This window comes from Drosophila rhopaloa, unplaced genomic scaffold (genome assembly GCF_018152115.1).
Source record: "Drosophila rhopaloa isolate 14029-0021.01 unplaced genomic scaffold, ASM1815211v1 contig_4, whole genome shotgun sequence".
Taxonomy (NCBI): Eukaryota; Metazoa; Arthropoda; class Insecta; order Diptera; family Drosophilidae; genus Drosophila; species Drosophila rhopaloa.
The window spans coordinates 1,893,719-1,965,807 of record NW_025335134.1 but is presented as its reverse complement, the minus strand read 5'-3'; positions in this window follow the sequence as shown (position 1 = coordinate 1,965,807).

Below are 72,089 nucleotides of genomic sequence, written 5' to 3'. Positions count from 1 at the left end.
CCACTGTAACGATACCAACATAGTATTACAGTGTACTTAAACAAATACAAAAGTGCCGGCCGCTAAACTTTTGCGGCCAGCCGAAATATGAATGCGCCTCAGAGTCCAACTTATTGGAAGTCCTAGTGTCAGCATATTCCCATGGCCTGAGTGCAGACACATACAAGGCATGCATGTAAAACTTTCCTCGCGCTCTCAGTGCTACCAGCACAAATACAATTGCGAGCATATACTTCGATATATATGACGGCCTCTGCCAATGTTTGCAGGCAGCGCAGCCGCAAATAACTAGCTGTAATTCATTATTAATTTGACGATTCCTGAATAAAGATCTGCCCATGGCAATTATAATAAAGTGACTATTCTTCTAAATAAATATAATGGCCTTCCTCTAACATGGCGACCCTGACAGCGATATTGGACCCAAAAAAAACAAAACAAAGTTGGAAGTGAAATAAACGCGAGGAAAGCCAGACACAAAAGAAAACATAATGGCCGATCCAGCCGCCCAAAGGGCATATATAAAAGATATCCCGAATGCCATCCCATTAACGGGCAAAAGATACATCTTCAAAGATTCATAACAGCTCTGAAGTTGGTTAACTTAAGGGGTTATCCGGGTCTTGGAGCACGAAAAAGAGCCTATTTTCGTTTATTTTTTTTAAAAGATCTTACGAAAATTTCACAAATTTCGTTTATTGTACATTAATGTTTATGGTTTGCCCAACATTGTGTAAAAATTTGAACCAAAAATTGTTAAAATTGAGCCGTTGAGGCAGGCAACGGTAGGCAAAATATTTCCATCAATTTTTATCTGAAATCAAAAAACCAAAATTATTCTGATAGTGTATGTGTCTCGCTTGTCCTCTGCGAGCCTTTTTTTTTTAATTAAAAATTGAATTTTTTGTAGCGCTTTTCATAAAAAGTGTCTTTTTTACTTAAATTTTGGCCATATTTTGGCTTATAAAATTAAGGACAAGAGAATAATTTCAAAAAGAAGTGTGCAAAAGCAGAAGTTGATCAGTGCAATAGTTTTTGAGAAATCGTGACTACCGACTTCAAAAAAGTGGTTTTGAGAAAAACGCGTTTAAAGTGCCGCATCTGCTCGACGCCAGAGCCCGAATTTCCCGTTGCGACGTTCGACGCGCTGGGCTTTAAATTTCTCCCATTCCTACATTTTTGCTTCGATCGACTTGAAATTTTCAGACAACATTCCTGAAACTTTGTACTATTATATAAAAAAGTTTGAAAAAAATTAATTTTTTGAAGTGTCAAGACCCGGATAACCCCTTAACTAAAGGCACATTCGAAGATTTAGCTGTAGAAGTCATTAAATCCAAAATAATAGGATCTACACTATACAAAGTACAGAATGAAACAACAATAAATTCAATAATAAACAGCCGAGAAATTTACATCAGAAATAGACAGCTTACGAAAGCTCCTTGAAGCCTCGTACATTGACGAAGGCCTACCAGCCGAACACGCTGACAAATTCAGCACAAAAGAAGCCATTACCACAATGGTTAAAAATTGTGAGCATGGCCGCATAAAAACAATTTTAGAGGCAGGCAACTTCACAACTATGAATGAAGCCGTCACTAAGTACATACAATGCAGTACTGAAATGATGATAATGCAAATTCAATACTGTACACACAAAGAGGAAACAATTATCGCGGTAACAACTTCAGAAATAATTACCGCGGTAGGGGCAATAACCGAGGTAATTATCAGAATAACGGATATTACCAATATAATTGCTATAACCAAAATAACGGTTATAACCGAAACTATAGTAATCAGACCAACAACGATTATAGAGGTCGTGGTTATTATAGAGGAAACAACCGCGGTGGAAACACCAACAATGCAAATACGAACACCAACGGACAGAATAATAATAATGTCCGACAGGTACAAACCACGTCGGAAAACCAATAAACCCCCTTAAGATAAAAAACCCAGCAAAGAATACGGTTCATACTATCAATCTTAATTTCAATCTTTTCGTTTCTCTCAAAAATGAATGCACAAATAAATTATATACATTACTAGTTGATACAGGTGCAGACATATCATTAATAAAAGAAACTTCGGAGTCGTTTAACAATGTTGATTATAAAAATATTACCCAAATATCAGGTGTTGGTGAAGGAACAACCAACTCAAAGGGATTAGTATCAATAGAACTTCTTTCAAGCAACTATGCTATAACACATACTTTTCATTTAGTAACATCATATTTTCCTATTCTATGTGATTAAATCATAGGCATAGATTTTATGAAAAAATACAATTGTCAATAGATTTAAAACCAGAAAACGATTGGCTCATACTGAGACCAGATAACCTCTATAATCCGATTAATATTCCAATAAATCATACACTAGAAAACAATTCTACCAGCAAGATCCGAAGTAGTCCGAAAAATTGCTATAAATTCAGCAACCAGGTATATATTAATACCAAACCAAGAAATCCAAAATGGTGTATTCATTGGAAATACCATTGCAGATTCTAAAAACACCTTTGTCCGAATTCTAAATACAACAAATAAAACAGCAACTGTTCAATTAAATACACTTAAAGTCGAACCATTGGATAATTACGATATAATTAAATCCAATAAAAATACAAATAAAGAAGAAATCTTAGACAAACTTAACAAAAATTTCCCGCCTCAATTTAAAGAAATACTTAAAGAATTATGCACCAAATACACAGATATATTCGGAATAGAAACCGAACCGATATCAACTAATAATTTCTATAAACAAAAATAAGAATGAAAGATGATGAACCAGTATACATAAAAAATTACAGAATCCCCACAGTCAAAAAGAAGAAGTAGAAAAACAAGTAGAAAAACTAATTAAAAATAAAATAATAGAACCATCAGTTTCAGAATACAACAGTCCATTAATAATAGTCCCGAAAAAATCATTACCAAATTGCGATACAAAAAGATGGCGTTTAGTAATTGATTACCGCCAAATTAACAAAAAAATTTTATCAGATAAATTTCCACTACCAAGAATAGACGATATTCTTGACCAATTAGGTAGAGCTAAATACTTTTCATGTCTAGATCTAATGTCAGGATTTCATCAAATAGAACTCGAAGATACGTCTAGAAATATAACGTCCTTTTCCACGAGCAATGGCTCCTATCGTTTTACACGATTACCTTATGGTTTAAAAATAGCGCCAAATTCTTTCCAAAGAATGATGACAATTGCATTTTCAGGTATCGAACCTTCTCAGGCATTCTTGTATATGGATGACCTAATTGTCATCGGTTGTTCAGAAAAACACATGATTAAAAATCTTACAAACGTTTTTGATCTATGTAGAAAAAACAATCTTAAGTTGCAATAAAATAATAAAATTCTGACAGTCACTACCAGAGACCAAAGTAAACAGAAAAATTCCTGCGCAGGAAAAACAAATAAAAAATATATTTGCCTAGGCAAACTCTAAATAAAGCTTCTCAGCACAACGTATACGAAGTCATTGTAAATGACGAGGTACGAAAAGTAGTGACCTTGCCAATAACAGATTCACTATGTTTACTAAAGCATGGACAAAAAAGTTATAGCAAGAAATGATGTTAGCGACTTAGGTCAGTTCTTTTAAAGGCTTGAAAAAGAAGCCGGTATACTTAATATCAGCAAACTCAAAGTGGCACCGAGCGAAAAGGTCTTTGACACTATATCAATAGAATCTTTTAAAATAATGGGCAATAAAATATTACAATCTCTAAGAGTAGCGCTACTCAAGCCGGTGACCCTATTATAAAATAATGATAAGCATTACTACTTACATTCCATGACGATCCAATACAAGGAGGTCATACAGGCATAGCTAGAACATTAGCAAAAATAAAACGGCATTATTATTGGAAAAATATGACCCGATTTATAACAAATTATATAAGAAAATGCCCACAATGCCAAAAATCCAAAACAACCAAACATACAAAAACACCATTGACGATAACTGCCACAAATGTCTTTTGACAGGGTAATTGTGAATACGATCGGTCCCCTACCTAAATCTGAACAAGGAAATGAATATGCAGTAACCCTAATCTGCGACTTAACTAAATACCTTGTGGCAATACCAATCCAAAACAAAAGTGAAAAAACAGTAGCAAAAGCTATATTTGAAGATTTTATTCTGAAGTACGGTCCAATGAAGACGTCCATAACAGACATGGGAACAGAATATAAAAATTCGATAATTGAGAATTTATGTTAAAATTTAAATATCAAAAACATAACTTCTACCGCACACCATCACCAAACTGTAGGAACCGTAGAGCGATGCCACAGAACATTTAATGACTTCATCCGCTCATACATTTCAGTTGATAAAACAGATTGGGATGTATGGCTCCAGTACTTCGTATATTGTTTCAACACAACACCCCCTATGGCACATGACTATTGTCCATATGAGTTAGTTTTTGGTAAAATTTCAAATTAAATTTAATAGCATAGATAAAATAAAACCTCTATAAAATGTAGATGACTACGCTAAAGAATCTAAGTTTAGACTAGAACAAGCATTTAAGAAAGCTAGATTAATGTTAGAATCTCATAAAAAGAAACAAAAAATTAGATATGACAAAAATACCTTAGATTTTGATTTAAAAATAGGAGATCAGGTTTTATTGAAAAATGAAACAGGGCATAAGATAGACTTTAAATGTACTGGACCTTATAAGGTTGAAAGTGTAGAAGAAAACTATAACATAGTAATTTTAAATAACAATCATAAAAAACAAACAGTACATAAGGATAGGTTAAAAATATTTATTTAATAATCACTTTAATTTTCTTATAAATATACCACGTATGGCCATACATAAATTAAGAACCATAATTTAATGAAAATATAATACAGAAATTAAAAAAAAAAAAATTAATACTAAAATAAATAATACTTTCTGATTCGAAAAAAAAAAAATATAATAATAACAAAAAAAAATAATAAATATATAATATTATTATAAAACAAGATGTTCATTTATATTTTATATACATATAGTAAGAAAATAACTTCACAGAATTACGTTATTTTTCAAAAGGAGCGAGTACCCACTTTACCGACACCAACATTGCATTACAGTGTACTTAAACAAATGCAAAAGTGCCGGCCGCTAAACTTTTGCGGCCACCCGAAATATTTATGCGCCTCAGAGCACAACTTATGAGAAGTGCTAGTGTCAGCATATTCCCATGGCCTGAGTGCAGACACATACAAGGCATGCATGTAAAACTTCCCTCGCGCTCTCAGTGCTAACAGCTGAAATACAATTGCGAGCGATATATTATATATGACGGCCGCTGCCAATGTTTGCAGGCAGCGCAGCCGCAAATAACTAGCTGTAATTCATTATTAATTTGACGATTCCTGAATAAAGATCTGCCAATGGCAATTATAATAAAGTGACTATTCTTCTAATTAAATATAATGGCCTTCCTCTAAAACCCCAGACAAGGAAGCGGTACAGGCGAATAACTGGCAGTGCCAATTTCAGGGTTAAAGATAAATTTAATCTCTGAGAGAATGGCAACATTTTTTTTTTTTTTTAATTATGCTTTATTTATTGAATCTTCTTTTATGGTAGGACGCTTTCTGAGTACTATTTAAAGTTAGCGGGGGCACGATTGTCTATTTAGGGTAAACGTTATATGTTTACACTTTTGTTCATTAATTTTGATTCGCCAGTCTGATAGCCACTTCTCAACTACCACCAAATGATCAGCCAGTTGAGATGTTGCTCTAGTTGGGCATCTCGAGCGGCTGTCGTCAGCAAATGTGGACGTAGTCAGCATCTCGTTCGTAGGGATGTCTGCTGTGTATAGGACAAACAGGGTAGGGCCCAGTGCGCTACCTTGTGGGACTCCGGCTTCAATGTTATACTCGTTGGATGTCGTTGTATTGCATCTCACCTCAAAGACTCTGTGGTAGAGGTACGACTTAAGTAACCTAATGACTTATGATTTTATGCATAAGGCCTTCAAGCCCCGAGTGTGGCCTGAGAGACGTCGAGGAATATCGCACTACAATATTCCCGATGTTCGAAGGCTGTACGAATTTCTGAAGTTATCCGGTTGACTGGCTCGATGGTTCCGTGTCTTTCACGAAACCCGAATTGATATGCCGGGATTATGTTTTTTTTCTCTTAAATATGGTATAATGCGCGTGAGCAGGCATTTTTCTAGTAATTTGGACAGGCACGATAGTAAGCTTATTGGCTGTACGATGAGGGAATTGTGTGGTCTTTCCCAGGCTTCGGTATCATTATAACCACAGACTTTTCCATTTTTTGGGGTAGTAGCCAAGTTTTGTGATCCCGTTAAATAGCTTGCATATAACATACACTGCGCAGTTTGGAAGTTCAATTATCATTTTTGGGGTTATTAGGTCGCCCCCTGGAGCCTTTTTCGGTTGTATTGGCTTCCTAATGACATTAGCAATTGTAGATGCTTGAAACAAAATCCGGTTAATTGCAATTTCAGAGCTAAGCGGCGGTAGTTGAAGAGAGTTTCTGACGGCGTTCGGCTGAAATACATTTCGTAGGTGTAAAGCAAATGTTTCGGCTCTGTCTTCGTCACTGCGGGCCCAAGTACCCGAGGAGTTTCTAATCGGAGTGACTGATTCTATCGGAGAGCTTAAATTTGGGTGAGCTTTCCACAAAAGATGCTTTGCACTGGTCAGCGACAGTTTCTCGATGTACCGGCGCTGCGCAAGCTCCTCTTCTTGCTTGAGGGTTTTGGTGAGTCTGCGGGTGGCTTCATTAAAGAGTTGATTCGAATGGGGCGATATGCAGGATTGCCAAGCGCGTCGTAGACGTCGTTTTTCCCGAACCAGTTGTTCGCTTTGCAGATTAGTTTTGTATTGGTTGCTACGCACGATTGTCTCTTCTGGTGTTGAGATTTTGACTGCTGCCACGAGTACTGACTCCAGGGCATCAGCACAGAAGTCGATGTCGTTCTCTATGTTTAACTGTGGTGTTAGTTCAATGTGGGAACTTACGTAGTTTTTCTACTTTAGCAAGTTAGTTCTAGTCGAGGTCAGCCTAAAGAAGTGCTCGATTACTTTCGGGCTTCCCTGATTAAGATTCCAGTTCATCCGTGAGCCTTACCGTCCGGATGACCTCTTATTTGGAAGTTGTATTTACTTGTGAGATGCGATTATTTAGATTGTTGGGATGTGAGTACATTTATTAAAATGTTTTGATTTTGCATAAATTCCATCATACCCAGTTGTAAAGTCAGCATCATGATTTCCATGCTGTTTTGTATTTGTCCTATTGCTTGCTGAGGTGTTATTATATTTTGCTCAGAGCATTGAGCTTCTGGGAACTCCGTCTGATTGGCAAGTCCTGATTTTAGGGCACTGGCGTATGAAACTCCCCTATTTGTGTTGAGGGGCTCAAATGAAAATCTGTCTGCTTTCGCAAAGAAAACATCAGGTGTGGTTTGGGATTGAACGTACGCATTTCGTGCATTCTGGGATCATGCGTATTTTGCTTGTTGAAACTGACTCTTCAGCTTTTTATAGACCGGGCATCCTCTGTAGTTGGCGGTATGGTTATCTTCTTCGTCTTTGGGTCTTCTTTGCTTGCAGGGCAAGGTTCGGAGTTTTGGAAGCCACCACAAGCTACGCAGAGTGATCGAAGCCCGCAGTTGTTTCTGGTGAGTCCATACTCTTGGCAGTTTGTGCATTGCAGCGTATGCGGTTCTTCAACAGTAATCCTTCTATGCAACAGGAATTGCAGTTTGTAGATCGAGTGCACTTCATTTTTCTTCAAGGCTCTGCTTTCTGGCTCCAGTTCTACCTTAAAGAGTGGTTGCGGCTTTTTGTTCTGTTGATAATATAAATAATATTTTTGGTGAAAAATCCTTTTTCTTTCAGTGCTTCTATTATCTCGTTGGTGGATACGTCGGGCTCTATGGCCTTTAGCACTACCTGCAAGCCCTTGCTACTCTTGAGCTGTACGTGTTGGTTACTCTAATAAGAGGAGTAACATAAAAGTTGTCATTCCCGACCAGCGCAACAATTTTCTTTACTAGGGCATTTTAGTTCTGTTCCCTTATGTAAATTGGTGGGGGATTTGGTTTATTTGTACAGCCTGACCAGCTTCGGATTTATTATTTTCAATTTCCGACAATAGGGCAAATCTGTTGTTACTAGATGCCCTGGTTGTTTTGGTTTATTTCCAACCATTTTATTTTGCGGGCTTAGCTTCCGTTTGATTTGGATGTAACGATCCATGCCAGTCTGTATAGCCGGACCCACTTGTTGTTGTTTGATATTGCCGATATTGGCACTCGTACTTACAATTGGCTTTGTAGTTTTATTCGGCGCTGCAAAAGTTGCAAACGCATTCGAAATCGCGTTGTTGTTAACGGCGGCCGTTGATGTTGTTGTTGCAGTGGCTGCGGTTGCAGAAATTAACGAGGTCGCAGTGCTCGGGGATGGTGAGCTGTGATTCGAAGCTGGGGGTGGGGTTCTACACTGCAAGCTCCGTGAAGTGGGAGTTGGTGTGAGTAGGGCGGGAGAACAAGTGCTCTCGCACTGTCAATGGTCAGTAGGGCTGAGTTGCTCTTTGAAGAAGTTCTTTCCACTTCTGTATCACGGGTTGAGAAATAAGAGATATAACTGTTTCTCTGGTCTACGGAGCTTCTACGCTCATTTTTTGAATCGCCGCTCATTGAGCTATCACTCGTGGCACTTCTTAGGTTTTTATAATAATTTTGTACTAGTTTTATAAATAGCACTAATTATCATATACTATTTTATTTTCTGTTTTTAGCAATAAGACTGCCTTTATTATACCACTCCAGTATTTTTAGTTATTTGTTTTTCACTTTTAAGCTGCTTTTTTTTCCGGAACTCGCGCAAAACACGTCTGCACTCTCCGGGCCTTTTTCGCTTTTTGACCAAATTGACAAAATTTCCTGACTGAATTTAAATCATTAGCAGTTCCTCTGCCTCCATCCCTTGGCTTGTCAATAATTAACCCTATTTTATCACGAAAATCCGTTTGAACTGGGGCCTTTCTCTTTGTTACTTAAAGCTTTTGTTCAGGTGATCTAAAAATGCGCAAAAAGTACTTAATAGGCATGAAGACTTCATGTGGCGGATCCACGGGGGAAATTAGGGAAATTTCCCCCCTTGGAACCGCAGAACCTGAAAATTTCACTTGTTTGCTAGAAAAATATTCTCTGCAATAAAAAAATGAAAATACAACATTTGATAGTGTCAGTATCAACGATGATAGTGTTGCGCTCATGGCTCATGGTAAAAGGTTTTTTGGTGACAGAGAACCACTGTGTTTTCCGTGGTGACCTTGACATTGCCGGAATCACCGCGATTTCGAGTTTTCGTCTTTACCGCTTCTAAGGGCTACTGCACATTAGCGCTCTCTGTTCTTCTTACTACTTGACTTCTCAGTCTTGAAAAAGTAGTGAGAAAGAAAGAGACGGCGCTAGATGCGCAGTAGCAGTTTGCTCATGTCCAGTCTCTCCCCTTCACAACATTGCTTCCATCAGGCGCGTATACCCCCACCAAGCGAGTGGAGCATGCTCTTTATACACATTCTTGTAGTAACTATAAGTTGCCCAAGTTATCCATTTCATTTTCTGTCAGTTAGTGCCCAATTTTGAATATCTAAAATGGTAAATATCGATGTTGTTTCGATTTTACTGTTCATTTTTGTGCGTGGTGAAATTTCACTGACGTTATTCAAAAGAGTGTTTACATAAAAATTTACAAGAAAATTTATTAATTAATTGATTAATTAATTAATCATTACTATTCCACAAAATATAGAAAACTGCAATTAATTAATTAAAGACTGTAAAATTATAAAATTTCTATGTAATAAAAGATACTGAAATTATAAATGCCGATGACTGATAAAAATTTCCGGACCAATGTTATACCATATTATACCTAGATACACTCATTATTTCAAACCGACGGAATGATTAGTATTGAAACTTGATTTTATATTTATAATTTCTATCTTACAGTCATCTCGACAAAAGTCCATCTCGGTCTATTTTGCACCTGTGAAAAAAGGAAAACTAGATGAAGATGTTGCGACAGTACATCGAGAAGAAAACGAGGTTCCTCGTGAACTGACGCACAGTCCACCTAAACATGATGAAGGCATTGACAATTCGAGCAGAGAAACACCGTCTTCGTCGAAAAACTCCGACATTACGCAAGTTTCTACCATTGCTGTAAACATTTCCAATGATGTTGGTAATTTCGTGGGACAAAAAATTGACGATCACGTGAAACAAATTTTACTTGAAAATCCTTGGACTCCTTGAAACACTACGTCTCTTCCAAACACTTGGATTCTCATGCAGAGTGGCTCGTACTATCTGACGTGGGGAAAGGGCTATTCTGCAAATATTGTCCATGGTTTACGACTCGAAATCAAGGAGGTTATCGGGGGAATACTCCGCTTGGGGTACTTGTCACGCAGCCGTTGACTGATTTCAAAAATTTGGTTGGGATCAAGAGTATGTTAGAAATTCCTTCTCAAAATATGTACCATAAGAATGCAATGGCAACTGGGAAGGATTTCGTGAGAAACTATCACAATCCACAACGAAGCGTCCGTAATCTTCTCGACGAAAACCATCTTTCGCAAACGCAAGAGAACAGAAAACGACTCATCCACATTGTGAAAACGGTCATTTTTTGCGGAAAGCAGAACATTCCACTTCGTGGGCATAGAGATGACGGAGATATTCGAAAAAATAAAACGCCCGTGCAAAACGAAGGGAATTTCAGGGCTTTGCTGAGATTCAGAATCGATTCGGGTGACACAACTCTGGAGCATCACCTTGGGAGCACATCTTCAATAGCGACTTATACCAGTAAAACGATTCAGAACCAACTAATTGAATGCTGCAGGGCAGAGATACTGGACAAAATTTTGCAACGAGTGGCTCGTGCTGAATATTACACGATTGTTTTCGATGAATCTCCAGATCTGTCTGGAAAAGCTCAGGTAATACTTTAATCTTGCCAATTATTACGTAGAAGTAGAATTTCCGTAAAAATATAATAATTGATGCCTATTGTCTATTGATAGTAGTTGTTCCCAAGAAAATAAACAGAAATTTACAGAAGAATAATGTTTCTCATTACAGATTAGCGGTGTACTCAGATATGTCGATTTTTCTCCTGGCGAAGCATGCATTCGAGAAGACTTTGTATCTTTTTTGGACGCATTCGGTCAACTTTCGAAGAATACTCTCGCGGATGGTACAGAATCAGAAGAAAGCGAGGATGAAGATGGATTAATGGCTTACAGAACTCCGAATGGAGAAATGCGCTTTGATAAGGACTGATGGATGTGCGGTCATGCTGCCAGATATCGGAGCAGTCAACGAAATTCGCCAAGTTCAAAATTAACACGAATGAGATTAGACTTGGAAGAATATGATTTTACTGTGGAATATCTTAAGGGAAAAGACAATCATATAGCCGATGCGCTTTCAAGAATAACCATAACGGATTTAAAGAATATTCAAACAAATAATAAAATTCTGACAGTCACTACCAGAGACCAAAGTAAACAGAAAAATTCCTGCGCAGGAAAAACAAATAAAAAATATATTTGCCTAGGCAAACTCTAAATAAAGCTTCTCAGCACAACGTATACGAAGTCATTGTAAATGACGAGGTACGAAAAGTAGTGACCTTGCCAATAACAGATTCACTATGTTTACTAAAGCATGGACAAAAAAGTTATAGCAAGAAATGATGTTAGCGACTTAGGTCAGTTCTTTTAAAGGCTTGAAAAAGAAGCCGGTATACTTAATATCAGCAAACTCAAAGTGGCACCGAGCGAAAAGGTCTTTGACACTATATCAATAGAATCTTTTAAAATAATGGGCAATAAAATATTACAATCTCTAAGAGTAGCGCTACTCAAGCCGGTGACCCTATTATAAAATAATGATAAGCATTACTACTTACATTCCATGACGATCCAATACAAGGAGGTCATACAGGCATAGCTAGAACATTAGCAAAAATAAAACGGCATTATTATTGGAAAAATATGACCCGATTTATAACAAATTATATAAGAAAATGCCCACAATGCCAAAAAATCCAAAACAACCAAACATACAAAAACACCATTGACGATAACTGCCACAAATGTCTTTTGACAGGGTAATTGTGAATACGATCGGTCCCCTACCTAAATCTGAACAAGGAAATGAATATGCAGTAACCCTAATCTGCGACTTAACTAAATACCTTGTGGCAATACCAATCCAAAACAAAAGTGAAAAAACAGTAGCAAAAGCTATATTTGAAGATTTTATTCTGAAGTACGGTCCAATGAAGACGTCCATAACAGACATGGGAACAGAATATAAAAATTCGATAATTGAGAATTTATGTTAAAATTTAAATATCAAAAACATAACTTCTACCGCACACCATCACCAAACTGTAGGAACCGTAGAGCGATGCCACAGAACATTTAATGACTTCATCCGCTCATACATTTCAGTTGATAAAACAGATTGGGATGTATGGCTCCAGTACTTCGTATATTGTTTCAACACAACACCCCCTATGGCACATGACTATTGTCCATATGAGTTAGTTTTTGGTAAAATTTCAAATTAAATTTAATAGCATAGATACAATAAAACCTCTATATAATGTAGATGATAACGCTAAAGAATCTAAGTTTAGACTAGAACAAGCATTTAAGAGAGCTAGATTAATGTTAGAATCTCATAAAAAGAAAAAAAAAAATTAGATATGACAAAAATATCTTAGATTTTGATTTAAAAATAGGAGATCAGGTTTTATTGAAAAATGAAACAGGGCATAAACTATACTTTAAATATACTGGACCTTATAAGGTTGAAAGTGTAGAAGAAAACTATAACATAGTAATTTTAAATAACAATCATAAAAAACAAACAGTACATAAGGATAGGTTAAAAATATTTATTTAATAATCACTTTAATTTTCTTATAAATATACCACGTATGGCCATACATAAATTAAGAACCATAATTTAATGAAAATATAATACAGAAATTAAAAAAAAAAAAATTAATACTAAAATAAATAATACTTTCTGATTCGAAAAAAAAAAAATATAATAATAACAAAAAAAAATAATAAATATATAATATTATTATAAAACAAGATGTTCATTTATATTTTATATACATATAGTAAGAAAATAACTTCACAGAATTACGTTATTTTTCAAAAGGAGCGAGTACCCACTTTACCGACACCAACATTGCATTACAGTGTACTTAAACAAATGCAAAAGTGCCGGCCGCTAAACTTTTGCGGCCACCCGAAATATTTATGCGCCTCAGAGCACAACTTATGAGAAGTGCTAGTGTCAGCATATTCCCATGGCCTGAGTGCAGACACATACAAGGCATGCATGTAAAACTTCCCTCGCGCTCTCAGTGCTAACAGCTGAAATACAATTGCGAGCGATATATTATATATGACGGCCGCTGCCAATGTTTGCAGGCAGCGCAGCCGCAAATAACTAGCTGTAATTCATTATTAATTTGACGATTCCTGAATAAAGATCTGCCAATGGCAATTATAATAAAGTGACTATTCTTCTAATTAAATATAATGGCCTTCCTCTAAAACCCCAGACAAGGAAGCGGTACAGGCGAATAACTGGCAGTGCCAATTTCAGGGTTAAAGATAAATTTAATCTCTGAGAGAATGGCAACATTTTTTTTTTTTTTAATTATGCTTTATTTATTGAATCTTCTTTTATGGTAGGCCGCTTTCTGAGTACTATTTAAAGTTAGCGGGGGCACGATTGTCTATTTAGGGTAAACGTTATATGTTTACACTTTTGTTCATTAATTTTGATTCGCCAGTCTGATAGCCACTTCTCAACTACCACCAAATGATCAGCCAGTTGAGATGTTGCTCTAGTTGGGCATCTCGAGCGGCTGTCGTCAGCAAATGTGGACGTAGTCAGCATCTCGTTCGTAGGGATGTCTGCTGTGTATAGGACAAACAGGGTAGGGCCCAGTGCGCTACCTTGTGGGACTCCGGCTTCAATGTTATACTCGTTGGATGTCGTTGTATTGCATCTCACCTCAAAGACTCTGTGGTAGAGGTACGACTTAAGTAACCTAATGACTTATGATTTTATGCATAAGGCCTTCAAGCCCCGAGTGTGGCCTGAGAGACGTCGAGGAATATCGCACTACAATATTCCCGATGTTCGAAGGCTGTACGAATTTCTGAAGTTATCCGGTTGACTGGCTCGATGGTTCCGTGTCTTTCACGAAACCCGAATTGATATGCCGGGATTATGTTTTTTTCTCTTAAATATGGTGTAATGCGCGTGAGCAGGCATTTTTCTAGTAATTTGGACAGGCACGATAGTAAGCTTATTGGCTGTACGATGAGGGAATTGTGTGGTCTTTCCCAGGCTTCGGTATCATTATAACCACAGACTTTTCCATTTTTTGGGGTAGTAGCCAAGTTTTGTGATCCCGTTAAATAGCTTGCATATAACATCCACTGCGCAGTTTGGAAGTTCAATTATCATTTTTGGTGTTATTAGGTCGCCCCCTGGAGCCTTTTTCGGTTTTATTTGCTTCCTAATGACATTAGCAATTGTAGATGCTTGAAACAAAATCCGGTTAATTGCAATTTCATAGCTAAGAGAGTTTCTGACGGCGTTCGGCTGAAATACATTTCATAGGTGTAAAGCAAATGTTTCGGCTCTGTCTTCGTCACTGCGGGCCCAAGTACCCGAGGAGTTTCTAATCGGAGTGACTGATTCTATCGGAGAGCTTAAATTTGGGTGAGCTCTCCACAAAGGATGCTTTGAACTGGTCGGCGACAGTTTCTCGATGTACCGGCGCTGCGCAAGCTCCTCTTCTTGCTTGAGGGTTTTGGTGAGTCTGCGGGTGGCTTCATTAAAGAGTTGATTCGAATGGGGCGATATGCAGGATTGCCAAGCGCGTCGTAGACGTCGTTTTTCCCGAACCAGTTGTTCGTTTTGCAGATTAGTTTTGTATTGGTTGCTACGCACGATTGTCTCTTCTGGTGTTGAGATTTTGACTGCTGCCACGAGTACTGACTCCAGGGCATCAGCACAGAAGTCGATGTCGTTCTCTATGTTTAACTGTGGTGTTAGTTCAATGTGGGAACTTACGTAGTTTTTCTACTTTAGCAAGTTAGTTCTAGTCGAGGTCAGCCTAAAGAAGTGCTCGATTACTTTCGGGCTTCCCTGATTAAGATTCCAGTTCATCCGTGAGCCTTACCGTCCGGATGACCTCTTATTTGGAAGTTGTATTTACTTGTGAGATGCGATTATTTAGATTGTTGGGATGTGAGTACATTTATTAAAATGTTTTGATTTTGCATAAATTCCATCATACCCAGTTGTAAAGTCAGCATCATGATTTCCATGCTGTTTTGTATTTGTCCTATTGCTTGCTGAGGTGTTATTATATTTTGCTCAGAGCATTGAGCTTCTGGGAACTCCGTCTGATTGGCAAGTCCTGATTTTAGGGCACTGGCGTATGAAACTCCCTATTTGTGTTGAGGGGCTCAAATGAAAATCTGTCTGCTTTCGCAAAGAAAACATCAGGTGTGGTTTGGGACTGAACGTACGCATTTCGTGCATTCTGGGATCATGCGTATTTTGCTTGTTGAAACTGACTCTTCAGCTTTTTATAGACCGGGCATCCTCTGTAGTTGGCGGTATGGTTATCTTCTTCGTCTTTGGGTCTTCTTTGCTTGCAGGGCAAGGTTCGGAGTTTTGGAAGCCACCACAAGCTACGCAGAGTGATCGAAGCCCGCAGTTGTTTCTGGTGAGTCCATACTCTTGGCAGTTTGTGCATTGCAGCGTATGCGGTTCTTCAACAGTAATCCTTCTATGCAACAGGAATTGCAGTTTGTAGATCGAGTGCACTTCATTTTTCTTCAAGGCTCTGCTTTCTGGCTCCAGTTCTACCTTAAAGAGTGGTTGCGGCTTTTTGTTCTGTTGATAATATAAATAATATTTTTGGTGAAAAATCCTTTTCTTTCAGTGCTTCTATTATCTCGTTGGTGGATACGTCGGGCTCTATGGCCTTTAGCACTACCTGCAAGCCCTTGCTACTCTTGAGCTGTACGTGTTGGTTACTCTAATAAGAGGAGTAACATAAAAGTTGTCATTCCCGACCAGCGCAACAATTTTCTTTACTAGGGCATTTTAGTTCTGTTCCCTTATGTAAATTGGTGGGGGATTTGGTTTATTTGTACAGCCTGACCAGCTTCGGATTTATTATTTTCAATTTCCGACAATAGGGCAAATCTGTTGTTACTAGATGCCCCTGGTTGTTTTGGTTTATTTCCAACCATTTTATTTTGCGGGCTTAGCTTCCGTTTGATTTGGATGTAACGATCCATGCCAGTCTGTATAGCCGGACCCACTTGTTGTTGTTTGATATTGCCGATATTGGCACTCGTACTTACAATTGGCTTTGTAGTTTTATTCGGCGCTGCAAAAGTTGCAAACGCATTCGAAATCGCGGTGTTGATAACGGCGGCCGTTGATGTTGTTGTTGCAGTGGCTGCGGTTGCAGAAATTAACGAGGTCGCAGTGCTCGGGGATGGTGAGCTGTGATTCGAAGCTGGGGGTGGGGTTCTACACTGCAAGCTCCGTGAAGTGGGAGTTGGTGTGAGTAGGGCGGGAGAACAAGTGCTCTCGCACTGTCAATGGTCAGTAGGGCTGAGTTGCTCTTTGAAGAAGTTCTTTCCACTTCTGTATCACGGGTTGAGAAATAAGAGATATAACTGTTTCTCTGGTCTACGGAGCTTCTACGCTCATTTTTTGAATCGCCGCTCATTGAGCTATCACTCGTGGCACTTCTTAGGTTTTTATAATAATTTTGTACTAGTTTTATAAATAGCACTAATTATCATATACTATTTTATTTTCTGTTTTTAGCAACAAGACTGCCTTTATTATACCACTCCAGTATTTTTAGTTATTTGTTTTTCACTTTTAAGCTGCTTTTTTTCCGGAACTCGCGCAAAACACGTCTGCACTCTCCGGGCCTTTTTCGCTTTTTGACCAAATTGACAAAATTTCCTGACTGAATTTAAATCATTAGCAGTTCCTCTGCCTCCATCCCTTGGCTTGTCAATAATTAACCCTATTTTATCACGAAAATCCGTTTGAACTGGGGCCTTTCTCTTTGTTACTTAAAGCTTTTGTTCAGGTGATCTAAAAATGCGCAAAAAGTACTTAATAGGCATGAAGACTTCATGTGGCGGATCCACGGGGGAAATTAGGGAAATTTCCCCCTTGGAACCGCAGAACCTGAAAATTTCACTTGTTTGCTAGAAAAATATTCTCTGCAATAAAAAAATGAAAATACAACATTTGATAGTGTCAGTATCAACGATGATAGTGTTGCGCTCATGGCTCATGGTAAAAGGTTTTTTGGTGACAGAGAACCACTGTGTTTTCCGTGGTGACCTTGACATTGCCGGAATCACCGCGATTTCGAGTTTTCGTCTTTACCGCTTCTAAGGGCTACTGCACATTAGCGCTCTCTGTTCTTCTTACTACTTGACTTCTCAGTCTTGAAAAAGTAGTGAGAAAGAAAGAGACGGCGCTAGATGCGCAGTAGCAGTTTGCTCATGTCCAGTCTCTCCCCTTCACAACATTGCTTCCATCAGGCGCGTATACCCCCACCAAGCGAGTGGAGCATGCTCTTTATACACATTCTTGTAGTAACTATAAGTTGCCCAAGTTATCCATTTCATTTTCTGTCAGTTAGTGCCCAATTTTGAATATCTAAAATGGTAAATATCGATTTTGTTTCGATTTTACTGTTCATTTTTGTGCGTGGTGAAATTTCACTGACGTTATTCAAACGAGTGTTTACATAAAAATTTACAAGAAAATTTATTAATTAATTGATTAATTAATTAATCATTACTATTCCACAAAATATAGAAAACTGCAATTAATTAATTAAAGACTGTAAAATTATAAAATTTCTATGTAATAAAAGATACTGAAATTATAAATGCCGATGACTGATAAAAATTTCCGGACCAATGTTATACCATATTATACCTAGATACACTCATTATTTCAAACCCACGGAATGATTAGTATTGAAACTTGATTTTATATTTATAATTTCTATCTTACAGTCATCTCGACAAAAGTCCATCTCGGTCTATTTTGCACCTGTGAAAAAAAGGAAAACTAGATGAAGATGTTGCGACAGTACATCGAGAAGAAAACGAGGTTCCTCGTGAACTGACGCACAGTCCACCTAAACATGATGAAGGCATTGACAATTCGAGCAGAGAAACACCGTCTTCGTCGAAAAACTCCGACATTACGCAAGTTTCTACCATTGCTGTAAACATTTCCAATGATGTTGGTAATTTCGTGGGACAAAAAATTGACGATCACGTGAAACAAATTTTACTTGAAAATCCTTGGACTCCTAAAAAAAAAAATGAAACACTACGTCTCTTCCAAACACTTGGATTCTCATGCAGAGTGGCTCGTACTATCTGACGTGGGGAAAGGGCTATTCTGCAAATATTGTCCATGGTTTACGACTCGAAATCAAGGAGGTTATCGGGGGAATACTCCGCTTGGGGTACTTGTCACGCAGCCGTTGACTGATTTCAAAAATTTGGTTGGGATCAAGAGTATGTTAGAAATTCATTCTCAAAATATGTACCATAAGAATGCAATGGCAACTGGGAAGGATTTCGTGAGAAACTATCACAATCCACAACGAAGCGTCCGTAATCTTCTCGACGAAAACCATCTTTCGCAAACGCAAGAGAACAGAAAACGACTCATCCACATTGTGAAAACGGTCATTTTTTGCGGAAAGCAGAACATTCCACTTCGTGGGCATAGAGATGACGGAGATATTCGAAAAAATAAAACGCCCGTGCAAAACGAAGGGAATTTCAGGGCTTTGCTGAGATTCAGAATCGATTCGGGTGACACAACTCTGGAGCATCACCTTGGGAGCACATCTTCAATAGCGACTTATACCAGTAAAACGATTCAGAACCAACTAATTGAATGCTGCAGGGCAGAGATACTGGACAAAATTTTGCAACGAGTGGCTCGTGCTGAATATTACACGATTGTTTTCGATGAATCTCCAGATCTGTCTGGAAAAGCTCAGGTAATACTTTAATCTTGCCAATTATTACGTAGAAGTAGAATTTCCGTAAAAATATAATAATTGATGCCTATTGTCTATTGATAGTAGTTGTTCCCAAGAAAATAAACAGAAATTTACAGAAGAATAATGTTTCTCATTACAGATTAGCGGTGTACTCAGATATGTCGATTTTTCTCCTGGCGAAGCATGCATTCGAGAAGACTTTGTATCTTTTTTGGACGCATTCGGTCAACTTTCGAAGAATACTCTCGCGGATGGTACAGAATCAGAAGAAAGCGAGGATGAAGATGGATTAATGGCTTACAGAACTGCTGGAAAAAATGACCGAACCGATGAAGAATTGTCTCTAACTGGATCTGCCATCGGGGGGATTGTTCTTGGAGACATGAAGAAAATGAATCTCCGAATGGAGAAATGCGCTTTGATAAGGACTGATGGATGTGCGGTCATGCTGCCAGATATCGGAGCAGTCAACGAAATTCGGAAAGATGCAAAAAATGCTGTCATGACTCCGTGTTTCTCGCACAAACTCAACAACAGTATTTCAAAGTCAGTGAAAGTACGATTAATCGAAAACGTTGCCAGTGCCATACACGAAGTCAATAAAATCTTTAAGAACTCATTTCCAAAACGTGTGACTGTATTAGCAAAGATAGTTGGTGAAAAAATTGTCCAGTTGTGTGAAACAAGATGGGTAGAGAGACACGATGCTGTCCTTCAATTTGTTGAGAAGTTACCGTTGATCATCGAAGCTCTATCAAAAATCAGTGAGTGGAAGAACAGAGAAACAGCAGGCAAAGCAACATTTCTCATATCGGCTTTGTGCAAGTTCGAATTTATTGTCGGGCTCTTCTGTCTCAGCGACATTCTATCGCTCACCCATTCGCTCAGCGTAGTTCTTCAGAAGGAAGCAATTGATTTGGCGAAGGCATCAAAAATGATTGGGACGTTGCTTGCCACGTTGGAAAAAAAGAGGGAAAAAGTTGATGAAATATTCCGACTGATTTATTCAGATGCCAAGAAAATGGCGGAAAAACTCGATGTTGACGAAGCGAAACCGAGAACATGTGGTCGACAAACGAAACGCGAAAATTACGACGTGAAAACTTGCGAAGATTACTACAGGGTCTCTGTCTACATACCTCTGCTGGATACCATCAAAGAAGATTTGGAAGCTCGTTTTTCACGAGAAGTTTTGGATGGTTACCAATTGAGTGTGTAGCTCCCAGAAAAAACAAGTCTTTTAAAAGAAAACGAAATTGATGATCTAATCGGATGCTTGATAGAAAGATTCGGGAATCTTGTGGATGATGACAAAAGCGTACAAAAATTGAAATTCAAAGGTGAATTGAGCTACTGGCAATGTCACTGGCAGCAGCAACAAAAAATTGAAGGCAGCGAAATTCCAACTTCTGCACTGGAAACATTAAGAAAATGTGATGTCGACATATTCCCAACAATCCACACCTATCTCCGAGTATTCTGTACACTTTCCGTAACAAACGCGAGCTCTGAACGTTCTTTCTCTTATCTTCGCCGCATCAAAACATGGCTTAGGACGACCATGCTTTAAGAAAGACTAGTTGGATTAGCGTTGCTTCATACGCATCATGACATCGAAATCACCGCCGAAGAAGTCATCGAAAGATTCGCAAAACTTGGCAGCCATCGTTTTGCGTTATGAAACACGCAATGTAAAAGCATTGTTCTGTTTGAATTTCTAATAATATGAACCACTCTGTAATGCATGCATATGGTTAACTTTTCGAATATAACCCGAATATAATATATTTCCCCCGTTATAATAAGTTCGAACCCCAAATCGAAGGATAAATTCAATTTCCCCCCAAGAATCGTCTCTGGATCCGCCACTGATGAAGTGATCATAATCCGAATTCAAAATACTTTTCCTCCACTTCTCTTGAAATACACGATTCTAAAACGTTAATTTGTTTGGGTTTGACTCCGCTTATAGCATTTCATTGAGGGTGTATTGCTTAACGCGATGCACGCCTTACCATCTACCATAGAAAGTTGCAGTGAGAGATTTATAAATTAAATTAAATTTTCTAACGAAAATTACGTACCATATTTGGTAGGCTCTAAGGCGTTTATTTTATTCTTAAAGTAACAAACTGCTCTTTTTCAACGGTTAATGTGGTAGTCTCCCTTGTAAATTATAGTCTGACTGGCCTACAATAGTGTTTAGATAATAGCCAGCGCAAAGGAGAAGCTGCAGACTCGCCATGTTTAACTACACTTCGAAATTTTTCTACATTTGTGCCCTCTTCTGTACACCAAAGATCAAAGATATGCATTCGTAAAAACACACATTAATAAGGAGCGCCTATAAGAACGAAATAAAAAAAATCGAGGACGTAAGCTAACTTCGGCAAGTCGAAGTTTTAATACCCTTGCAGACTTTGCCGAAATTGCTAAAATTGAAAAAGTAGCGAAAGGAATAAGGTATACATAAATAAACTATATTTGCAAAGTTTCATGTCAATTGCTTTTATACTGCATAAATGTCATATAAAAATAGAAAAAAGGGATATTTTCGCAGTCTTTAACAATTTTTCCTACGGAAGCTATAAGATCGGCACGCGCTTTTACCCTGATCAAGGTATGCATAAAAAAATAAGATTTGGAAAGATTTGGATTTGTCAATAGCTTTTACACGGTGCGAAATATCTTCCATTCCTGCAAGATATATCCGATTGTTCCTATGGGAGCTATAGGATATAGACATCCTATAGACATCAAACTTAATCTGCGTACACATGTTTTAGGATGATTGTGAAAGTTTCAGATCGCTAGCTTTTAAACTGAGCTCGCCAACGGTATTGAAACAGACGGACAGACGGACGGGCGGACAGACGTACAGACGGACATGGCTATATCGACTCCCCTATTGATCCTGATCAAGAATATATATACTTTATGGGGTCGGAAACGTCTCCTTCACTGCGTTACAAACTTCTGACCAAAATTATAATACCCTCTGCAAGGGTATAAAAAGATTTACAAACTGCCAGTGTGAGCGTGTCTACTAATGATGAATGAGGATCCACTGAGCCAAATGAAACTTTTAACTATTCGCTTTGGAAACTCACTATCCGTTTCAGAAAGAATTGCAATTCCAAGAGTCCCTAACCCGGCAGGTGATTTGTGTAATTCCAGTCAGGAAAATTCGGAAGTTTTTGCGAATATCCTTAAAGAACGATTTAAGTTTTTTAATTTTTTTTCAGAGTTCATGAGAAAACTGGTTGAGGATTATTAAGAAATGCCGTTTAAAATGTCCCTTCTGATGACACTGCAAGAGATAGTGACTCAAATTAAAAAGTCCCAAAAGTAAAAAATCACCTGGATATGATCTATAAGGATCCGGTTATCCAGACCCTTAAACTCCTTCTGCTGCTAAATAGCAGTCTATGGATGGACAGCTTTCCTATGATTTGGAAGACAGCACACATTACAATGGTTCCAAAGCCAAAAAAAACCGCATTCCGAAGTAGATGGATATAGCCCAATCAGCTTTCTCTCAGCACTGGATTACGGAAAGGCTGATCTTGAGCAAAAATCTTTTCTTTTTTGTTTGTTTTGAAATTGTTTTTTGTTTTGCGCTCCGAATTTTAATTTTTCTTATTGAAACCACCGGGGTTTACTTAAATCTCTTTAACGTTTCTACACCTTTGAGTGTTTTCTAACAACTTTCAGTTCGCTTCGCGTGTGCATCGTGATTAACTTGTGTTTAGTAAATAAAAAGTTTTTATCATAACTTAATTCGGTGCTGGTTTGTTGTTATTGGTTTCTATTGCCCCTCTTTTCAGTCTTTCTCTTCGTCGTTGAGCGCTGTGGGAACGGCACGCACTCCAACGGTAATATCTCTCAGAGGTGTTTTATACCGGAGTTAATCGGCTAATAATCCCGCTCTCTCTCTCTTTTCGTTTCTATCTCGTTTCGTGGTGCCTAACATCAAAATTATTCGGTGTTTCGCTCCCGCTCTGTCGCTCCCTTTGTTAAAAAGTTCTTGAGCGCTTTCGATTTTTTTTTTATCCACTATAGTGCACAGTGGTCCGTGGTCAGTAATAATGGCTTTCTGTTCTTTAAAAAATTGCAAGAAAGTTATCTCGGCTGGACAGCAAAGTATTCCCTGCCATACATGTGATAAAATTTATCACGCAAAGTGTCTTGGCTATTCTGGCCTGGTTCGTGATGCCATCGATAAAAGGAGTACTGCGATGAATGCATTGTATACGAGAACCAGGCAATAACTATTAGGCGGCTCACAAAAAGCAGTGTTACGGAATTAATCCGGAACTGCCGTAAAAATACGGACCTGCTCGTGGCGCTTGAATCTCAGCTCACTAGCCGCATGCTAGCTGAGCCCGATTCCCCAAAGCGCAAAAAAAGTCGTGGTCGGTGGGCATTCTATGGCAGGTGCTGTGCAACCTGCTGCCCGCGATTCGACTCCAGCTCAGCTGCCAATCTTAGGCGCCACTCAAATGGTACTAAGATCGGGGGCAAAAAGTGATTCGGTATCCGAAGTGGCTGGAATCGATGTGGCTCCGCTAGGTACTTCCGCTCTGTCCGATCAAAATAAAGTAGTGGCCCCAACACCTCATGTAGACTTAACGTCCGGATTACCGGCCGATACTGGTAGTACAGATACAAATTCTGTAGTACCAAAAAGGGTTGCATGTGTTGTACCAAAAACGGTTACTTGTGTTCGGGTGCCCCAGCTAAAACATGTATTTGTTTCACGGCTCGCCCCAGACCTCTCATCACTGGATATATCCGTAACAAAATCCAAGTTGATGATTTGAAGGTCGAACAATTTAAATTTTCTTATGCTAGGAAAGTATCATCATTTACGAATGGTATAGAAAGAACATGCAGACTGACGTAGTTTACACTGACTTTAGTAAAGCGTTTGATTCAGTAAATCACTCGCTACTTGTATTAAAGCTAGACTTATTAGGGTTTCCATGTGATCTTCTAACATGGATCTCAAGTTATCTGAGTGGTAGGACTCAAGGAGTCCTCTTTAAAAACTCGATCTCTGATTTGATCCGAGTTACTCCAGGCGTCCCACAAGGAAGCCACCTTGGCCCACTTCTTTTTACTTTATTTATAAACGATCTCCCTCTAGTCTTGACAAAGTCGCGTGTCCTTATGTACGCAGATGACGTTAAGTTATGCCTGCAATATAACGAAATTTCTAGCAGTTCAGACTTACAATCTGACCTAAACGCTTTTCAAACATGGTGTTGTGAAAATCTTTTGGATTTAAATAGCGCTAAGTGCAAAGTAATGACATTTTTCGGGTGAACCCACAATATGCAACGTATACGCTGGGTGGTTGCGCGTTGTCTAGAATTACGCATGTCGATGACCTTGGCGTCCTACTTGACCCTAAACTTAAGTTTTGTGACCATATTACTTCTATGGTGAATAAAGCCAGGGGAGTACTTGGATTTATTAAAAGGTGGTCAAAGGAATTCGATGATCCCTATGTTACAAAGACTCTCTTCATTTCACTAGTCCGTCCAATCCTGGAGTACTGTTCTGCAGTTTGGAGTCCTCAGTATGGTGTACATATAGACCGGATAGAGTCTGTGCAAAAGAACTTTTATTATTTGCTCTACGGGGCCTTAACTGGAATGCAAGCCTTATTTTACCATCCTACTCTAGTAGACTTCTCCTAATTAATCTACCATCCTTAGTAAACCGTAGAACGATGCTTGGCACAACTTTTATCTATAAACTTATTCACGGGGATGTGGAGAGTCCCGAGTTACTGGGTCGCATAAGCTTCTCCGTGCCTAATAGAATTACCAGGAACTATGTTCCTCTTACATTAAATATTTGTAGATCTAATTTTGATATGCATGAACCGTTTAGAGTACTGTGTAACGACTATAATAGACTATACCACATTATTTCTACTACCGACTCTTTGCCAAGCCTAAAATCATTAATTTTATCTTACCTAGCACAAAATTAGTATTAGTATTAGTCTCGTACGTATTTGTAATCTTAGTCTGTCCGCTTCTACATTGTGCTTTGAACTTCTCGCGATCTCGTTTTTACGCCTATTAGGCTCCGAGCGTAACAAGCACTGCTTGGTGTCGTAAGGGCCACTTGTTTGCGCTGATCATAGTGCATCAACGTCCGAAAAAAAAAAATACGCTGGGTGGTTGCGCGTTGTCTAGAATTACGCATGTTGATGACCTTGGCGTCCTCCTTGACCAAAAACTTAAGTTTTGTGACCATATTACTTCTATGGTGAATAAAGCCAGGGGAGTACTTGGATTTATTAAAAGGTGGTCAAAGGAATTCGATGATTCCTATGTTACAAAGACTCTGTTCGTTTCACTAGTCCGTCCAATCCTGGAGTACTGTTCAGCAGTTTGGAGTCCTCAGTATGGTGTACATATAGACCGGATAGAGTCTGTGCAAAATAACATTTTATTATTTGCTCTACGGGGCCTTAACTGGAATGCAAGCCTTATTTTACCATCCTACTCTAGTAGACTTCTCCTAATTAATCTACCATCCTTAGTAAACCGTAGAACGATGCTTGGCACAACTTTTATCTATAAACTTATTCACGGGGATGTGGAGAGTCCCGAGTTACTGGGTCGCATAAGCTTCTCCGTGCCTAATAGAATTACCAGAAACTATGTTCCTCTTACATTAAATATTTGTAGATCTAACTTTGATATGCATGAACCGTTTAGAGTACTGTGTAACGACTATAATAGACTATACCATATTATTTCTACTACCGACTCTTTGCCAAGCCTAAAGCATTTTTTATTTATACTTTATTCTTATTTATTGGATCTTCTATATTACTTAAGAGACTAACAATAAGTTTTCAAATCTTAATCTATGTTACGTTAATTTATGTTATTGAAGAGGGATGGGAAATCATTCCGCTGTAGACGGGAATGATAGCTTAGCCGGTTGAGTTGTCTGGCTAGCAGGTTTGGGTGATTTGATAATCTGGCTTCATATTTAATTTTTCTGGAAACAATTTCTTCTTTTACGGGATTTATATCCAGGTCTCTCTGGATGTTTGAGTTGCGGAATTACCAGGGGGCTCCAGTTATTGTTCGTAGGGTCTTTGATTATACTCTTCGAATAATTTCTATATTGTTGCTGCTTGCGTTTCCCCAGAGCTCGGAACCGTAGGTCCAGATCGGCTTTAAGCACGAGTTATACGGTAGTACTTTATATTCGAGTGGAAGGGTGGAGCGGTAGTTCATGAGCCAGTGAAGGCTGCTGGCCTTTAGTTTTAAATGGGTCTTCTTTGCTTCTATAAGCTTTCTCCAGGTAAGCCTCCTGTCTAAGTGTATGCCGAGATAGGTGACTTCGTCTGCTTGTGGAACCGGCTTGTTGTTTAGCGCCAGTGGTGGGCATTTCGACAAGTTTAGTGTAAATGTAATGTGCTTACACTTTTTTTACCATTTTTCTACAGCTAGCAGGTGTTCTTTTAAATGGGCTGTAGCTGTTTTTGGGCATTTCGAGCGGCTGACAATGGTAGTGTCGTCAGCAAAGGTTGAGATGAGAGTCTGGCGGCTTGTTGGAATGTCTGCCGTGTAAAGGATGTACAAGATTGGTCCAAGCACACTTCCTTGGGGTACTCCAGCTTCGATGTTACGGATGGTTGAAGAAAAGGTTTTACATCTCACGGTGAAAACTCTGTTTCTGAGGTATGACTCAAGCAACTTGTGAGTGTTTTCTGGTAGGAGGGTTTTGATTTTGTATACCAGATCGTCGATCCAGACGCGATCAAATGCTTGTGATACGTCCAGAAATAAGGCACTGCAATATTGCTAGTGTCTGAAAGCCGTGCGAATTTCAGATGTTAAGCGGTTTACCTGTTCAATAGTTCCATGCTTTTCCCTAAATCCGAATTGGTGCAGAGGGATCGTTCTGTTGTTTTGAAGATGTGTTACTAGATGAACAAGAAGCAGTTTTTCAAATAGCTTTGATAGACATGGGAGCAGACTGATGAGCCGGTACGAGGAAGGCTGGGATTTGTCTTTTCCTGGCTTCGGGATCATTGTAATGACAGACTTTTTGCATTGGTCAGGAAAGTAGCCCCATTTCAATATTGAGTTATATATAAATGCGATGCATCTGACTGCGCATGCAGGTAATTCAATTATCATTTTTGGAGAAATAAAATCGTGACCAGGACTATTTTTTGGGTTTATGTGTTCTTTAATAGCCTTAAGTATTGTGCTGGTTTCAAGAATAACTGGGGAGGACGGCGACGCTAGCGAGACATTCGGTAGAATTAGTTGGATGGCGGGTGAGGCTTAAAGACGTTTTCCAAGTGATGGGCAAAGGTGTTAGCTCTTTCTTCGTCACTGCGCGCCCAGGCACCTGTTTGTGATCGAATTGGCCAATCGGGATCTATTGGTGGTTGCATGTTTGGGTGAGCTCTCCATAGTGGGAATTTATTACCCGTCGGGGATAGTTTCGAAATGTAGGCCAGGCCCAGGTTCTTTTCGGAAGAGAGGGCCTTCGGCAATTTTCGAGATGCTTCATTAAGTCTTTTCATAGTAGCTGGGGACCGATGAGTCTGCCAGTCTCTGCGAAGTCTACGTTTTTCAAGTAGGAGAGACTCGATCTGGATACTTGAGCGTAAAGTTCTTAGCGGGTTTGTGGATGAGAGTTCTGGCGTAGAATGTTTGGCGGCAGAAGACATTACGTCCGTGAGGTGTTTAAGCGACTTATCAATGTCAGATTCAGAGGAAATTTCAGGATCAAGTTCGATGTGTGCACTTAAATATTTTTTGTACTTCAGCCAGCTTGTTTTGTTTGATGTTAGATGTTGGGGGCGTTCCAGAAGCTGCGACTGTTCAGATAGACAGAGGAGAACTGGCGAATGGTCCGATGTAAGCTCTTCTAAGGTTTTTACGTTTATCAGCTTGTGCGAGACTCTTCTAATAACAGCGAAATCGATAATGTCAGGTTGTTTATTTGGATCTGTGGGCCAGTATGTAGGCCTAGCTGGTGAGACAAAGTCATGCGTATTACCAGGAGTGATGATAGCGTTGTATAATTGGCGGCCTTTGGGGTTGATAAGACGAGATCCCCAGTGGGGATGCTTTGCGTTATAATCACCGGCAGCTATAGAGCAGCGTCCTAGTGAGTTGTAGAAATTCATAAACTCATTTTCTGCAATACTGAAGAGTGGGGGGCAATATATGGCGAATAGGGTAAGTGGGCCGCCAATTAGGTTTATACGTAGGGATGTGGCCTGCAGGTAGTTAGTAGCGAATGCCTCCAAGGGATGATGTTTTATGCGTTGTTTTATGAGGTTTTGCTGCGTAGAAGGTTGAGTTGTTGTTTGGCCATTTTGGCTTAAGAGCGGAAAATCATTTAGTTCTGGTATGGGTGGCTATGGACGCAATGCTGCAGTGTGGGCGGTAGATGTTTGTGAGATTCCAGGGTAGCGGAGTGCGTTGGCAAAGGAGACACCAGGAGTGGTTGTTGATGGGGTGAAGATGTTTGGTTGGGCAGAGTGTTGAGCGGCGAATGGATTACTGCGTCTCTGATTTAGGCGGCTCTTGAGTTCTTTGTAGACGGGACAGCCACGGTAGTTGGCAGTATGATTTCCCCCACAGTTACTGCATTTCCTCAGAGTAGGGTCTTCTTTGTTTCCCAGGCATACTTCAATGCAATGCACATCTCCACAGGCGACACAAACTGGTCGCAGGGTGCAGTAGGTTCTTGTATGCCCGAACTCCTGGCAGCTTGTACACTGTACGGGGCCGTTCCGCTTATGCGGTTCCTCTACGGTGATTCTTCGGTGAAGGAGATATTGGAGGTTTCGTCTCTGGGGCCAGCTCTATCTTAAACAGTAATTGAAAAATTTTATCCCTGTTTACTATGTTCACGATGTGCTTAGCGTCGAAGCCTTTTTCCGTGAGGCCTTCAGCTATTTCTGCTACCGCAACAGTCGATTCTATACCTTTAAGTACAACTTGTAGGCCGTTCTTACTTTTTAGTTGGTAAGTGTAGTGCTTTATAAGCTCATTGTCGAGATATCTTGTTACAGAACGGAAGTTGTCTTCGTTGTTAACCTGGAGTTTTGCTTCTAATAGGTTTCCTCTTTTTAGGGTGTTAGGCCCGATTACTTGTTTAAGCTTATTGATCAGATCGACACTGTTGTGTTTCCTAATATATATTGGTGGTGACTTTACAGCTTTCATGACTTGAGGCGCCTGACCCTTGTCTTCTTCGGTCTCGCCAAGTATGGCAAAACTGTTTTCGGATGTTCGTGTGTTGCCTAAAGTTTTCGGTACTTATGGCAAATTTGAGTTTACGTTTTTTTGTGGACTAAGCTTTCTTTTTATTTGTACATACCGATCGATCCCCGTCTGTACGAGAGTATTATTCGTAAGAGGGTCAGTAGCTAAGTTTTGCTTGTGGTGTTGAGATAGGCCACTGAGTAGCCGCAGACGTTAAAGTTGTTGTTTTCGTTGACGTTGCTGTAGTAAGAGAGGGTACAGTGCTGGTGGGCGCACAAGCCGAAGTAGTCGGTGCATCGATGAGAGAGAGAGGTGACGGGCATTGTGAACTCCACGACTCAGTAACGGCAGCGCTGCTTGAGCATAAAATCGCTGGTGACAGTGGGCTCTTTCGGTAGCGGTCAGTGACGTTGATTTTGTTGTTGCATCCGATGAGTCAATTGAAATGTAAGCATTGTTCCGTGCAGAAGACAGCCGTCGTTCGTCAAGTTGTATTTGTTGCCGATTGCGACTTGGCTTCGTGGCTTTACCGGTTGCACTTGTTAATATTTTATTTGCGTTCGACATTTTTAATTGTTTTTTATTAGCTAGATCGGTTTTAAATATAGTTTTAATCACAAGGAGATGTTGACCTTGGGATATGGCATTGCTGCCAGCGTCTTTTCGCTATTTTTCTTATTTTTGGTGGTCATTTTGTAGATTTTTGGCAGGGCGAGCAAAAGCGCTACCTTCCTGGTCAGAGTTAGATCCTACTGTAGCACAAAATTAGTACCTTCATTATTAAACTCGTACGAAAATCTAATCTTAGTACTATCCTTCTATGCATTAATCTTATAAGAGGTGATATTGATTCTGCAGAACTTGTAAACCGCGCCTAACTTTCAATGTTCCTGTCGTAAGGACTTTTTTTTTTTTTTTTGTAAATATATGCTTTATGTTATTGAATCTTCTCTATTTGGAGACTAACAATAAGTATATCAAATCTTATAGTAATATAACTTAACAGTCATAGTAGACTGAATTTAGACTAACGGGCCCTAATATTTATTGCTGGGCTGGTAGATCGTTACGATGCAGACGAGTTCTGTTGGAAACCCGTCTTAGGTTCTTTTGCGAGATTATTTGGGTGCAGTGTAGAGTTTTTGTTATGGTAGGCCGCTTTCTGCTTTGTCAATTTCATCTTTGACCGGTGGTATGCCCAGATCCCTGTGGATGTTTTGGTTGCGAACATACCATGGTGCCCCGGTGATTGTTCGAGGATTTTTGATTGTGAGTGCTGTATGATGTCAACGTTGCTGTTGCTCGCGTTCCCCCAGAGCTGGGAGCCATAGGTCCAAATAGGGCTAAAGGATGGAGTTGTAGAGAAGAGGACTTTAAAGTCCAGACACTGGGGTGATCAAGAATATATAATCCAGTGTAGGCTGCTAGCTTTAAGTCTGAGATGTACTTTCTTACATTCGATGTGTCTTCTCCAGGTTAGTCGTCTGTCTAGGTGGACGCTGAGATATGTTATATCGATGGCTTGGGGAATCTGCATACTATTTAAAGTTAGCGAAGGGCACGATTGTCTATTTAGGGTAAACGTTATATGTTTACACTTTTGTTCATTAATTTTGATTCGCCAGCCTGATAGCCACTTCTTAACTACCACCAAATGATCAGGTAGTTGAGCTGTTGCTCTAGTTGGGCATCTCGAGCGGCCCAGGATTGCGGTGTCGTTCGAGTCACCCGTTAGGGGATGTCTGCTGTGTATAGGACAAACAGGGTAGGGCCCAGGGCGCTACCTTGTGGGACTCCGGCTTCAATGTTATACTCGTTGGATGTCGTTGTATTGCATCTCACCTCAAAGACTCTGTGGTAGAGGTACGACTTAAGTAACTTATGAGTGTTTTCTGGCAGTAATGTTATGATTTTATGTATAAGGCCTTCAAGCCCCGAGTGTGGCCTGAGAGTCGTCGAGGAATATCGCACTAAAATATTCCCGATGTTCGAAGGCTGTACGAATTTCTGAAGTTATCCGGTTGACTTGTTCGATGGTTCCGTGGATTTCACGAAACGCGAATTGATATGCCGGGATTAAGTGTTTTTTCTCTCCTAAATATGGTGTAATGCGCGTGGTAGCATTTTTCCAGTAATTTGGACAGGCACGATAGTATTATTGGGCTGACGATGAAGCAATTTTGGTCTTTCCCAGGCTTCGGTATCATTATAACTACGGACTTTTTCCATTTTTTGGGGTAGTAGCCAAGTTTTGTGATCCCGTTAAATAGCTTGCATATAACATAGTAAGCTTATTGGCCTGTACGATGAGGGAATTGTGTGGTCATTCCCAGGCTTCAGTATCATTATAACCACGGACTTTTTCCATTTTTTGGGGTAGTAGCCAAGTTTTGTGATCCCATTAAATAGCTTGCATATAACATCCACTGCGCAGTTTGGAAGTTCAATTATCATTTTTGGGGTTATTAGGTCGGCCCCTGGAGCCCTTTTCGGTTGTATTGGGTTCCTAATGACGTTAGCAATTTCAGATGTTTGAAACAAAATCGGGTTAATTGCAATTTCAGAGCTAAACGGCGGTAGTTGAAGAGAGTTTGTGGCGGCGTTCGGCTGAAATACATTTCGTAGGTGTAAAGCAAATGTTTCGGCTCTGTCTTCGTCACTGCGGGCCCAAGTACCCGAGGAGTTTCTAATCGGAGTGACTGATTCTATCGGAGAGCGTAAATTTGGGTGAGCTCTCCACAAAGGATGCTTTGTACTGGTTGGCGACCGTTTCTCGATGTACCGGCGCTGCGCAAGCTCCTCTTCTTGAGGGTTTTGGTGAGTCTGCGGGTGGCATCATTATAGAGTTGCTTCGAATGGGGCGATCTGCAGGATTGCCAAACGCGTCGTAGACGTCGTTTTTCCCGATTTGTAGATTGTTCAGATTCGATTTGCAGATTAGTTTTGTATTGGTTGCTACGCACGATTGTCTCTTCTGGTGTTGAGATTTTGGGTGCTGCCACGAGTACTGACTCCAGGGCATCAGCACAGAAGTCGATGTCGTTCTCTATGTTTAACTGTGGTGTTAGTTCAATGTGGGAACTTACGTAGTTCTTGTACTTTAGCCAGTTAGTTCTAGTCGAGGTCAGCCTAAAGGGGTGCTCGATTACTTTCGGGCTTTGAAGGAGCGTTATTAAAACAGGCGAGTGGTCCGATGATAAGTCCGATAGCGATTTGGCGCTTAATAAATTTCTTGGGATGTTCTTGGTCACAGCGAAGTCAATTAAGTCCGGGAGTTTTCTAGGGTCAGCTGGCCAATATGTGGGGCTGCCAGGGGAGACATAGTCGAGTTTGTTGCTCAAATTTATGAATGATTTATACAGTTGTCTTCCTTTGGGGGTCACGAGTCTTGATCCCCAGTGCGTGTGCTGGCGTTGTAGTCTCCTCCTGCTATAAAGCGATCTCCGAGTGAATCGTATAAGTCCAAGAATTGCACTCAGTTATGAAAAGCGGTGGGCAAGCCTAAGTGAACTGCCGTTGCCTGCTTGTAATTTTATAGATGTAACCTGCAAATAATTTGTTGCAAGCCTCTGGTAAAAGTGGTGCTTAATGCGTTCCCTGATTAAGATTCCAGTTCCTCCGTGAGCCTTACCGTCCCGGTATAACCTCTTTTTTGGAAGTTGTATTTACTTGTGAGATGCGTATTTGGTTTTCATTGAGGAATTGAGATATTTCAAGTTTGTGCAGTGAAACGCCATTGGCATTCCACATGGATATTCGAAGACAAGACATCGATTATTTAGATTGTTGGGATGTGAGCAAATTTATTAAAATGTTTTGATTTTGCATAAGGTTTGCCATTTTTGTTTTCATAAAGAACATAAATTCCATCATACCCTGTTGTAAAGTCAGCATCATGGTTTCCATGCTGTTTGGTATTTGTCCTATTGCTTGCTGAGGTCTTATTATATTTTGATCAGAGCATTGAGCTTGTGGGAACCCCGTCTGATTGGCAAGTCCTGATTTTAGGGCACTGGCGTAAGAAACTCCCCCATTTGTGTTGAGGGGTCCAAATGAAGATCTGGCTGCTTTCGCAAAGAAAACATTAGGTGTGGTTTGGGATTGAACGTACGCATTTCGTGCATTCTGGGAGCGTGCGGGGGCTTTGGTTTCTTTTGAACAGCCTGTCCAGCTTCGGATTGATTATTGTCAATTTCCGACAATAGGGCGAATCTGTTGTTACTACAGGCCCCTGGTTGTTCGCTGCCTTTATTACCATTTTATTTTGCGGACTTAGCTTCCGTTTGATTTGGATGTAACGATCCATGCCAGTCTGTATAGCCGGACCCACTTGTTGTTGTTTGATATTGCCGATATTGGCACTCGTACTTACAATTGGCTTTGTAGTTTTATTCGACACTGCAAAAGTTGCAAACGCACTCGAAATCGCGTTGTTGTTAACGGCGACCGTTGATGTTGTTGTTGCAGTGGCTGCGGTTGCAGAAATTAACGAGGTCGCAGTGCTCATGGCTGGTGAGCTGTGAGTCGAAGCTGGGTTGGGGTTCTACACTGCAAGCTCCATGAAGTGGGAGTTGGTGTCAGTAGGGCGGGAGTACAGTGCTCTCGCACTGTCAATGGTCAGTTGGGCTGAGTTGCTCTTTGATGAAGTTCTTTCTACTTCTGTATCCCGGATTGAGCAATAAGAGATATAACTGTTTCTCTGGTCTACGGAGCTTCTACGCTCATTTTTTGAATCGCCGCTCATTGAGCTATCACTCGTGGCACTTCTTCGGTTTTTTTAATAACTTTGGACTAGCAATAAGATTGCCTTTATTACACTACTCCAGTATTTTAAGTTATTTGTTTTTCACTTTTAAGCTGTTTTTTCCGGAGCTCGCGCAAAACACGTCTGCACTCTACGAGTGTATCAATTTTTTTTTTTATTTGCGTCAATGCACTTACTAAATCGCAACAGTACCTTAATAAGCATAAAAGGTCTGGAGGCAATCTTATAATAAGGCAAGCTCGAGCTCATGTGCTTGTAAAATCTTATAATCTTGTAAGCTTACACAATAAATGGAAGCCTTTCAGATTCCCCCTATCATCCCCAATTAAGCAGCTCAGGTATTAAATTCGCAATGTTTATACTTTTCAAAAGACATAGTGCTAATAGAACTGAACTTTGCTAGGCCGGGAAAAATAGATGTGCTAATTGGTGAGGAGTACTATTATTCGTTGCTGATCCATATTAGCAATATATAAAATCCGGAGAACCAAATTTGGCTAGATTTTTGCAGGAAAAATAAGTTCCGCAAATAAATCATCAGCAATTTTTGCAGCAGCCACTAGTGTGATGATACTTGACTCTGGACAGTTTTGAATCTAATAATCAGCCAGTAACTGAGGTTCACAAGGTAAATAATTTTCTCCGGTAGATTAATCGTCAACCTCCCATTTTCTAAGCAATCATTACCCTTTTGGGTCAGGGGAAATTGCAACAAATGATTGTCTCTCTCAAGCAATAGGCGTTCTGGAATCAATTCAAATTCGTCAAGAACAAGGAGCAAATTATGCAAGGAATTGCCAAGGAGGACACTGACAGCGATGTTAAATAAGGCCAAACTATAGAGTAAAAACAATTGGTCTTTTTAGGATGTCCTAAAAGGCACGCTACGAAGATTACCTGCTCTGAACTGACACAATACTGTGTCAATGATTTGTGTCAAATCTGCAGCAACTTTGCGAGATAAAACTAGATTGGCAGCATTCTAACGAACTTCAAAAAGAATGAACAAATTTACGTTAACAGTTTAAACTCGGCTGTGATTCCTTGTCACTTCTACGATTGAAAGGTTTCAGTAATGCAGGATTTACAAGCCTTTGTGGATGACTCTAAACGTGAATACTGTTCAGCAATCTACATAACGCCACATACAATAACAACGACGTCGACACATATCATCGCATGCCTTGCGGAAATATATGTCAAAAATCATAGCTAAATTGAATGGAAATAAAAGATTTTTAATGCAACTACATAAACCCAAATATAAATTATGGATTCTATTATGAATATAATCAGATAGTGGAACAGCACATCGCCCTAATCTAGAAGGAATGTATCAGGGCACCACCTTATGCAAGGATACGTGATCCTGATAGCTCTACTGACTTTTTTGACTACTACAACGAATACAAACGGAAACAACTACGTTAGTTACTGACAACACTGATATGTGACATCGCACGATTAGTCCTATACAAGTCTTTCTCAAACAAATAAGAAAACAACTAAAATTCGAGACCATAATATGCTTGGTAGCGAGCGAACTAAAGTTCACATTCAGTCGCTTCAGAAATATAGGAGCTATAATATGACTACCTCAACACAAGCTACACGTCCAGACGACCAAACAACCGATTTAGCCTACAAGGAACTGAACGTTCTACAACAAGGTCTAGCGGCAATTGATCATCAAATTTATACATGCTAATTTTAATTTCTCTTTCTATCAATTCAATAGGCTGGTCTGTCAAAAATTTTAGTAATCCTTATTGCTCAAAATATACATATAGTCTTCAATTAAACATATAACTAGAAAACAAATAAATTAAACCATTAGAAATGAAACTGTCAATAATATCAGAAGCAGCGCCAGCCGCTAAAAGTACAAAAACCTTTTCAGATGTAGCTATGATCTATTTCCCAAAACATCAGAAGACAAAAATCAAATTATACAAGTAACCATTCGGAACACAAAACATAATTTAATTAAATTTGTTGAAGAATTAAAAGACCAAACAAATCAGTTTAGATAATGATATATCTAACACAGTTTTAGTTTAAAATCAATTACCAGTCTAAACAAATATTACGTTGAGTAAATCTGAAATGTCGACTCGTCTTAAATTAAAACAAGCTGCCCAAGCTATAGGAATGATTAAAAACAAGTCCCTAAAAATCGTTCGTACATCTACCAAAGCTCTCCAAGATTTTAGACCATTAAAATAATACTCAAATATAAAACTCAACTATCAGTCAGTTAATAACTAAGGGTGTAGATTCCAAAACAATATTTATCAAAACATATTTTATAACAACAATCTTTTCGACTCTATCAAGAACTGGGGTAGCAACAAAAGTTCAAATAATAATACTTTAGGTAATCACTATTATCCTAGATTTTCTCAATTTGTTAAAAACACGATTAAATTGAATAATTATTTTAAATATAAAGGAAGATCGTAATCAAATAAAATAGATGATGAAGAAAAGATCCCGGAGCAAGTCAGAGGCGTGAGGCAAGTATCAGAACTGGCAGTGAATAGACACAGTAATTAAAGGTTGGCAAAGTCTGGAGGAGCGATCTTGGTTGTTTAAGCATTCACATACAATACCCATTAACATCTATCTATCCATCAATCTATATGCAGCTAGAAGATATTAAGTTAATGGGAGTTGCAAATCTTTTACAATAAAACTTATCAACTGGATAGTGCCAGCATTGAATAGGGAATTAAATGTCAAAATTTCAATTGCTGAGGTGCTTTGAGAGCTTGGTCAATGTGTGCAACGGAAATTTGAAACACTTCAAGAATATTTGTATACTTTAATGAGCCAATTTGCTTACTCGAAGAAAGTGTGGTAGAATAGTTATGAGTATTTATGAGAATATTAAGTTTATAAAACGAGAAATGGGTTTTTTATAATTATTTCAGCCGAAGGAATCAAAGCATATCCAAGTAAGATTTAAGCTATTTGCGGATTTTAACGTTATCTTATGATCTGACTATAAAGCGATTGTTTCCGTATATAACATAAAGGAACTTAATATGAAATTGTAATGATGGAAAATAAAACTTACAAAGTTTGATTATCAAATAAAATAAATCAATGGATAAGAGAATCATGAGTCACATGCTTTATCAAGGATTACAAAAAAGGAATCATAAGTCAACAAAATTAAAGACGTTTAATAAAAGACGAATTGGAAAATACTGCAGCAACCGTACATGAAGTGACATAGTTACGTTTTTAATCAGCAACGACTTTTTGAAAAGAAAAATAAAAACACTAAAGAACTATCTCACTTCTTTAAAAAACTTTTAATAAAATAATTTGCAGTGGTCGTTAATAAAATTCATATAACGGCACAATTTTGATATCTTCATTAATATTGTGAGCCCAAAAATATATTAAATTAACCCAACAACGGAACGAAATGAATGAAAACTTCAGTAATATCTCCATACCTGCCCACGTAGTAGGACTTTTATCAGAAACTATTAAAAATATATGAAAAGACAAAACACCAAAGTATCAAAATGACTTATGACGATTTTAAAACAAAGTATAATTCCAGACACACTGAAACATTTTTAACATATTAGAAGGAACTGTAAAGTATAAAATTTATAGAAAGAAGAGCTGAAAAAAGTGGCTCTCCCTTTTAAAAAGACTCTTGGAAGCTAAAATAATCACAATAAGCCGATATATAAAGCATTTATAAAACAATCAACGAAAGGAATTATTATTTAACTTACAGATTCTGAAGAAAAATTAATGAAAATTACGAAAAACAAGAAAGGAAATCTAACTTCGGGCGGAGCCGAAGTTGATATACCCTTGCAGAATATTTTGTAAATTATATTCTCCAAAACTATTCATATGATGCATTCTTAATACTCATAAAAAATCCCAACTTCCTAACTTTAAACCGTTCAGTTATATGGTAGCTTATAAAATTTGGTAGGTCGGATTGATTGGCCAAATATAAAACCAGCTTCCTAACTTTACAAACACCAAAGTTATGGCATTTCCGACCAATCAGTTATATGGCAGCTATAGGATATAGTCGGCCGATCCGGCTCGTTCCGACTTATATACTACCTGCAATAGAAAGACAACTTTTGGGAAAGTTTCAAGCAGATAGCTTTAAAACTGAGGGACTAGTTTGCGTAGAATCGGACGGACGGACGGACGGAGAGACGGACGGACAGACGGACGGACAGACGGACATGGCTAGATCGACTCTCCTGGTGATGCTGATCAAGAATATATATACTTTATAGGGTCGGAAATGTCTCCATCACTGCGTTGCAAACTTTTGACTGAAATTATAATACGGTATAAACTAGAAAGGAAAGCTAACTTCGGGCGGAGCCGAAGTTGATATACCCTTGCAGAATATTCTCTAAATTATATTCTCCAAAATTAATTAATTAATTAATACTCATAAAAAATCCCAACTTCCTAATGAAATTTGGTAGGTCGGATTGATTGACCAAATATAAAACCCATAGAACATCCCAGCTTCCTAACTTTACAAACATCAAAGTTATGGCATTTCCGATCAATCAGTTATATGACAGCTATAGGATATAGTCGGCCGATCCCGGCCGTTCCGACATTTATACTGCGTGCAAAGGAAAGAAGGGTGTGTGCAAAGTTTCAAGTCGATATCTTTAAAACTGAGAGACTAGTTTGCGTAGAAACAGACAGACGGACAGACGGACAGACAAAAATATACAAAATGGCCTGATTTTGCATCAGAAAAAGTATGCGTACTGTCGACGGTCAAACATTGTGATCGATAGGTAGAATAAGTATTGTAAGAGAAATCTAGTATTCGTTAATTTATCCGAACTTGTATGGATTTCGTGGCCCTTGAAATGTGGGCTTACTAATCTCGGTAACATGGATGCCGCCACAAATTGTGCTTCTCATTGTCTTGTGAATTGTAGGAGGGCACACTGCGGTAAGCTTAAGTTAGTTTGAAATGTATGAGTCTGATTTGAATTATTAACAGAATAAAACGCGCAACCTACACGGCGCACGCCGCCCCTGAAGTCACTCTCTCTTCGGACCTACGCGTGTGGGGTAGTCGTTAAAGGCAACTCCATATGATGCAAGACAACTCCTTTTATTCGCAGTCCTAGGGAGACTGCATGTGCAACTTGCGCTGGAGGACGGTATGACGACCAGCTAGAGAGTTGCCAGGAGCAATACCTGTACCAGTAGAGGAGTCGCAGACAGCGACATAGAGGAGCGCAGACAGCGACAAGGAGACGCAGACAGCGTCAGTGAAGGAGACCGCAGGCAGCGGTCAGGAGGCGCAAGGAGCGCCAAGCAACGTCAGCCGCAGGCAGCGGCCAGAAGGCATAGGTGCCGCCATTTTGGAGAGCGCCGAGGAGCGCCATATTTGGACCTTGGGATGCAGCATTCCCCCAAGAGGAGTACGCGGCTGAAAGGAGGGGAAGCCACCACTACAGCAGCGCGAGCGGATCAGCAGCCAGTGAGTAGTGGAGCAGAAAACCGGCCGCGAGTGAAAATAACCTCGGCGGCGGCCATTTCGAGCCCAGCCACTACGGTGACTACAGTCGCGTCCCAACCCGGAGGCACTGCTGTCACAGCTGCGGAGATGAGCCAGTCCCTCACGTAGGACCTTCTGAAAAGGATCGCGGCTTTGGAGGAGGAGCTGAAGCAGGTTAGAACCCTGAGCGGTACGAGCACCGCCAGTTGCGCGCCAATCGCAGTTGGCCCAAGCGCAGACGGCGCCAACAGTGGAGCGTCGGAGCGGCCGCCATCTTGGAGCGGGCCGCCATTAGCCACATCTAACGGTGAGGCCCCAACTAACGGGGTCGGGCCGGTCCCACATAGCGGTGTCTGTGCGAGCAGTGCGGCCTGCACGCTGCCGCCATCTTGGAATGGACCGCCATTGCTAACGACTAGCAGTCATCATGTGGAGCCACTGTGTGCTACAAGTGTTGCGCAGACAGCGCATGGATTCGTGCTACCCGGCGGGAGCATCCACAACGTGGCAACAGCATCGCCAGTTGTCGGATCCTACGCCTCGATGACGCCGAATGGAATCCAAGGATCGTATGGAGGCTTCCGGACCTGCCTGTATTTGGAGGGCAGCCCGAGGAGTGGCCGATCTTTAACTGTGCGTTTGTGGAGACGACCCAAGCATACAACTGCACAGACTTGAAGAACAACCAGAGGTTGTTGAAGGCGCTGAAGGATGAAGCACGCGAGACAGTGAAGTCGCTGCTGATTCACCCTGGGAACGTCAGCGCCGTGATGGAGCAGCTGCGCTTTAGGTTTGGCCGACCGGAGCAGCTTATATGCAGCCAGCTGAACAGTGTGCGAGAGGTGCCGCCGATTTCGGAGCAGCACCTGGCGAGGATCGTTTCCTTCGCAACCCGAGTGAGTAACCTCACGGCCTTCTTGCAGTCAGCGAAGGCGGAGCAGCGCCTGTGGAACCCAACGCTAATGGAGGAGCTTGTGGCAAAGCTACCTACGAGCAAGCGAGTGGACTGGGCCAGGCATGCTGCATCGATCGAGCCCTTTCCCACTGTAGCGCACTTCAGCGCGTGGCTACAGGAGTACGCAAACGTTGTGTGTACGGTTTTGGACGTCGAGGGAAAGGAGCCGAGGCGACGAGTTCTGCATGCGAGAGTCGACCAGAACGGATGCGATCAACAGGATGATCGGCATGGAAGTTGTCCAATTTGTGGAGGGCAACGTGGTGCGACGAGCTGCAGAGAGTTCATTGGAGCTTCGCCACCAGACCGGTGGGGCATGGTGAAGAGGCATCGGCGCTGCTTCACATGCTTACGGAGTGGACATACGACCAGATCCTGCGATGCATATGGCGAGTGCCAGGTCAACGGATGTCGTAGATTGCATCACCGTCTGCTACATGGCTTTAGGCGCCACAACGGAGGAAACCAGCAGTCAGCAGTTTCCAGGCGCGGCCCGAATAGGAGATCTTCGCCACGAGGTGGTTACAGGGACCACGAGGGGAGCCTGCAGTCGGCTGCCCCTAGAAACAGCCTGGAGAGAAGGGCCCCGCAGCCAGCGGAGGTGCCCGTGCAGAGGAATTTAAGCTGCGTTGACGCCGAGGGAGGCCGACTGTTGTTCCGTATACTGCCAGTAACGCTGTACGGAGCTGATCGCCAGGTGGATACATACGCGCTCTTGGATGAGGGATCCTCCGTCACGATGATCGATGACGAGCTACGGAGGGATCTGGGAGTGCGAGGCGAGCGTCGACAGCTGAACATTCAATGGTTCGGAGGAAGGGCCAGTAGAGAGCCCAGTAACGTGGTGAGTCTATAGATAAGTGGAGCTGGGAAGCCCACTCGCCACGCTTTGAGGAACGTGTACTCCGTTTCGAGCCTGAGTCTGCCGATGCAGACGTTAGGCCGACGAGATGTCCAAGGCGTGCATAAGGATGCGCGTCTGCCGATGAAGCCCTATACCAATGTGGTGCCCAAGTTACTCATCGGACTGGACAATGGACATTTAGGATTGCCACTTAGGACGAGGCGGTTTGCCAGAGAGGGACCGTATGCGGCTGCAACCGAACTTGGATGGGTTGTTTTTGGGCCAGTAAGTGGACAATCGACTACGCCGTCACCGAGGTCCTGCCTACTTGCCGTGTCAATGGACGACACGATGGAACAGACGGTGGAGGACTACTTCGAGATGGAAAGCTTTGGTGTGAAGCTCGCGCCACAGGTCGCAGGCAGCGATGACGCGCGGGCACAAAGGATCCTCGAAGACACCACGGTGAAAGTAGGGCGTCGCTACCAGACGGGACTACTCTGGAAGGACGACTACGCTGTGCTGCCACGGAGCTTTGAGATGGCGCACAGACGGCTGATCAACGTAGAGAAGAAGTTGAAGCGCAACAGGCAGTTGGCGCTGGAATACTATCGTATCATCAAGGATTACGTAGCCAAAGGATATGCGAGGAAGCTGCAGCACGATGAGGTCGCGGTGACGAGCGACCAGCTATGGTATTTGCCACACTTTGGTGTCGAAAACCCGAAAAAGCCCGGTAAGGTCCGGCTTGTGTTCGATGCTGCAGCCAAGGTTGGAGGAACCTCTCTAAATTCGGCGCTGGACAAGGGGCCTCAGCATTACAAGCCCTTGCCAGCCGTGCTCTTCCACTTCAGGGAAGGAGCAGTCGGAGTCTGCGGTGACATCAAGGGGATGTTCCACCAGGTGCTGATCCGACCCGAGGATCGATGTTCCCAACGATTCCTTTGGAGAGATGGTGACGACGATAGAGACCCGGATGTGTACGAGATGAACGTAATGACGTTTGGAGCAGCCTGCTCTCCGAGCGCTGCGCATTACGTGAAGACGGTGAATGCCCTGAAGTTTCGGGATGGGGTGAGGCTGAGCAGAAGATCCTTGGAATGCGATAGCAGGTAGCCACGGATGACTTCAGGTTCAACGTGGAGTATCACCGAGTGCCAAGTAGCGTTCTAAGTGGAGATCGAGTCCCTACAAAGAGGGAGTATTTGAGCCTGCTGATGTCAACGTTCGACCCATTGGGATTCCTGTGCTGCCTGATGATTACAGCGAAGCTGTTGTTGAGAGAGATCTGGAGGCAGAAGATCCAGTGGGACGAACCACTACCATAGGAGATAGGCAAAGCCTTTCCAGCCTGGCGCAGGGAGTTGGACGCCGTGAGACAGTTCCGATGTCCTCGCCAATATTTTGGGTATGGAGCGGTTCGGACTTTCGAGTTGCACGTGTTCGTGGATGCAGGTCAATCTGCATTCGCGGCGGTGGCCTATTGGAGGGTCACGTACGAGGATGAAAACGTGCTGGTTAGCTGGTTCGCCCATGAGAACCATGTCGATCCCAAGGCTAGAGCTGCAGGCAGCCGTTCTTGGAACCAGACTGATGAACACTGTCAAGGAGGAGCACAGTGTGGATTTTTTTCAACATGTTTTTTTAAACTCCAAAGTTGCGGGGCATGTTACTACGCATACTTTTTCTGGCATGTGTAAAAACAATTACTTAAAAATCCCATTTAATCCCAAATATTAAAACGTGATTAGCTGGAAGATATATACGAATAAAAATTATTATCCATACAAAATACAGCTTGGACAAGCAGCCGGACTAAAAATTCTTGAATTATGTTTCACTTAATTAATTAATAAAATACCAAAAAAGTTGACATAAATGAGAAATATTAATATTTAATAAAGGACAAAAATATAGTATTTTATTTTGAAAATTCATTAAATTATTTAGTAAAATATTAGACCAATAATGACTAATCACTGCAGTGATTTTAGTTTTGTCAAAATCGGACAATAATATCATTTAGCTGCCATAGAAACGATGGCAAAATTCAGCTCAAAATCTACATAGCTTCATTGTTTATAGTAATATAGGCATCGAAATCAAAATATAGTCGTTTTGTAAAAAGTGAAGGCGTATATAAACTTCGGCTTGGTTAAAAAAATTTATCGGAAAATCGACAAAGCTAAATTGATTTTAATCATAAAAGCATAAAGTTCGAAATATAGAATAATTTTTTTTTGTAACGCTTCTTCGGCGATCGTTGCGACTTTCTAATTATGTTAGGATTGGTTTGTGCTTGGCAAATCTAAAAATGTTGGTTTGGTATTACGTATCTCGGGGCTATATGCGGCTAAACTTAAATGAAGAGTTTTCTGTCTTTAGAGGTTTCTAGAACACCATAGATTGGAAAATTGATTTTTGAAAGAATTTAATAAATTAGTCTTTTATTGATAATAATTGGACTTCACAGGAGCGTACATACGATTGCCAATATACACTTTTTGAATATTATAAACATGTTATAACATTCCTTTTTATAAATATGTTAAAAAATTGATTTTAAATACAAACTTTTAAGCTTCATCATATTTTTTGTTAGGCAACGCTTATTAATAACTTTTTATATATTAACAAATATGTGTAAACATTTTCAAGCCCCAGTTAGTGGGCCTTGATTCCCAGACCTATAAGATCCAACTATTACTACATTCTTGCTATAAGGTCAGTAATTTTCTTGCTTTAAAGAAATTCGATATACGGTATTGCTTACTGAAAATAACAAAAATACTGTAAAAAAGTTTAATTTTAACATAAAGTGTAATTGCCTATTGAATGATTTTATAACCTTAGTCTAAGTACTCAATATCTGTCTACTTTTTTAAATGGTAAGCCTTCTATTAAGTGGATCATTATAATAAAATTATAAAAATACTATTAAGTTTAGTTATAATAAATAGAAGAAGTCAGACTGTCCCTCGCAGTGGCGGAACAGAGTCCTAAAAATTGCAATAATAAAAATTAGTGTGCTCTATTTTAGGAAATTCTTCCATTATGCCAAATATGCTACCCTTGAAAGAATGGAATTATATTTCATGACCAATCAAAGTTATTCGATTTAAGGTTCCTTAAAAAACACAATTTTGATTTACTTTAGTCCACTTCAAGGAACAATATCTTGTCAACTAGGTAACCAATAGGCTCATATTTACTGATTAGTGTACATTACAAGAAAATAATAAAGCGTTTGGTGTGTGCATCTTCAGGAAATCGATTTTTACTAACGTTAAATTTTTTCAATTTTCAAGGAAAACTAAAAACTATTTAATACTTGTTTTTGTATACTCCCCAAAACATGTTTCATGATGTATGCGATTTTGACAGCCTTGGCCAAAAATTGTTAAAAAGACTCCAAAACTGCTTGGAAAAATGAATAAATGAATTATTCTTACTATGTTTTACCATTAAATGAAAAATGTGAATACTCGCATATTTAATATTTAATATATATATGCGCATAGTAAATTCGAATTTGATATTTTTATATTTTAATTTAATATTTTTAATTTAGACGTAATATACAATTCAAATTTAGTTTATGGTAAATGAATAAAACTCTTATTTAAATCAATATAATAATATTGTAAATCAATTTAAATAAAGATCATACGGATCATTTTTAATTCAAATATAGCTTAAACTTTAAACGATCTTTTATAAAAACATTCGACAAGCCGAAGCTTATATACCCTTGCAGTTATTACAAAACGACTACATTTCGATTTATATGCCTATATTAATGCGCTGCATTTCCCCATCGTTTCTATGGCATCTATACCATATTGTTATCCGATTTGAATTTAATTAAAACCGTAATTCCATAATATTCAAATATTACCAAATCCCAAAAAACATAAAAATTAAAAACAACAAAATTATAATTTTTTTGAATTTATTTTCCGATTGTTTCTCCTGGTGAATATATATACTTTATATGGTCGGAAATGTGTCCTTCACTGCGTTGCAAAGTTTTGACTGAAATTATAATACCCTCTGCAAGGGTATAAGAATAAATCGACGACAGATTCAAAATGGAAAATAATATTTAATAAATCTATTTCTCAAATGTTGGCATTACCATTAAGGAAAAGTTCGGGGGTTGAATTTTATTGATTGATTTTACTTATTTATTGATGATGATAGCCATATTCTATGACATATTCTATGACTAAGTACAAATTTTCTCATGTGTACCAGTGCTCAATAACAATTCTAAATTAGGATTAAAGTTAAGTCTGAAGAAAACACCAAAGTTTTCGCGTTTCTGATCGTTCAGGTATATAGCAGCTATATGATATAGACAGTCCCATCTTTCTAACTTAAGAAACACCAAAGCTCTGGAATTTCCGATCAATCAGGTATATGCCAGCTATAGGATATAGTCAGCTGATCCTTATAAAATTTGCTAAGTCGAATCGGTGGGCCAAAAAATAAAACCCATAAAAAATCCCAAGTTCCTAACTTTAACAAGAAAGAAAAGCTAATTTCGGGCGGAGCCGAAGTTACCCTTGCAGAATATTCTGTAAGTTATATTATTTACAATCGTTCAGCTATATGGCAGCTATAAGATATAGTCGGCTGATACTTATTATCCTTTGGTAGGTCGGATTGATTGGCCAAAAATAAAAACCTAAGAAGGTCCCAACTTCCTAACTTTACAAACACTAAACTTATGGCATTTCCGATCAATTAGTTATATGGCGGCTATAGGATATAGTTGGCCATTCAAATACGCCAGGATTGGATGCGGAGCTACCCAAGGAGGGTTCTACACGAAAGCAGTGGAGGATTGCCCGCATGCTGCGAGACCGTTTCTGGAGGAGGTGCTGGAGTACCTGCCTACGCTTGTGCGCCGAGAGAAGTGGGGCCGGAGAACTGAGCCCATCCGCCAGGGCGATATGGTCTTAGTCTGGGATCCTGCCTTGCCCAGACGAGAGTGGTGCAAGGGCATCGTGGAGGAGATATACAGCGGAGCTGATGGAGTCGTCAGACGCGCTACAGTGCGCGTGAACGACTATGGCATATCTCGGACAATGTTGCGGCCCGTCTCAAAACTTGCGGTCTTGGATTTGAGTGAAGCGGTTCTTCACGGGGTCGGGGATGTCGACGATCAAACATTGTGATCGATAGGTAGAATAAGTATTGTAAGAGAAATCTAGTATTCGTTAATTTATCCGAACTTGTATGGATTTCGTGGCCCTTGAAATGTGGGCTTACTAATCTCGGTAACATGGATGCCGCCACAAATTGTGCTTCTCATTGTCTTGTGAATTGTAGGAGGGCACACTGCGGTAAGCTTAAGATAGTTTGAAATGTATGAGTCTGATTTGAATTATTAACAGAATAAAACGCGCAACCTACACGGCGCACGCCGCCCCTGAAGTCACCATCTCTTCGGACCTACGCGTGTGGGGTAGTCGTTAAAGGCAACTCCATATGATGCAAGACACGTACAAAGACAAAAATCAAAAGGAAACTCCATATTTTTGGCAAAAGGACTTAAATTTTATACGAAGTCAGGTACCCTTTTAGTTTTAGGAATTCAGTCAACCGATTTGGCATTGACTGGACCAATTTCGTGGGTCCTCCACCGATATTTTATTCTATTCCTAAACCATCACTTTATTTAGCATATCCTTTGATGTAATGGTGTGCTGGCGGATCCTGCGCTCCTGGAGCTCCCACAAATGCTCAATGGGATTGAGATCTGGGGACTGCGGTGGCGAATTTAACCGATTCACATTATAGAGCACGCAAGGCTTCGTATTCATGGCACAATGCTTTAGGTCGTTGTCCTGTTGGAATCAAAAGTCATCCTCCAGTCCCAGTTTCGTGACGCTTTGATGTAAATTTTCTTTAAGGATGTTGATATACATCTTGTGATCCATTGTGGACTCAATGAAAACAAGATTTCCAACTCCACTGGGCGCCAAACATACCTAAACCATAATGCCACCACCACCGTTCTTAACGGTTGGGCACACAAGCTTAGTCCCGAATATGCAAAAATTACTTTCGTCCCAAAAATCACTTTTTTACAGAATTCCTGGGGCTTTTTATTGAATTTTCTGGATTTTGTTGACTTGATAAGAATGGTTTCTTCCGGGCAGTACGGCTGTTATAGTCTTCATTCTTAAAAAGTTTGCGAACATCATGTCATCATTAGGATCGTTATTCTACTTTTCCTTAATATCCTTTGCCATTTGGGAGGCTGTTGTGCTTGGATTTATTTTTATTGTTTGGTGGAAAGTTTGGTGGTCTACCAGAGCGGGGTTTTGACCCACAGGAACCCGATAAATTGAAATGTTCAAGAACTCTTTGTACAGAGCAGTGTGCTCTGCCAACTATTTCACCAATTTACCAAACAGTTTTCCCTTCATCACGTAGTTTTACTATGACTTCCCTCAAATCATGGTCAATTTCTCTTATCTTTTTCCCCATTATAAAAATAACGTCATAAATATGCCATATTTGATTAAAAACAAGTAAACAAACTCTGATTTACAGTTATCAATGCCAAAACTGCAATTTAAACGCTTTTAATACCGTCCTTTTTGATTTCTTTTTTTTGTACGCATACTTTTTCTGATGCGAAATCGGGTCATTTTGTACATTTTTCTTAATATCAGGAAAAGTATATTTGTTAGAAATTTAAGAGTTACATCAAACGAAAGGTGAATAAATCTGTTAAAATAAAAATTAAATTTGTAAGATTTTTTTCAACATGTTTTTTTAAACTCCAAAGTTGCGGGGCATGTTTGTACGCATACTTTTTCTGGCATGTGTAAAAACAATTACTTAAAAATATTTAATAAAGGACAAAAATATAGTATTTTATTTTGAAAATTCATTAAATTATTTAGTAAAATATTAGACCAATAATGACTAATCACTGCAGTGATTTTAGTTTTGTCAAAATCGGACAATAATATCATTTAGCTGCCATAGAAACGATGGCAAAATTCAGCTCAAAATCTACATAGCTTCATTGTTTTTAGTAATATAGGCATCGAAATCAAAATATAGTCGTTTTGTAAAAAGTGAAGGCGTATATAAACTTCGGCTTGGTTAAAAAAATTTATCGGAAAATCGACAAAGCTAAATTGATTTTAATCATAAACGCATAAAGTTCGAAATATAGAATAATTTTTTTTTGTAACGCTTCTTCGGCGATCGTTGCGACTTTCTAATCATGTTAGGATTGGTTTGTGCTTGGTAAATCTAAAAATGTTGGTTTGGTATTACGTATCTCGGGGCTATATGCGGCTAAACTTAAATGAAGAGTTTTCTGTCTTTAGAGGTTTCTAGAACACCATAGATTGGAAAATTGATTTTTGAAAGAATTTAATAAATTAGTCTTTTATTGATAATAATTGGACTTCACAGGAGCGTACATACGATTGCCAATATACACTTTTTGAATATTATAAACATGTTATAACATTCCTTTTTATAAATATGTTAAAAAATTGATTTTAAATACAAACTTTTAAGCTTCATCATATTTTTTGTTAGGCAACGCTTATTAATAACTTTTTATATATTAACAAATATGTGTAAACATTTTCAAGCCCCAGTTAGTGGGCCTTGATTCCCAGACCTATAAGATTCAACTATTACTACATTCTTGCTATAAGGTCAGTAATTTTCTTGCTTTAAAGAAATTCGATATACGGTATTGCTTACTGAAAATAACAAAAATACTGTAAAAAAGTTTAATTTTAACATAAAGTGTAATTGCCTATTGAATGATTTTATAACCTTAGTCTAAGTACTCAATATCTGTCTACTTTTTAAATGGTAAGCCTTCTATTAAGTGGATCATTATAATAAAATTATAAAAATACTATTAAGTTTAGTTATAATAAATAGAAGAAGTCAGACTGTCCCTCGCAGTGGCGGAACAGAGTCCTAAAAATTGCAATAATAAAAATTAGTGTGCTCTATTTTAGGAAATTCTTCCATTATGACAAATATGCTACCCTTGAAAGAATGGAATTATATTTCATGACCAATCAAAGTTATTCGATTTAAGGTTCCTTAAAAAACACAATTTTGATTTACTTTAGTCCACTTCAAGGAACAATATCTTGTCAACTAGGTAACCAATAGGCTCATATTTACTGATTAGTGTACATTACAAGAAAATAATAAAGCGTTTGGTGTGTGCATCTTCAGGAAATCGATTTTTACTAACGTTAAATTTTTTCAATTTTCAAGGAAAACTAAAAACTATTTAATACTTGTTTTTGTATACTCCCCAAAACATGTTTCATGATGTATGCGATTTTGACAGCCTTGGCCAAAAATTGTTAAAAAGACTCCAAAACTGCTTGGAAAAATGAATAAATGAATTATTCTTACTATGTTTTACCATTAAATGAAAAATGTGAATACTCCCATATTTAATATTTAATATATATATGCGCATAGTAAATTCGAATTTGATATTTTTATATTTTAATTTAATATTTTTAATTTAGACGTAATATACAATTCAAATTTAGTTTATGGTAAATGAATAAAACTCTTATTTAAATCAATATAATAATATTGTAAATCAATTTAAATAAAGATCATACGGATCATTTTTAATTCAAATATAGCTTAAACTTTAAACGATCTTTTATAAAAACATTCGACAAGCCGAAGCTTATATACCCTTGCAGTTATTACAAAACGACTACATTTCGATTTATATGCCTATATTACTAAAAACAATGAAGCTATTTCGATTTTGCGCTGCATTTCCCCATCGTTTCTATGGCATCTATACCATATTGTTATCCGATTTGAATTTAATTAAAACCGTAATTCCATAATATTAAAATATTACCAAATACCAAAAAACATAAAAATTAAAAACAACAAAATTATAATTTTTTTGAATTTATTTTCCGATTGTTTCTCCTGGTGAATATATATACTTTATATGGTCGGAAATGTGTCCTTCACTGCGTTGCAAAGTTTTGACTGAAATTATAATACCCTCTGCAAGGGTATAAGAATAAATCGACGACAGATTCAAAATGGAAAATAATATTTAATAAATCTATTTCTCAAAAGTTGGCATTACCATTAAGGAAAAGTTCGGGGGGGTTGAATTTTATTGATTGATTTTACTTATTTATTGATGATGATAGCCATATTCTATGACATATTCTATGACTAAGTACAAATTTTCTCATGTGTACCAGTGCTCAATAACAATTCTAAATTAGGATTAAAGTTAAGTCTGAAGAAAACACCAAAGTTTTCGCGTTTCTGATCGTTCAGGTATATAGCAGCTATATGATATAGACAGTCCCATCTTTCTAACTTAAGAAACACCAAAGCTCTGGAATTTCCGATCAATCAGGTATATGCCAGCTATAGGATATAGTCAGCTGATCCTTATAAAATTTGCTAAGTCGAATCGGTGGGCCAAAAAATAAAACCCATAAAAAATCCCAAGTTCCTAACTTTAACAAGAAAGAAAAGCTAATTTCGGGCGGAGCCGAAGTTGATATACCCTTGCAGAATATTCTGTAAGTTATAGCATTTACAATCGTTCAGCTATATGGCAGCTATAAGATATAGTCGGCTGATACTTCTTATCCATTGGTAGGTCGGATTGATTGGCCAAAAATAAAAACCTAAGAAGGTCCCAACTTCCTAACTTTACAAACACTAAACTTATGGCATTTCCGATCAATTAGTTATATGGCGGCTATAGGATATAGTCGGCCAATCCTTATGATTTGTAATTTGGTAGGTCAGATTGATTGACCAAAAAAAAACCCATAGAAAATCCCAACTTCATAACTTTACAAACACCAAAGTTATGGCACTTCCGATCAATCAGTTATATGGCGGTATAGGATATAGTTCCGATCCCAGCCGTTCTAACTTATATACTGCGTGCAAAGGAACGAAGAGGGTGTGCAAATTTTCAATTCGATATCTTTAAAACTGAGAGACTAGTTCGCGTAGAAACAGACAGACGGACAGACAGACAGACGGACAGACAGACGGACAGACAGACGGACAGACAGAAGAACTGACAGACAGACGGACAGACAGACGGACAGACGAACATGCGTATATCAACTCAGACGTCTCCTTCACTGCGTTGCACACTTTTGAAAAAAATTATAATACCCTCTGCAAGTGTATAAAAACCATATCACGTATATTATACTCTTGCAGAGGGTATTATAATTTCAGTCAAAAGTTTGCAACGCAGTGAAGGAGACACTTCCGACCCTATAAAGTATATATATTTTTGATCAGCATCACCATGAGAGTCGATCTAGCCATGAGATTAAAGAGTGATGAATTACTGATAAAAGAGTGATGAATTACTGATTAAAGAGTGATGAATTACTAAAAAAATAGTGATGAATTACTTATTAAAGATTGATGAATTTTTCACTGATTAGCTCCTAGAACATGCCAATTTTAAATTCATCACTAATTTGTATGAAGATTCATCGATTAATCATCAGCAGTGATGAATTTTTGGTGATGATTCATTGATTAAAAGGTGATGAACGGTACTGCAGGGTAATACGTACATATACATACATATAAGTACTATTATGCGATTATGTAAATAAATAATAATTAGAAGATTTTCAGAGCTTAGTCAGCCGGTATATTAATTGGCGCTTTTGTTTTCTCGTCCTCTTCTCTTCGACTGTTATTTTGTCTTTGTTGGTTTCGCAGAGTATTACAAAAAATGTAAAATATTTTATATATAAATTATATAGGGTCCAGCCTGAGAATCCATTCTTCAGCATAATAGCTTTGACCAATCTAAATTAATTAAACAAAGGATGCAGCCTAGAAACCATTTCATCAAGCCACAGTTTTGACCAATCCAAATTCTCCAATTAAAGTCCACTTTCGCTGCTCGCGTCGCCGTCACTGATAAAAGCCATAGTTATGAGAATAATGCAATTTGTAAAATCAATTTAACTGTAAAAAAAACTGTAAACTACGCTGACAATTAAAATAAAAATCGATTTTTTTGTAATATATCCCGAAGCGAAAAACATAACTGCGCAGCCGGTAGGATACAAGTTGTATCCGCAAAACGAACCTAACTAAAAACAAGAGAGAACGCTATAGTCGGGTGCCCCGACTATGAGATACCCGTTACTCAGGTATAGGGAGTGCGAGGGAGATGGAGATAGAAACTTTGATCACGCATAACTTTTTAACGAATGATCCGATTTGAAAAATTTCTTCTACATTTCGATAGGTATTGATAAACACAATAAAACTGCATTTTTACTTTTCCGAAAAATTTAAATTTTTAAAATCGTATATAAGCGGTTGTGGGCGTTAAAGGGGGCGTGGCACCTTTTTGAAACAAACTTGCGCTGCGTAGGAACTCCTAGAGCATGCAAAATGCCAATCTTCTAGCTTTTATAGTTTCCGAGATCTCAGCGTTCATACGGACGGACAGACAGACGGACAGACGGACATGGCTATATCGACTCGGCTAGTGACCCTGATCAAGAATATATACACTTTATAGGGTCGGAAACGCTTCCTTCTAGCATACATACTCTTACATACTTTTGCACGAATACAATATACCCTTTTACTCTACGAGTAACGGGTATAACGAGGACGGAAGCTAACTTCGGCAATTTTCAAGGCAATTGCTTTTATACTGCAAAAATGTCATATACAAATAGAAAACAAGAGAGAACGCTATAGTCGAGTGCCTCGACTATTAGATACCCGTTACTCAGCTAAACAACTTAATATAAATATGCCTTCTTGTGTTTTTTTTTTTTTTAACATAATGGTAATTATAGTGACCACAGGAAAAATGGACAAAAAGTTCAAATTATCAATTTGAATTCGGCGATCTCTTAGTGCTGGCAGCTTTACAGCACGAGCATCAGCACCAGCGCTGCTTTAGCGCAGTCAGCTTTTGTCCTGCACCAGCAGCTGTGTTTATGTTTATATTTTTGAGTGCAATAAATTGACTAGAAATATTAAACATACATACTTATATTTGCTAAACACATACATTCTTAAATAGTATTATGTATATTAAAGACTAAATGTTCGCACAACACGAGTAACGGGTATAGCGAATAAGCTTTCTTTGAAAGGAGTTATCTTTGCCGGGCAATTGCAACTGTGTACAATGAAAATACATACATATGTATGTATATGCTTACATACATACACACATACGCCATTGTTTGACTGAGACCTCCAATTTGGCTAACTAGATTTGATTTGCATAGTTCTTGGGATATAGTTCGGTATTGACAAATGAAAACCATCGCAATTTCCTTTAATAGAAATCCTTATCGAGAATTAACGTTGACTCTGTTGAGCACCTTGGCCAGCTGTTCCAAAGTCATCCGTTAGATGGCGCCATGAAAGGCGGAAATGTAGGCGCTAGCCAGGCTTAAGCGTTTAATGGGTTTTTGGGCGTTAGAGTGGGCGTGGCAATTAGGCCAATCGATATTTATTGACGAAACAAATACATATCAATTAAAATTTTCATAATATCATCAAAAGCTGTGGCCACAGCTTGTGGCTTGTGGGCGTCCGAGGGGCGTGACACCATTTTGAAACAAACTTGCGCTGCGTAGGAACTCCTAAAATCTACATGGAAAATGCCAATCTTCTAGCTTTTATAGTTTCCGAGATCTCAGCGTTCATACGGACGGACAGACAGACTGACAGACGAACAGACGGACATGGCTAGATCGACTCGGCTAGTGATCCTGAACAAGAATATATATACTTTATAGGGTCGGAAACGCTTCCTTCTACCTGTTACATACTTTTGCACGAATACAATATACCCTTTTACTCTACGAGTAACGGGTATAAAAAGAATATTAGTTGAATTACGAATAAGGATTTCTAGTGTCTAACCTCCGATAATAATCTGATTAATTTAATTATTTCGCCTAAATATAATAATATAATAATAAAAACAAATTAAATTTAAACCATCAAAAATGGAACTGCCATCAACATCAGCCGAAGCCCCAGCAGCAAAAGCTGCACAAAAACTCTCAGATGTAACCATTGATCATTGAGTAAATATGATATTTCGACTCCCCTTAAATTAAAACAAGCTGCCAAGCTGTAGGAGTCTTTGAAGTTAAATTAATAAATAATCTTTCGTATATGTCCCAAAACTTTCAAGAAAAAGATGAACCATCAAAATCGTACTTAAATACAAATTCAAATAATAACCAAGGGGGTGGATTCCAAAATAATAACTATCAAAATTGATATAATAACAAACAATAGATACAGAATAAGTTCGACTTTAATAGAAATTTGGGACACCACAACAATTCTAATTATCATAATTCAGGAAATCATTATTATCCTAAAACTTCTCAAAACAATCAAGTACAGGGTGGCCAGAGTACTCAGAGTACCAATTTTTAACAAAAACGTCCCCGAGTTTCAGAATCAGATGTCTGTGCCAAAGGACTCATTTAAAAAAATTTAGACAACAGCCTCGGACGAAACACCACAGCCATAAAAATTAAAATTGATAATAAGCCATGCCTATGTCTTATCGATACGGGATCAAGCTACGAAATCTTCTTTAAATACCACAATACAAATAATTCTACTAAAATTCAAAAAATAGGAGAATCTGTAACATTGAATATATATATCAAGTTTAGAATTCCAAATTTGTTTTCTTTTAAACAAACATATTTCATAAAAAACTTTTCAAATCAATCTGACATTCTTATGGGAAAAATAATTTTAAAAGTAATCAGCAAAAATTAATTTTATGTCAAACACAAATAAATTAAATAATTACGAATTCCCTATGGTAAATAGAACGGATGGACGAAATCAAACCTTTTCGAATGTAGTAGATGATGAGGAATATATTTATGCCTTACAAACGGACTTAAATGACATGAATATTTAATTATTCAATTAATTATTATTAAGGAATAATGTTAAATTATGAAACGGGAAACTGAATTTGTAGGTCACATAATTACAAACGAGAAATCAAGGCAAATTCAAATAAAATTCAAGCTATTTAAGATTTTAAAATCCCAAACTCTTCAAAACAAATAAAATCAATTTTAGGCCTTTGTGGATTTTATCGTAAATTTATAAAAGATTTCGTAAAAATTGCAAAGCCAATGACTCTTTGCTGAAACAAACGATCCTAGTTACAATGAAGCATTTGAAAAATTAAAAACTTTAATTAGTAACGATCCAATTCTCATAAAATATAATATATCCAGATTTTGAAAAGAAATTCGATCTAACCACAGATGCAAGCAATTATTCATTAGTTGCTGCATTATCCCAAGAAGGTAAACCAATTTGTTTTGCCAGTAGAACTTTAAATGAACATGAGTTAAATTATGCAGCTATTGAAAAGGAATTATTAGCTATTGTATGTGCAACCAAGTATATGCTCCGACCATAAACCTAATATGAAATTACAACGTTGGAAAATAAAATTTAGAGAGTTTGATTATGAAATAAAGTTAATTAATTAATCACGTAGCATATGCTTTGTCAAGGATTACAAAAAAGGAACTTTAAGGTAACAAAATTGAAAATTATTAAAAATTAAGACTATGTAGATACTAATGCTGCAACGGTGCAAAGTGCACAATAAGATAATGGTGATTGCAAACAAATTACCGAACGGCCTGTAAACATTTTTATTCACCAACTTATATTTGATAAGGGTAGTAAAGACACAAACGAGCCATAATTATAAGATTCATATGTGTACACAATTTTGTTATGTACATTAATAATGACAAAGATTTTGGTATTTTTTAACGAGCCTATATAAATTAATAAAACCAATACGGGTAAAAAATTAATGTTAGCTTTAGTAATTCTTCCCAACTGGCCCACATATGCAGAATTTCATAAACAAATATTAGAAATACATGGAGAGACAATACATCAAGGTATAAATGGAAAATTTGTAATTTATGCAAAGCACAGCACAGAAAAGTTGCTCTACCTTTTGAATAAACTCCTGAAACCAAATTCGCGTTAAATACCTAAATTTTTAACATGTATCGACATACATTTAAAATTAATTTCTATTATTAATGGATTAAGAAAGCCACAAGAGGCTGCTGCCCAAGCGGCTGCAATTGATAAGTTGTTGTTACGTTTTGATCAAATGATGTCAGTAATGACGACCACGCCAATCTATCAGGGTCAACGCATTGCGATGACTAATTACGGTATAAATATTGTTATTTGGAACGCTAAATACTTAGTTGGCAAATCACTCGAGATTGAGCACTTCCTCCAGGAACGCAACATTGCCATTTTATTGATCTCAGAGACACATTTTACCAGCCGTTCATTCTTCCACATTAATGGATATGCTGTACACTCTGCAACCCTGATGATCGACATCGTAGCGCTGCTGCTGTCATCGTCAAATCCTGTTTAGATTATCACCTAAGCGCCACAATATCGAAGCCTCACCTGCAAGCAGTTGCCATAAGTTTGGCTTTGGCAGAATTTCATTTGGTGCTGTCTACTGTCCACCTGGTCACCGCCTTTATTGGGCGACTGAGGAATATCTGCGTCTGTTTGGCTCTGTAGGTAGCTGCTTTCTCATTGGAGGGGATTGGAATGCACACCACAGTTTCTGGGGGTGCAGGCGATCATGCCCTCGGGGAAACATCCTGAGGTCAGTTATTGCTGACTCAAATATGCAGATTTTGGGTACTGGCGGACCCACTCATTTTCCTTGGATCAATGACCACCTCCCGACTAGGGGTGCAGAAACATCGATGTTCGTGCCCATCGATGTTTTCGATGTTTTCAAAAAAAATATCGAGTGAGACATCGATGTTTAAAAAAAAAAAAAAAAAAGGCAAAACAGTACAAACGATAACAATGAGGTATATTTGAGATCATTTAAAGTGTCTATTTTTGTTAAGGATAAGAAGTGGATCAACAACTTCAGGTTTAAGCCTTGTTCTGTGATCAGATACAGTTTGTCCAGCTTTGCTGAACACCCTTTCAGACTCACAGGGCGAGGCTTGTACACAGAAATATTTTGTTGCAACCAATTTTAATTCGTTGTCATCAGTCATCTGTAAAAAGTATTTCTTATTTAACATGTTTGTCATAATTATTTGAAAATCATACCTCCCAATACTTTAAGGGGTCGCAAGTGTCAGGAGTGTTTTCCTTTTTCCATAAATTGCCTTGTGGCAATAATGGCATCGGCTCGGGTGGACTTCACTTTTGATTTGTTTTGCAAAAATGAAAATGTGCATTTTGGCTCGTTTGACGTTGGTTCTGGTGGTGTTGGTGGACATCGATGGTGGTCACGAACCATCAATGGTTTCGATGTTTTGAAAACATCGATGTTATCGATGTTTCACTCGATGTTTCTGCACCCCTATTCCCGACGGCCATTGATTTTGCAGTGTACAAAAGCATCCCGTGCAACCTCCTTACAATCTCAGACTTTCCTCTGATCATATTCCGCTCCTGATATATTTTTGCGTGGCTATACGATCGTCACCAAATCCAAGCTTCTTCCCCGGGATTCGGATCTAAAAAGATTCAGTGAGCAATTTACTGCTATGACTTAAGAACAACCTTCTCTTCTTTCTGTGGACGACATAGATTCCTTTGCTGAGGTCTTAGTTGAACAGATCCATCAAGCTGCCCCTCTTCCTAGAAGTATACCTATTCCTCCTCCATCTTGGGCTTATTCAAAGCCAGAAATTGCTGCCTTGGCCAGAAAGGGTCCTGCACTTCGCCGTGTCTGGATGAGGACGAGGCATACCATCGATATGGCAAGGTTGAAGGCTACTGTGTCAGAGCTAAGGAAAGTCCTCCGTTCGGCCAAATCAGAAGTTTTTATGGACAAGCTCAGTGCAATTAATCCTAACTAGAATCACGGATTTGCGCTGTGGAAATGCACCCGGAACTTTAAAAGACAGCCGCTTCTGAGGATTTCCCTTGAACGTAGTGATGGGACTTGAGCCCACAGTGATTCCGAGATTACTGAAGAATTTGCTGATGATCTTGAAAATCGCTTTACTCCATTTGAATTTGCAAGAAGCGAAGAAGTCCAGACAACAATCTCTAGGTTAGGGCTTTCATTTCACCCTCCTGTTACTGTTCGTCCAGTAGACGAAGATGAGGTACGTGGTCATATAAAGCGACTGGTTACTACTAAAGCTCCTGGCATGGACACGATTGATGGCAAAGTAGCAAAGGCTCTGCCTAGCTCTGTCATTGCACAGCTCTGTCTCCTCTTTAATGTTTGCCTGGACCTTGGTTATTTTCCATCACCTTGGAAACGAGCATTATGGTGGCAAAAAAAGGAAAATACCCATGTTGCCCGGAATCTTATAGGTCGATTAGTTTGCTGTCCACTTTCTCCAAGATTTTTGAGCGGATCATGCCTTCCGAACCACCAGTTTAGCCATAGTGCTATCGACCAAGTGCACAGAGTAGTCGCCATAGTGCTATCGACCAAGTGCACAGAGTAGTCGCCATAGTGCTGTCGACCAAGTGCACAAATACTGCTCAGCCGTTTTTCTCGACGTTCGACAGGCCTTTGACAGGGTTTGGCACGAAGGACTGTTCTACAAGCTAATGCCGCTTTTCCCTGAAAGACTCTGGAATCTCATTGTATCGTTCTTAGATAACAGGGAGTTTGCTGTATATATTCGTGGACACCGTTCTGGACTTCGCCCGATTCGTGCTGGTGTCCCGCCGGGAAGCGTCCTTGGTCCGGTCCTGTATACAACTTACACTTCGGATCTTCCAAACCCAGTTGCTTGTGGTACACTCCTGCCCTCATATGTAGATGTAACTGCATTTCTTGCAGATGGTAGCACCACTACGTCTGTTTCTTGACGTGTCCAGACATTCTTGGACGAATTTGAGTGCTGGGCCTCTCGATGGAACATTGCGCTTAATGTTGACAAAACGCAGCATGCCACATTTGCTCTCCGCCCTGGCCGTTCGCGTAGCCTTTACATGCACGAAAATAAGATGACGTAACTCGGAGTTACCTTATACCGTCGCCTTTGTTGGAAGGGACAAACTGATCGAGTTTGTGGATCAGCAAGAACAAAACTTGACAAAATGGACTGGCTCCTTCGTCCAGGTAGCGGCCTATCCCTTGAAACCAAGGTGCGGCTTTTTAAGGCCATTGTCGTTCCTACTTTAAACTAGGGAATCACTTGCTGAGCAGGGCCTGTGATTCGTCACTAAAAAGGGTGCAAACGTGCATTACAAAGGCTCTCAGGAGGATGCTGGGGGTGAAGTGGCACCATTATGTAGAAAACCGAGTTATGTTCCAGGACTGCCGACGGTAACGGAGACGATTTGTAAATCCTCAAGTCGATACCGGAAACGTCTGCTTACACATGCAAGCTGTCTGGCAAGACAGCTTGCAACACCACTGGGTCGACAGCGTCTGCGCAGACGACACCCGGCAGACTTATGGATTCTCGGCCGTGACAGACATGGTCGTCTTCTGTAACAACACATCCTGATTAACTTTTGACCGGCTATAACCACACCTGATTTGCCCAAAAATGGAGCACCGACTACCCGCTTTTTTTGGGATCTTTAGAAATAATTTGTCAATACACGAAAACAAGGTCCATCTTTGTGTGGCGTGTTCAACAATCTATGAAAAAAAAATTAAAATAAAAAACACAGACTGCATTGAAAGTAAAAAAGCTCTTCTAAAAATTTTTAGCATGATGGGAAAACCAAAAACAATTAAAATGGATCAGATCATACAAATTGGTTACAAAAGGAAAATATTAATATTGAGATTAAAAATGGTATAGCCGATATGAAAAGAGTTCATTAAAAAATCAATGAAAAGCTTACAATTATTAGCACACTTACAGACGCTTCATCATCGCTCAGCTCCCGGATTGGTGTGCGGATGCGCACGTCAGGCTCTATTTTAAAGATCAAGTCGAGCCGGACAGCGCTGTCGATCTTAGACCCCCACGGTTGCCGAACAAATCTGTTCGCCTTCCACGTTGGTAGTTGGCAAACGGAAACTCGACGCTAGCGAAGCGTCAAAGAAGCTGAAGAATGCCGTGGAGTGCCGTGGAGTGGCGGACGAGGGCCGATGAGCGGCTGAAGAGTAAAGTCGCAACGGTGCCCTGCGATCGGAGTGCCGCCTGGCGGGACTGCCGTGATGACATCGGCGGTTCATGGAGATGTAGGAGCGTGTGGTGATCCTGGCCGCACGTTTTGCAGCGATCACCTCGTCGACACGCTCCGTCGGAGTGCTCGTGTGCCAAACAGCGGACGCAGTACCGGTTCGCAAGGACAGCCCGAAGCCTCTTCTCGGGACTCAAACGGAGGAACCCACGACATTTCTGAAGCGGATGGATACCTCGAGTTCGTCTGTTTTCCAATGCGATAGCGCTGCGTGGACGTGGAGACATCGTGTGAGATCTGATTGGCGGAATAGGACAAATAAAAAATTTGGATCAGTACTGTTAGGAACTACGAATTGGAACTACGAGTTGGAACTCTTAATTGAAGCTACGAATCGGAGTGATGAATTGGAACACCGGAGTGAAGGGGCGACTGGTTATTGCGGGCAGGCGGACGTTTCAATCGGAAGAAGGACGACCTTCGCTATGCGACGCGTAATGAGTCCCCGCGCAGACCGGATGTCGACCACACGAACAAAGCAATCAGATCCTGGAAACACCGCGTCAATTCTGCCTAATCGCCACTCATTGGACGGAAAGTTGTCTTCCTTGAAAATAATGGCTCCCTTGTGGGACATTGGAGGTAACACGGAGAATTTTAGAAATTGAATTTTTAAAAAGAACCCTTTGCGACCTGCCATTCAGATAACTTAAGATCCATTTAAGTAGATCAACTGGAAAACCTATCAAGTCAAGTTTTTGAACAAGAAGTAAGTGATTTACAGAGTCAAATGCTTTACTAAAGTCAGTGTAAATGACGTCTGTTTGAAAACTACTATTGAAGCCTTTTATCACAAATGTAGTGAGCTCTAGAAGGTTTGTGATTGTGGATCTACGTTTAATAAATCCGTGTTGACACGGAGAAATGATTGATCTACAAAGGTGCTGCAAACGTGGAGTAATGATTTTTTCAAAAAGCTGACAACTTAGAAATACCTCTGTAGTTACTGGCTTCTAACTTGTTACCTTTTTTGAAAAGAGGAATAACAATGATTCCTTCCAACTTGTGAAGAGGTTTGCACAGGGCCTTAGCGCAATACCTAAGCACGCACCCAGGAATACCATCGGGCCCTGGCGAATAAACAGGCTTAATATGAAGAAGGTCCAAAAAAAGAGAGGTTTCTGTTAAAGTGGGACAGAATATGAGGTTTGACTTGGACATAAGGCTGTGATGAATAATCTAAAGTAGAGTAGGTCGTTCGAAAAAATTGGGCAAATAAATCGGGTATTGCCTGATCTGTGGTTGCCGTCATGTTTTCGAACGACAGCGAGGAAGGATAAGAATTAGATTTACGCTTGGTTTTAACGAAGTTATAAAACAGTTTCGGGTCCTGAGAGAACTGGACCTTACTATTATAACACTGGGCATTAAGCACGGTAAATTTTGACAGATTGAGAACCGGTATTTTTATATTTCCTAAAAAGTCTGGACATTTTATATTTCTTAAGTGTGTCAACTCTTTGCTAAACCAAGGTGATTTATTGGAAATTGACGGATAGTGTCACGGAACACAGGAATTAAAAAATGAGTTTATTGCAGTTTAAAAGATATTAAATGCATCGGACATATTATTGCATAGGTAAAGATCAGACCAATTAAAGCCAGAAATAAAATTATTTAGCCTCAGAAAGTCTGCCTTGCGAAAACAATGTATTCGTTTGGTTTATTTTTCTGATTTTTCTTCTATAACTCTACCCGTGTCAAATGTAAGTTCAATTGTAGGGTGATATGGATCTTCCGGTTGCGTGAGTGGTGCTACTCTGGACAGAAACACACCTTCAGGATTTGATTCAAAACACAAATCAAGTAGGCGACCTAGTGAATTTCGAACATGGTTTACTTGAGATAAGAATATGTCAAGCAGGCCGTCAATAAAATCATGCTGTGTTATTGGTAGTAAGACAGTCGATCCATCCTCCGTGGACCAGGTTACTCCAGGTATATTAAAATCACCTATAACTACCAACTAATCCCTATCGGAAAGCTTATTTGCAACGGACTTAATAACGGAAAGGTGATTTAAATAATCAGGAAGTTCAGACAACGGCGGAATATATGAGCAAGTTATGTATATAGAGCTACCAGGAAGCGATAACTTTACACAAATAAATTTAATGGTAATGAATTCCTCAAAAAATAACTCCTCTGACGGGAGGTTTGAATCAACTACAATTAAGACTCCACCTCCCCGTCTAGGGGGACGGTCATACCTGTATATTGTGTACTTACCAGGAAAAACTTCGGAACTAAAGATCTCCTGCTTTAACCAAGTTTCTGTAAACACAATAATATGAGATGCAAAGGAAAGGCTATCGGAATACAAACCTCTTGCATTCTGATAGGAAAGAAGGAGGTTAGAAGTTATTTTTTTGAAATTGGTACAGTGGTTTGGCCTCGACTAGGAAGTTTTACTCTCACGGGGCCCTTCTTCTTTATCTTAGCCTCGAACTCTTTTACAACCATATTATCCGGCCAAAAGTCGCCCGAGCATATGGCTTCAAAAAGCTCGTTAAGGACAGTTATCTTGAAAGATGAAATGTCTCTAGCATAAGAAAACTTCAACTTTTTCACCTTTCCACTATTACAATCGGCTTTAGTTTTGTCTTGTATATAAGCCAATACATCAGAAGATGTTTGATCAGGGGAAAGCCGAGAAACGAAAATTTGTTTCTTTAGTGGAACCACTGAAAGGGATTTTGGTGGAGCAGACATTGTTTCTGCAAAACCAACTTGAGCCGGTTGTCCGGACTCAGTAGTCCCTTGTGGTAGTGATGCTACATTCTAAGAGATAGGTGGATCCGCTAATTGTGAATCCACTATGGACAAATCGGAATTCTTCGAAGTCCCTGGTTGCATGCCTTCTGTTACGGATTGTTCGGATACCGAATCTTTTTTAGCTGCTGATCTTAGCAACATTTGAGGGCTTGCTGCAATTAGCTGCTGATCCGCCGGAATGCTCTGTTGATCTTTTGATTTCGGTTGCGGGGTGTTTCCCTTTTGCTGCTTACCACCAGCGGCCTTTTTGCGCTTAGGGGACTCTTCTAATAGCTTACGACTATTAAACTGCGAATCGAGCACAGAGAGGAGATCATCAGCTCGGCGAAAACTATCTCTAGCAACTCCGAAACAGCTAATCAGCCCCACCAGGCCGCCTTTAGTTTGGGGCATGAACGATTTCATCTCGTTCGCAACCTCGACACAAGCATCACAACAAAACTGCAAATTGGGCCCCTTTGAAAGGTCATCACTTGTCCGGCCAGTAAAACCGACGCACTTGGTGTGCACCATATTTTCACATAGCCAGCAAGTCATATTAGACTGATTACGAGGCTGCATTTTTTGCAGAAGCAGACTAAATTATTGTTATTCATTTTACCTATTGAAACCACGGTACCAAGAAAAGCGAGCATTATAAGCGAGCAGTTATAAGTACCGCAAGAGTGCAGAAACTGCACGCTTTAAACTTTCAAAAGAAAGAGAGCGATAGAGCGGGAGCGTAATTTAGCACAAGAAGGAAAGCTAACTTCGGGCGGAGCCGAAGTTGATATACCCTTGCAGAATACTCTGTAAATTATATTCTGCAAAATTATTTATATGATGCATTTTTAATGCTCATACAAAATCCCAACTTCCTATCTTTAAAAACACCAAAGTTATGTCATTTCCAATCGTTTAGTTATATGGCGGCTTTAGGATATAGTCAGCCGATCCGTATGAAATTTGGTATGTCGGATTGATTGGCCAAAAATAAAACCCATAGAAAATCCCAACTTTACATCCACCAAAGTTATGGCATTTCAGTTATTTGGCGGCTACAGGATATAGTTGGCCGATCCTTTTGAAATCCTTTTTAAAAACCATAAAAAATCCCAACTTCCTAACTTTAAAAACACAAAAGTTATGGCATTTCCGATGGTTCAGTTATATGGCAGCTATAGGATATAGTCGGCCGATCCCGTCTGTTCCGATTTATATACTGAGTGCAAAGGAAAGACGGGTGTGTGCAAAGTTTCAATTCGATATCTTTAAAACTGAGAGACTAGTTTGCGTAGAAACAGACAGACGGACAGACAGACGGACAGACGAGGCGAACCTGATCAAGAATATATATACTTTATAGGGTCGGAGATGTCTCCTTCACTGCGTTGCACACTTTTGACCAAAATTATAATACCCTCTGCAAGGGTATAAACAGTAGTACGACTTACGACGAACAACGCACAAAAGAGAATCGACGGGGTTACAAGAAAAGAAAAACACAGAACAGAATTAAGAGATTAAGACAATTTTTAGGTATTAATTCAAACGTACACAAAGATATTTTGCTCACTCGCAAAGCTAACGGATTTTAAATGTATGTTTAAATTACTGAAAGAAAATGAAAATTGTTTTGACCCACCGATGGGATTAAATAAAACAAAAATACAAAATCGGAGCGCAGAAAAAAAACACGACCGTTCACTTTGAAAGTCAAAGATGATCGCTTCTTTGAGAGCTTGGAGAAACACGCGGGAGAGAAGGGCAGCCGCACCCACGAAGGTCTTCCCATTGTCCGACTGAACTTGACGGGGGGCGGAAGAAGGCTCTAAATGGATGGCCTTAGGGGCGAAGCAACACAAACACATACCCTTTTGTAATGAGACAGGCTCGTCCCGTGTAGTTTTTGATGTCGAAGGGACCGGCATAGTCCACACCAGTATATGTAAAAGGGATTGCCACCGTGCAGCGTTATGGGATGCGTAAAATGGACGAGGAGTCGAGACAGATGGCAGTCGTATGTAAGGATTACAGGATGCCGTTCATCATACTGGAGAAGTTCGGAGGCCGTGACCCGGCCGAATGCTCTCATGAGCACTTGGAATGGGTTCAGGTTTTGGACAAGGCTGGATGCTGGCACTGGCCGTTTTTGGCTTAAGCAGCCAATCTGCGTAGCGTGACGGAAATCAGGAGACGCTTGGCCGACGCAATTTCAGGAGCTGTCGAGAGATCCTCAAACGGAGACATGAGCTTTTGCGAGCGCTGGATGAACCGATGACCGTAAGCGAGGACTCGCAACGCCTTGTCGAGTGTGGAAAAACGCTCAAGATTGTCTTTAGGGGGAGCCTTCGCAACATGGACTTTGACTGCTCGCTTCTCGAGTTCAGTCACAGGGGGGTCATAGCCTTGAGTGGGCCACTCACAGCGAGGCCACTGCAGCCAGGCAGGACCATGCCACCACAGCTGGCTGTCCGCAAGGTCTTGAAGCGTTACCCCCCATCTACCGAGATCTGCCGGGTTATGCTCGGAGCGGACGTGTGCCCATTTCTCCACCACGGTGAACTGGGTGATCTTGGTCACACGATTTGCCACGAACGTTGTCCAGTGGCACGCCGGCTAATGCAACCAGGCGAAAACAATCGTCGAGTCCGTCCAACAGTGCAGGGCGGATGCCGGTCCGGGTATCTTCGGAAGTACGGCGTTGGCCATTTTGGACAATAACAAGGATCCGCACAGCGCGAGCCCCAGGAGCGACACCGTTTTTACTGGGCCACCCGCGTCTTTGCCGTTAGCAAGTTCACCACTACCGCGGACCCAGCTTCAACTCGGACGTTCATTGCTGCGCCTTACGGAACAGAATACGCTGGAAGGGAGTAGGCTTGGGATCTACCCAAATTTGCCGATACATCTTCTCGATGTTGGCGTGAAAACGAACCTAAAGTATCGCCACTTTATGATTTGAATCGTGAGGTCGAACTGTAAGACCGGGCCCGTGTAAAGTAAAGTCACTTAGACTGGTCCCGTTTGCGGAAAGGCTAGAGGCGTTGAAAACCACCCGCATTTTAGTGGTTGTGCTCCCGGGCTTGAGATCAGCATGATGTGGAAGGTAGTACGTGGCGGAACTGCTCGTCAAAGAGACCTCGGCCATGTGACCTAAATCGAGGTATTCTTGGATCACAGCGTCATATCGGGCCTTTTTAGGCGCTGCTCGTTACGCAGGAATTGAGCCAGAGCAATGGATCGTGAAGATGCGAGCTCGGAACCACTATGCTCGGGATCGTGCAAGGGGAGCGTCACAACGTATTGGCCACGATTGTCCCTTCCTGTAGTTTGGACAAAAATGTGTTCAAAGACGGAATCAGACTCGGGGACTATCTGTGTGGGCACTTCCTCCACCTCTTAGAATTTGGTAAGGAGAAGATCCAACGAGTCGTCGAGTCCGCAGGTAACTCGCGTGGAGAAGGCGGACACATTGCGGGGGACTGCAAAACCAAAAATGGTTTTGCCGAGAAGTGAACCGCAAATGTATGCCCCGGAATTGCCGAGGAGGATGGACGGAAAAATGTCAGCTCTTATCCCAACATCGATTTGGGAGCCCTCGTAGAACTTGAAGTCCGCAAGGGGGATGTCAGGAATTCCCTTAAGAAGATATCAAGGGACTGGATACGAAGGCAGATTCTCGGCCAGCTGCGGAAGAACGTAAGCTGAAGTTTCTAAATGCAGCCCGGGTCTGGAAGGCGATCGAATAGAAAAATTACATAGTTTCGTGGACTGAGCGGCAACGGTTTGATTAAGACCAGAGACTTGGGCCTGGATAGTCTTGAATAGAAAATTGACGAGGTTGAAAAGTCTCTCCGAGTCGATTAGAGCTCGCGCCTGGAAAGTGCACCCTATATGGCAAATGTTAATGAGGGCTGTGCCTAGTAGGACGGCTCTTGATCCGGAAGCGAAGCATACTTGCACATCAGAGTGATCCCCTTTGGTGCTCGTGCCTCTTGTAGTAAGCGCGGGTCAAGACCTGCCTGGCGCAGACGGACTTGGAGCGGCCGTGAATGGATTACCGCGGTGCAGGAGGGTGTGATGACGGCATGTGAAGCAGCTATGTGCGCTAGTGCAATCCCGTTGCAGGTGCCCTCGTGCAAAACAGTTCAGGCAAAGCTGCTTTTTTTAATGTAGTCGGAGCGACCATTTACAACATAAGTGAACAGGATGATTCTCTCTGGACCAGAGATCGCACCCTCTTGGGGCTGGAGCCACTCTGGCCTCGTAGGAATTGATCCTGCGCGCTGGGGCGCTTGAAGGTGTCGACCTTGGCGGAAACTGACCCGAACTGCTAGGCCTGATGTCATCGATAGCCTCCAGAGTAAGATGACGCTCTGTCAAGAACGAGTCTAACTCATGCCATGTTGGAATTTCAGCCCTGTCGAAAGTGTGATTTTGGGAAGCTTTAAAGAAACCATATAAACCAGGAGACAATCCCAAGCCTCGACTTGAATAGAGGACATCTCTAAGGCTGTCAGGCAACTTTGGATTGTGCCTTGCAGCTCTTTCATAGCGGCTCCGGGCTCTTGGGGTACTGCCTAAATGTTGATGAGAATTTTCAACTGGCTATTGACTAATATCCGCCGATTTATGAAGCGTCGGTGAGGCTTCGCCTCGCGGATATAGTTCCGATCCCAGCCGTTCCAACTTATATAGTGCGTGCAAAGGAACGAAGAGGGTGTGCAAATTTTCAATTCGATATCTTTAAAACTGAGAGACTAGTTCGCGTAAAAACAGACAGACGGACAGACAGACAGACAGACGGACAGACAGACGGACAGACAGACAGACGGACAGACAGACGGACAGACAGACGGACAGACAGACGGACAGACAGACGGACAGACAGAAGAACTGACAGACAGACGGACAGACAGACGGACAGACGAACATGCGTATATCAACTCAGACGTCTCCTTCACTGCGTTGCACACTTTTGAAAAAAATTATAATACCCTCTGCAAGTGTATAAAAACCATATCACGTATATTATACTCTTGCAGAGGGTATTATAATTTCAGTCAAAAGTTTGCAACGCAGTGAAGGAGACACTTCCGACCCTATAAAGTATATATATTTTTGATCAGCATCACCATGAGAGTCGATCTAGCCATGAGATTAAAGAGTGATGAATTACTGATAAAAGAGTGATGAATTACTGATTAAAGAGTGATGAATTACTAAAAAAATAGTGATGAATTACTTATTAAAGATTGATGAATTTTTCACTGATTAGCTCCTAAAACATGCCAATTTTAAATTCATTACTAATTTGTATGAAGATTCATCGATTAATCATCAGCAGTGATGAATTTTTGGTGATGATTCATTGATTAAAAGGTGATGAACGGTACTGCAGGGTAATACGTACATATACATACATATAAGTACTATTATGCGATTATGTAAATAAATAATAATTAGAAGACTTTCAGAGCTTAGTCAGCCGGTATATTAATTGGCGCTTTTGTTTTCTCTTCCTCTTCTCTTCGACTGTTATTTTGTCTTTGTTGGTTTCACAGAGTATTACAAAAAATGTAAAATATTTTATATATAAATTATATAGGGTCCAGCCTGAGAATCCATTCTTCAGCATAATAGCTTTGACCAATCTAAATTAATTAAACAAAGGATGCAGCCTAGAAACCATTTCATCAAGCCACAGTTTTGACCAATCCAAATTCTCCAATTAAAGTCCACTTTCGCTGCTCGCGTCGCCGTCACTGATAAAAGCCATAGTTATGAGAATAATGCAATTTGTAAAATCAAATTAACTGTAAAAAAAACTGTAAACTACGCTGAAAATTAAACTAAAAATCGATTTTTTTGTAATATATCCCGAAGCGAAAAACATAACTGCGGAGCCGGTAGGATACAAGTTGTATCCGCAAAACGAACCTAACTAATAACGAGGACGGAAGCTAACTTCGGCTTTTAGACTTTTCAAGTCAATTGCTTTTATACTGCAAAAATGTCATATACAAATAGAAAACAAGAGAGAACGCTATAGTCGAGTGCCTCGACTATTAGATACCCGTTACTCAGCTAAACAACTTAATATAAATATGCCTTTTTGTGTTTTTTTGTTTTTTTTTAACATAATGTGAATTATAGTGACCACAGGAAAAATGGACAAAAAGTTCAAATTGTCAATTTGAATTCGGCGATCTCTTAGTGCTGGCAGCTTTACAGCACGAGCATCAGCACCAGCGCTGCTTTAGCGCAGTCAGCTTTTGTCCTGCACCAGCAGCTGTGTTTATGTTTATATTTTTGAGTGCAATAAATTGACTAGAAATATTAAACATACATACTTATATTTGCTAAACACATACATTCTTAAATAGTATTATGTATATTAAAGTCTAAATATTCGCACAACACGAGTAACAGGTATAGCGAATAGCTTTCTTTGAAAGGAGTTATCTTTGCCGGGCAATTGCAACTGTGTACAATGAAAATACATATACATGTATGTATATGCTTACATACATACACACATACGCCATTGTTTGACTGAGACCTCCAATTTGGCTAACTAGATTTGATTTGCATAGTTCTTGGGATATAGTTCGGTATTGACAAATGAAAACCATCGCAATTTCCTTTAATAGAAATCCTTATCGAGAATTAACGTTGACTCTGTTGAGCACCTTGGCCAGCTGTTCCAAAGTCATCCGTTAGATGGCGCCACGAAAGGCGGAAATGTAGGCGCTAGCCAGGCTTAAGCGTTTAATGGGTTTTTGGGCGTTAGAGTGGGCGTGGCAATTAGGCCAATCGATATTTATTGACGAAACAAATACATATCAATTAAAATTTTCATAATATCATCAAAAGCTGTGGCCACAGCTTGTGGCTTGTGGGCGTCCGAGGGGCGTGACACCATTTTGAAACAAACTTGCGCTGCGTAGGAACTCCTAAAATCTACATGCAAAATGCCAATCTTCTAGCTTTTATAGTTTCCGAGATATCAGCGTTCATACGGACGGACAGACAGACTGACAGACGAACAGACGGACATGGCTAGATCGACTCGGCTAGTGATCCTGAACAAGAATATATATACTTTATAGGGTCGGAAACGCTTCCTTCTACCTGTTACATACTTTTGCACGAATACAATATACCCTTTTACTCTACGAGTAACGGGTATAAAAAGAATATTAGTTGAATTACGAATAAGGATTTCTAGTGTCTAACCTCCGATAATAATCCGATAATAATCCTCCGATAATAATTAATTTAATTATTTCGCCTAAATATAATAATATAATAATAAAAACAAATTAAATTTAAACCATCAAAAATGGAACTGCCATCAACATCAGCCGAAGCCGCAGCAGCAAAAGCTGCACAAAAACTCTCAGATGTAACCATTGATCATTGAGTAAATATGATATTTCGACTCCCCTTAAATTAAAACAAGCTGCCAAGCTGTAGGAGTCTTTGAAGTTAAATTAATAAATAATCTTTCGTATATGTCCCAAAACTTTCAAGAAAAAGATTAACCATCAAAATCGTACTTAAATACAAATTCAAATAATAACCAAGGGGGTGGATTCCAAAATAATAACTATCAAAATTGATATAATAACAAACAATATATACAGAATAAGTTCGACTTTAATAGAAATTAGGGACACCACAACAATTCTAATTATCATAATTCAGGAAATCATTATTATCCTAAAACTTCTCAAAACAATCAAGTACAGGGTGGCCAGAGTACTCAGAGTACCAATTTTTCCCAAAAACGTCCCCGAGTTTCAGAATCAGATGTCTGTGCCAAAGGACTCATTTAAAAAAATTTAGACAACAGCCTCGGACGAAACACCACAGCCATAAAAATTAAAATTGATAATTAGCCATGCCTATGTCTTATCGATACGGGATCAAGCTACGAAATCTTCTTTAAATACCACAATACAAATAATTCTACTAAAATTCAAAAAATAGGAGAATCTGTAACATTGAATATATATATCAAGTTTAGAATTCCAAATTTGTTTTCTTTTAAACAAACATATTTCATAAAAAACTTTTCAAATCAATCTGACATTCTTATGGGAAAAATAATTTTAAAAGTAATCAGCAAAAATTAATTTTATGTCAAACACAAATAAATTAAATAATTACGAATTCCCTATGGTAAATATAACGGATGGACGAAATCAAACCTTTTCGAATGTAGTAGATGATGAGGAATATATTTATGCCTTACAAACGGACTTAACTGACATGAATATTTAATTATTCAATTAATTATTATTAAGGAATAATGTTAAATTATGAAACGGGAAACTGAATTTGTAGGTCACATAATTACAAACGAGAAATCAAGGCAAATTCAAATAAAATTCAAGCTATTTAAGATTTTAAAATCCCAAACTCTTCAAAACAAATAAAATCATTTT